This window comes from Carex rostrata, chromosome 9 (genome assembly GCF_964058835.1).
Source record: "Carex rostrata chromosome 9, lpCarRost1.2, whole genome shotgun sequence".
Classification (NCBI taxonomy): Eukaryota; Viridiplantae; Streptophyta; class Magnoliopsida; order Poales; family Cyperaceae; genus Carex; species Carex rostrata.
The window spans coordinates 8,996,158-9,063,751 of NC_135926.1; the positions used below are offsets into that span (position 1 = coordinate 8,996,158).

Consider the following 67,594-nt stretch of genomic DNA (forward strand, 5'->3'; position numbering starts at 1 on the left):
AAACTAAATTTTTGAGGCACTGAATGACGTTTTTTTTTGAAATTCTGATGCGTCAGATGCGACGATGCATGGGGTTTTCCGGAGCAAAATCGGATCCATCTCATCCCCCCTTTCTGAAAAGTGGTCATACGCGTAAATCCGACTTTCCTAGCTAAAGTTTTTTTTAAAGCTGAACTTTGGAAATTCATAACTAACTGTAGAAAAATCCAAATAAATTGAAATTTGTGTCAATTATGTGTATTTTTTAATGCTCTACATGCTGGTGTAATCACTTTTACATTTTGGTCCCTGTATCAGTCCAGACCTCTGCTGGTAAATTAGTCCAGACTGGCCAGTCTGGACTGATACAGGGACCAAAATGCAAAAGTGATTTGAGTAGCACATGTGACAGTTTGAAATATCTAATAGGATCCTGGCCAGTCTGGACTGATACAGGGACCAAAATGCAAAAGTGATTTGAGTAGCACATGTGACAGTCTGAAATGTCTAATAGGATCCTGGCCAGTGTGGAATTCAGATCCTAGATACATGAGGTTCAATTATAAAATCTGAACCATTTTTTTAACTTGGCACGCATCTTGAAACAGACTCTTATATTTTCTTAAGACATTGAATTTATTTCGGCTGAGAATTAATCTGGACCGTCTATATAAATTGCACCTCAGGTCCCATAAGATATGGATTCTTTGAGGGTGGTGTTCCGGTTTGCTCTTTTATTTTTTTTAGTGGTGATTTGACGAAAGTAAAACAATGATTTGACAAAAGGTAAAACAATGCATGCGAGTTGCAGATTTGATTCCCATGTGCGTATCCTGTATAAATTGTAGTGAAGAGTTACGACATCACTTCATAAATATATCAAATGTCTTATTTTTGGCGTACACTCTAAACAAGAAAACTTTTTCTTCACAAATTTATTTAAATCAAAATATTAATATCTCTAAAAAAAAATAGAGGACTGGCCCGCCTCTGCATGGGGCGGTCTGGTAGGTTTATTAGGCCGCCCGTGGGCCTGACGGTTGGGGTAGTTTTGAAAAAAAAAATATATGGTAGGGACATTTTTTAAATTTTCTTTTTTTTGGGTATTAATAAAAATGGCCGAAGACATTTGAACTATCATATTAAATAAAATATACTTAAATTAATTAGACCATGTTTTGGTACCAACTGTAGTCGTAAAAGTTGTAATTTTATATCGACCATTATAGATTAAAATTTTATGTGTTGGTCATTGACGTGATATTAATTTATGTGATAAATAGGAACGAAAACTGATGACAGAATTACAGATAGTCATAGCGCGAATTCATATTCATATTTCACACTATTCATAAAAAAATTAACAAAAGATGAGAAGAGTTCAAATGGCTTCATTTTTTTGTCTCCACGATGCCTCCATTTTTAAAAGCATTAATAAATCAAAATTTAAAACCGTTAGATGTGATCTATGTTATTTTCTCTACGTACTTATACAAAAAAAATATCACATTTCAATTTTGTTTTTATGTGAATCAATTATTTGAAAAATTAACATATAGAAATTATCGATATTAGCACAAGATATTTAAAATTGAAATAGAACAAGATGTCTGAAATTGAAATTATTAATTTTGTTTTTATGTGAATCAATCATTTTATCGTTACATTATAATCACGTAGCTTATAATTTATATAGCACAAGATGTCTAAAATTGAAATACGTATCTCCTCAGATACCATACTTTACAGTTAGGAAAAAAAATGGTATGAATTTAGTCCAAGACAAGTTAAAAAGATTCCGTGTTTATTATAGATATAGAAAATACGTTTTGAGATTTATGTCAAAGTTAAAGAAGAGCATGAATTTATTAATCTCACCAACAGGAGCGGACTCAGGATTTTTGTCGAGGGGGCAAAAAAATATAGAATCGAATTTAAATAACTAATCAGTTTAAATCCGTTGACTAATTAGGTACTCAATAAAAAACAATGCTTTAATTTATACTTTCAAATACTCTGACTTGTAATTTCTGATTTTCTAACCAATAATTATAATTACCAATCATAATTCAAAAAAAAATATTTTAATTTTAACTCTAAATTTAACCCAAATTACAAATAAAACATTCAAAGAGCGACAAAAAAAATTTCAGAGGCGAAAGACAAAGTTGATCGGAACGCATGAGTCGCCCCTACCTACCATACAAATTCAGATCCCCTAAAGTAACCTAATTTTTTAATTTTGATCAGGACCATTCAATCTGCTCTAACATAAATATTAAAGGGCTCAGTGCATTTCACCATGAGCCGGATTGGACTAAATATCTGATCGGATGGGCCAGATCAAAACTAAAAATTCGAGTTAATTTTGGGGATACGGACTCATGTGATAACTGGGGATCCGAATTCTGAAATTGAGACATGCCCATTTCTGACACGGACATGGACACGAGATGCGTCGGACACGATCAACTCAAAATACAATCAACACATTGTCGCGACTAGGATATGACTCAGGCATACCTCAGAACATCGTACTCGGAAGTCGGAACATATCAGAATTCAGGAAAAATCAAGGAGAATCGGCCACACACAAGATCAGAAAAAAACAGGAGAAAGGAATAAGCCTATCGGCCTATATATATAACCAGGTACGAAAGACATCACTGCCATCTCTCAAAAAGTTTAGTTGATATGTGAAGAATTCAGACCGTCCAAATTATCATCGTACGAATTTAAAGCCGTCCCATAAATTTCAAATAGGTCTGGATTGAATAAAATGACCCGGTTTCTATAAATACAAATTTTGAGTTATCTCATAAGATACCCACTGAGTTGAGATGTTTATTTTTATTTGTTGAACAAAATAATGTCTTCTGTCTACGGGCCATCCATTATTATCTATACAGAAATTTGAATAATGGGTGTTGTATAGTGTCGCGTCAACAAGGCAATTGCTTCGCATGCCCATCAATCCATGGAATTCAAAAGATAACTAATTATACACTTTAAAACAAAGTCTGTCTAGTTTAATGACAACTTTTGAAAGATTTTCATTTCATCCTGGGCACGCGAAAAAGGAATTCATATCACCCGGGACAGATATCAGTGTATTGAAAAGGTGGCTAAACCACTTCTATGACATGTCGAGGTAACTGAAATTTTTGAACAGTTCTAAACTCAAAATTTTGATTACCTCAGAGGATGTGGACCCGCGGAAAATATCAATTTCACCAATATGAAATTCACGAGAATACTGTTTGGTTAACTGGAAGAGTTATTTGACATTGACAGTATGAAGTTCATGTTAAATTTTGCAATACAATTAATTTCTCTATGAAGTTCTCAAGAAACTTACGTAGCTCCTCGGCATCCACCAGTAAAGCATGTTCAATAGGATGCTTCTTGGTTCTACTTTCAATTTTCTTGAGGACACAATAATATCAAATGGCTCCAGAAAAAGGTTTTGTCATGACTGCTGAAAGGGCTTTAGTAGGAAATTTAGTAAACAAAAGGGATAACTAAATTATATCGTTGAAGCACAGTGTTAAGTACAACATTATCTGGGAACTTGTGTAAATCCTTGTTTCCCAGCTAGAAATTGGAAATACAAAACAGAGTTGCTAGCCCGAGCACACTCAGAATCCATACATCAAAATGTTCACCTAATATTGCAATGAAAACTGATTTTCAAAACAGTAGTTAAAAAACTGACTCTCCGCGACCTTGTTTACTGAGCTGAATTTTCATGTAGCAAGACATACTCGCGACTGTAAAAAGATGCATAAATAATATTTTCAGTAAAACTTAAAAATACAATTTTACAGGAAAAACAATAAAATTCACTTTCTAATTCATTAAGAGGTAAATTTGGAAGAATTTTTCTAATTAAGTTCCAGTTCGATTCACTAAACACTGAAGCAACTGGCAACGAAAGACCATTTTACCCTCTTGTTTACAGCTTTGCACATAAGAAAAATTGGACCTTTTTTTGTTTCATACCAACACAAGTTACAAGAGTATTATAGCAGATTCACGTGCTTAAAATATAACTGTGTACCTGCTATTGCCAAATCGAATAGTATCTTTCTCCATAAGTTCATAATAACGGCGTGGTTCCAGGCGATTATCCTTCATATCACAACATGAAAGTATCAGAAACTTAAACAAAGAAAAAGTGAAGATTGCTCGGCTCACTCATCCAACCATAATATAGTACAATAGACTAAAAACTAACAAGTTTGAGATTTGGCAGTATAAGTACAGGTATAAAATATACTGGTATGCACCAGATAATGAAGATGTGACTCTGAAAACTTACATTAACGAATGTCCCATTTGTACTCTCTAGATCCATCAGATAAGGCCTAAAAAATAATAACACAAAAGAACATTTCTTGTCAAATAGGACAACAAATTAAATAGTTTAGGAAGAAGTCATAGAAAACAACAACAACAATTACAATCTAAAGCAGGAAAGAAGAGGTCGTCAATACCTTACTTCGTTTACCATCATCCCATCTGGCTGTTCCTTTTCTATTAGCCTAAAAAAAAAAAATCACAAAATAGGAGTTAGGTGAGATCCACAACCAGTATGCTGCCATACAGGTATGGTTATTGACAGGTTAAAAAATGGTTTTACCTATATTGAAGAACAGCATGTTGCTTACTGCAAGAGGGATGGTCAGTTGGTATGTCAGCAACCCTTCTCTCTCTACCGAACAAGTAGCAGCTTTGTCGGTGCACATACAGTGGCTCTAATCATTTCCAAAGGGCAAAAAAAAAAAAAAGGATTTAGCAGCATTAATAGTGCACACAAAATATCATCAGTGAAGGTATTACTGAACTAACCATGCCTTGGTAAAAGGTAAAACAAGTAGAGGTATGGACATGCTATGCTAATACAACTACTAGAGTGGACCATGTATCATGCAGTTGGGTACAGCATGGATATGTCGGTATGCAAAATTTAGTGCCAAAAACAAATGAGCACATTCATTTTAAAAATTATCAATTTTGGGAGAATAAAATGTGTTCTCAGCGATTTGTCCTTCAAAAAAAAAAAAAGAAAAAAAAATTAAGAAAAGGGAGGATGATAGTCAAATGGTAAATTTACCATTGAGCACATCGCCACCCTTGAAGACGTAAAGACGCCATCTGGTATCTGGCTTACGAGCCTCTGGTGGCTCCGTAAATATTAGGGCTACCCCTGAGAAATAATGTAAAAAAAAGAATCAGTAGAAAAAGAGAGAGAGGAAAGAAAATAGAAAATTGACAACTTTTCATACACAGGTCTAATTGCTTACTGCTACTTACCATAGCAACTACCTAAAATCTGTATGAAATCTAACTGTAACATGCTTGTCATAGATACATTATAAATCTGAATAAGAATTTAGCATCACACACCTCGAACTTTATTGGTCTCTTCAGCAAGCTTTCCAGATAGCTCAAATGACGGCTTTTGCTAAGAAAGGGGGTGGGGGGAGCAAGTGAGATAATGTACTTAATACCAAGTAGCACCAGAAAATTATTGACATTAAACAGGCATGTAAAATGGCTCTTGTAAAAACTAACCTTTTCTTTGGCTTCTAGAGCCTCAGTAGCTGCATTCATTTTTACAACTGAATCAAGTTCACCAGACCTATGTCGTGCAAAAATCAATCAAAATTCCAGAAGACAAAAGATTTGATGTAAGAAATGCGCTGACAAGAAAAAAAAAAAAGCTTTCAAACAACCACGTGAAAAATTAAATTGAAAATTAGACGTCAATAAATTTGTACAAGTAAAAAATGCAAGCATTAAAATGCCTCGATACTGAGGCATACCAGGAAGTATGTGTCTTTAATAAGTCTGGCCATTGTAACAACTGAAACTCAGTGCATATCATCCAGTACTGCACTAATCTTGTATACATTTATTATACTTAAGAATTTAAGATTGACAGTTTCATCTACTAACCTAGGAAGAGAATCACCTCTTGAGTCTCTTGCCTGCACAAATTTACATTAAAATGGATGAATCAAATTCAAGACAAACTGTGGATACATGCAATATAACATAAGTCCGGTTCGGTAATAGGTGGAACATGTATCTGATATTCCATGTTTGTTAGTTTATTCCTAATGGTTTTTCTTTCACAGACAAACCCATCAAACACACAGAAAAGAAGAAAACTGGAATAAATGAATAATACCAAAGAAAATGGACCCAAGTTCAAATTCATTGCCACTGCACAGAATTTCAGACAGAAAAAATCACTATTTATGAAACCCCAGTTGAACAAAAAATCATCCAACAAAGGTAATAGTCCTGAACCTCACAGCACAGTTCGGCCCTGACCTGTTCCACACAACAACAAACTGGTACCATACCTGTCTGGTAAGGTACCAATAATCCAAGGATACAAACAGGAAGAGAGGTTGGATATCACCAAGGCACCTCATCACGTGACCCATGCTTCTCTCTCTGTCTCTCTGGTGAGCGGGACCTGTGCCTCCTTTCTGTGTCTCTGTCATGTCTCCTATCCCTCGAGTCATCTCGCCTATCATCGTCCCTCTCTCTTTCCCTCCTACTTCCTCTCTCTGGCATTTTCTCGGTTTCTCTCTCCTCCTGGGCCCTCCTCAGCCTCTTCGCGCGTGGCGACTCATCCCTCACTGCCTCTCGCTCTCTAATTTCTGGTCTTCTGTCAGAATCTCTTTCTCTATTTCTCCCCCTATCACGCTCTTCCTTGCTAGAATTTCTGGCATGATTAGTGCGTGGGGATGCAGGGTCAGGAGACCGGTATCGGCCTCTCGAACCATCTCTGGCACCATCTCTCTCCCTATGTCGACCTCGGTCCGAAGTCCCGGTACGGTCCTTTTCTATGGCTCGCTCAGTTTCTCTTCCTGACCTCTCTCTTCTGTGGAAAGAATGGCGATCTCTCTCAGGGGAAATTGATCGAACAGGTGAGGAGCGGCTGTGACGCTCTCTTCTCGCTACAGCTGAAGCCATGTCAAAAGGCCCGCTTAGTTCAGGGTTCGGCTTCAATGGAGATGGAGATGGAGATGGAAATGGAAATAGGAAGATTTTCCGCTTCGGTAAAGATAGAATAAACCCAGCTAGGGCGAAGCGAATTCAGATCCAACGCCGGTACCCGAGTACCCGACCGTGTAGAATGAGATTTGAGTCCTCTGTTTTACTCTGACACGAATCTCAAAGCGAACTCCAATTTAGATATAGGTTTCCAAGTGATTTTGGTGATTATTTTTAAGAAGCCGATAACAGTACCGCACTAGAGTATCTCTATTGTATCCGCACTATAATTATCATAATTATTTAGAAGGACTGCATGAATTCTAGCTCATAACTTTTTTTTTTTTCTAAAATATTAATACATATGTAATGAAATATTTATACATATGAGGTGAATAATTTTTACGTAAATAATTTTTACGTAAATAATTTTCTCAACTAAATCTCTCAAATGTACCTGCACCATAAATATCTGTGGGGACCACTCAAACTACATGAGGGTCATACACGTTTTTAGATGTAGATTTTTTTTTTCTCAGTTCAATCCCTTTCATATTTCTGACAATTTGTGAGAAGAATTACAAATCTAAAATCACAAATATTTTCTACGCAATTTTCTCTTTCAAATGAGATTCATAATGATGTACATTCAGACTTATCACCACACAAGTATTTATAGATGGGGGATTGAAAATTAAGGATATCAAAACACCAAAATGACCCAAGATGGAAAATTATTTGTCCTAAGCAACTACATACTTTGACTTGATTAGAACGCATTTACTGCTATACGTCTCAAGTTACCATTATCAGTTATTAATATCATTTTTCTTCAACTATTTCCCTCAAGTTTTAATTGAACTTTGGTACAGAATTGAAGGTTACATGCATCAATCTTTATATTGCTACAATTTCATTATCTAATTGAACGCTTCTATATGTCCCTTGCCAATTCCAATACATTCACCAAATCCTTAAACCCAAACAGACCCTGAATTTCACCAAATCCTCAATTTATAGCACTCCAATCAACTCCAGACAATACATAATAGTAACCAAAGAAATAAATGTTAGAAAGGCAGAGAGAAAAAAAAGCTCGGACCTGATTGAGCATCCCAAGGAGGGAAGGAGTGGTGCGGTGGACGATGGTACGATGGCAGCGGCGGAGGCGCATCGCTTCCAGCGTTCGGCCACCATGTGCGCCTCTATTCTAAACCCATGTGAGTAAACCCTAAACCATATTTGAATATTTTGAATAGTTGCTTCAAATTGAATTTCTGATTTTAGAGACAAAAAAGCTACATCGTGCGCGCCTCTTATATAATTGTTTATTATTTGAATAAAACAGTATTGAAAATTTTGATTCTCTAATCCCAAACAAACAGTGATAATAGAAGAGTTAATAAAATTGTTCATTATCCCAGGTGCACAAGGCACACAGTTGCAAAGGGTTTTGGAAATGCTAATAGGACAATCCACTGTAGTTTGAATATAAAGCTTTATTAAAGAAAAAATGGTTACTTGTAGCTTGAAGAATTTAAAGGATGTTCTCTGATACCAAAATCACCTAGTTCTATTTAATTATTTTACTTATTTGCCAATTTTCAGAATCTGAAAAATAGACATCATTATTTATTGGCACATGTACCATGGAGCCAGATAAACAACCACTACAAAACTTGCAAGTCGATCAACCGATGGTCTCTTCTCAAGGTTAGTACCAATTGATATATAATTAAGTTGTGACCTATCTTTTTTTAGAGGTGTTGCTTAGATTTAATTATTATAGCACTAATAATGTTCTTCTTGCTAGGAACTCTGTCAAACAATATTGAAGATGTTACTTCTGATGATAATCAATTGCCAAATTCTTTGATACCTACAATTGGAATGAAATTTGCATCAGTAGAAGAGGCATACCATTTTTATAATGCGTACGCTTTACAAGTCAGATTTAGTGTGCGAAAAAATCTTAATAGAAAAAACAAGTCAAATGTTGTTACTATGAAATGCTTTACTTGTAATAGAGAAGGCAAACCAAAAGAAAGATCACCAACCAAAGCTCCACCAAAATTTAAACGGCCAGAGATAAGAATTGGATGCAACGCACACATGAAAATCAATATTTGCAGTAAGGGAGCTTACAATGTAACTTCTTTTGATTTGGACCACAATCATACCACCTCAACCCCAACCAAAGCGAAAATGTTGAAGTCCCATAGAAGCATAAGCAAGGCACAAAAGGCATTGGGATATTTGGCTGATGCTGCTGGTATTAAACCAAAAGAAACATACGATCTTTTGGCCAAACAAGCTGGAGGTCGACATAATCTTACTTTCATTCCAGACGACTACAGAAACTACTTGAGAACAATAAGGGAGCGTGATATCACCTTAGGAGATGCTGGGGCACTATTGCAATATCTTCAAGACCGTCAAAAAGGAGATCCATCTTTTTATTATGCGATTCAACTTGTTAGTGATGATCAGATTACTAACATCTTTTGGGCTGATGGAAGATCATTGTTGGACTACGGATATTTTGGGGACGTCGTTTGTTTTGATAGTACTTACAAAACAAATGAATATGCAGACCTTTTGCTATTTTTGTAGGTGTTAACCACCACAAACAAACTGTCATATTTGGTGCCGCTTTGCTCTATGACGAGTCTGCTCCTTCATTTGAGTGGCTGTTTTGTGCTCTTTTGAAAATGACAAGTGGAAAAGCTCCTAAGGTGATGTTATAAATTTCTTATAATTTTAGTTATGTTTATGTAATAAATTTATATAGTATTTTTAGCTAATTAGTTTGGCAAAATCATTTTAGGTAATTTTGACTGATCAAGACTTTGCTATGAGTAAAGCAATAAAGAATGTTTCTACCTGACACTACTCATCGTTTGTGTGTTTGACACATGTACCAAAATGCTGCTAAGCACTTGAGTAACGTATTCGGCGGCTCTAAATCTTTCAAGCCTGATTTCAGCCATTGTGTGTATGATTGTGAAGATGAGGCAGACTTCTGCGTGCATGGGAAGAGATGCTCATAAAGTATGATTTGTCCACTAACAAATGGTTGGCTGATATATTCAAAATTCGAGAAAAGTGGGCACTTGTGTATGGTCGGCAAGTCTTTTGTGCTGATATGATGTCAACTTAAAGAAGTGAGAGCATAAATAGTGTTATTAAGAGATATTTGGATCCCAGACAAAGACTGCTGGACTTCTTTAATCATTGGGAGAGACTTTTAGAAACTCGTCGCCACACGGAGTTAGTGGCAGATTCTAGAGCAAGCCAAGGCAACCCTAAAGTTCTATTTTCAGAAATGCTCAAACAAGCTTCAGTTATTTACACTCCAACTGTCTACAAAATGTTTGAAGATGAATATGGTCGCTTTCTTGATTGCTCGATAAAAGACAATGGCCAAAAATAGCAAAAGGTATGCATATTCATTTGTTTTGTAAGTACTATCAAAACAAACGACGTCCCCAAAATATCCGTAGTCCAACAATGATCTTCCATCAGCCCAAAAGATGTTAGTAATCTGATCATCACTATCAAGTTGAATCGCATAATAAAAAGATGGATCTCCTTTTTGACGGTCTTGAAGATATTGCAATAGTGCCCCAGCATCTCCTAAGGTGATATCACGCTCCCTTATTGTTCTCAAGTAGTTTCTGTAGTCGTCTGGAATGAAAGTAAGATTATGTCGACCTCCAGCTTGTTTGGCCAAAAGATCGTATGTTTCTTTTGGTTTAATACCAGCAGCATCAGCCAAATATCCCAATGCCTTTTGTGCCTTGCTTATGCTTCTATGGGACTTCAACATTTTCGCTTTGGTTGGGGTTGAGGTGGTATGATTGTGGTCCAAATCAAAAGAAGTTACATTGTAAGCTCCCTTACTGCAAATATTGATTTTCATGTGTGCGTTGCATCCAATTCTTATCTCTGGCCGTTTAAATTTTGGTGGAGCTTTGGTTGGTGATCTTTCTTTTGGTTTGCCTTCTCTATTACAAGTAAAGCATTTCATAGTAACAACATTTGACTTGTTTTTTCTATTAAGATTTTTTCGCACACTAAATCTGACTTGTAAAGCGTACGCATTATAAAAATGGTATGCCTCTTCTACTGATGCAAATTTCATTCCAATTGTAGGTATCAAAGAATTTGGCAATTGATTATCATCAGAAGTAACATCTTCAATATTGTTTGACAGAGTTCCTAGCAAGAAGAACATTATTAGTGCTATAATAATTAAATCTAAGCAACACCTCTAAAAAAAGATAGGTCACAACTTAATTATATATCAATTGGTACTAACCTTGAGAAGAGACCATCGGTTGATCGACTTGCAAGTTTTGTAGTGGTTGTTTATCTGGCTCCATGGTACATGTGCCAATAAATAATGATGTCTATTTTTCAGATTCTGAAAATTGGCAAATAAGTAAAATAATTAAATAGAACTAGGTGATTTTGGTATCAGAGAACATCCTTTAAATTCTTCAAGCTACAAGTAACCATTTTTTCTTTAATAAAGCTTTATATTCAAACTACAGTGGATTGTCCTATTAGCATTTCCAAAACCCTTTGCAACTGTGTGCCTTGTGCACCTGGGATAATGAACAATTTTATTAACTCTTCTATTATCACTGTTTGTTTGGGATTAGAGAATCAAAATTTTCAATACTGTTTTATTCAAATAATAAACAAGTATATAAGAGGCGCGCACGATGTAGCTTTTTTGTCTCTAAAATTAGAAATTCAATTTGAAGCAACTATTCAAAATATTCAAATATGGTTTAGGGTTTACTCACATGGGTTTCGAACAGAGGCGCACATGGTGGAGCCACGATCGTGGAGAAGCTTGACGCACACGGAGGCTCCAGTCAGTCAGAGGCGCTCGAGAAGGGCGACAGATATCAATCTTCTTTGATTCTGGAGCGGGCCAGGAGAAAAGAAAAAACGGAGGAGACGAAGAGGTGACGAAGAGTCGAAGAGACTGGAGAAAATAGAAAACGGGTTTAAAAGCGGGTGTGAGATTCGGATCCACTAATCAAGCGAAATAGGTTGAAATTTAATCGAACGGCAGCGCAGGGCATCGAACTCAATTTGAGTCCGATGGACATCGGACCCAAGCTGCTCCCCAGGATTCCTAGCGATGGAGGTATTCTTAAGAAAAAAAAAGAATATATCGAGAGTATTTATGTAAATTTGAAATGTTGCTCTTGTCAAATTCCATCTTAGGGTCAGAATTAAAATCACAAGCGATAATTAAGAAGTCCTTGTATAGACGATATAATGAGAAATTTTTTGTCATAAATAGAAGGATCTTGATAACAATCTTCGCACCTTTAATCCCGCAAAAAACTCCGCAGAAACTTCCAAAATAATCATTGGGGACCTCTCAATTATTAATAACGGCTAGTGTTTAACTTGAAGCATTAAAATATTTATGTTAAATTTATAAGTATTAATCCCTATGCAATGATCTCTATTTATGAAATAATAAATTAATTCATCAATTATCCCAGCACAAAATTTCTTTTTTTTGTATTGTCCTCCGCACAACTGGAGATCATTAAATAAACAATCCTCTCACCTAATAATAAATACTTGTCAATTATCCCCGCACAAAATTTTTTTTTGTATCGCCCCCACACAACTGTGGACTATTAAATAAACAATCTCCTCACTCAATAATAGATACTTCTAAAAAATAATGATAAATACTTTATGTTATATGAATAAATAGTTATCAGAAATAATTACAATTTTCAGTAAAACATAGAGGTGTAAACGGATATGGATAAATACTTTATCATCCCCACTCTGTATTCGCTCCGTATTTGAATTAAACGGTTACGGATAACTGCGGATACGAATACGGATAGTTTTTACATAACCGTGCCTGTAACGAAGCTATTTTTTCCATTCTAACACGAAGTTCGTATTGGAAATAATACCTGAGTCCTAGGAAGCGTATCCTCTGCAGAGTCGTAAGCTGCAAAGCTTTTTAATCTGGTCCGTTTGTTTTTGATCGGACATACTAGATCAAATTTTGTCCGAATTAAAAAATTCTCAAAATTTAAATTAAAAACTACAGAGATCTAATCTGATCCATCCGATCAAAAATAAACGGACCAAATTAAAAGCTCTGCAGTTTACGACTCCGCAGAGGATACGCTTCCTGAGTCTTGAGGCCGAAATTTTTAAATATACCATAGTTTCAAAAAAAATAAACCAAACAACCACAACTTCTGAAAATTTCCATTTTTGACATGGCCGCATCCCGTAGGTGCGACCACCTCTTTTTGGGCCGCATCTAGGGATGCGGCCACCCCCTTTTTTTTTTCCCGTTCAAATTGAACTGCACGAAGAAGAGAAAAAAGCAAAAAAAAAAAAAAAAAAAAAAAAAAGGTGGCCGCATTCCCTAGATGCGGCCCACAGAAAAGTGGCCGCATTTTGGGAATGCGGCCATGTCAAAATTCGAAATTTTGAGAGAAAGTGGTGGTTTGATTTTTTTTTTTTTTTGTATAATGGTATATTTAAAAATTTCGGGTCTTGAGGGGAAGGAAGGATTGATTCGTAATGTCCGTCGTAACACTTGAGAGGTATACATCGCATGAAAACAGATTATCAAGTAGAGAAGGGGGGGAAATAAAATTTTGAAAAAAGGACATTTTATTTGCCTTATTTGCTTTCTAATCTTCGCCTCCAAGTTATCCCTTCTTCACTAAGAAACTAGGGTTTCTGCCTTTCTGGGAGCGGCAATAGCGATAAGAGGGTTGAGAAGAAGAGACGACGTGGGGAAAAGACCGAATGTTAGGGTTTCTGACAAGACATGAGTAGAAAGCGGGAATGTGAGAAAATGGATCCCAAATTGAAGGATAGAGAAGAAGGTTCGTTCCGGGAGAGGGATAGAAAGGTGTTCAAGAAAAAGGAAGCTATAATCGCTGATAAACGGCGAGAGAGGGACGAACAGAACCGTGATTCGAGCGAGGAGCAATCGGTGTCTGGAAAGAGAAAGAGAAAACATGTCAAGAAGGAAGATTTCGTGCAGTTTGAAGGCGATGGTGACCTGTTCTCATCGGTATGAAGATTTTCATTATTTTTCCATCGTTTCTTGGTTTTAAGATGTAAAATTGTCGTCTTCCTTGATGTATTATAGGGTTTTACTGCTGTATTGACATGGCGAAAAAAATAAATTAATTTTAAGATTCTTCTTTTTGTATTTGTTTATTTTCTTTTTAGGACAAGGAGAAAGACGAAGTCCTGAGTGTCAGAAAGTGGAGCGCAAGAAAACCACAAAATCAGGTCTCAGACCTACAAGGGTCTTCCAGTGAAGCAGTGACGAATGGAAATTCTGGGGTAATTTAAACTAACAGTAAAATTTTTAGTCCTTTGAATTATTAGCAATTGTAGTATTCCTTGAACAAGTCTTGAAATTCAGCAATTGTTAATTATGCTTTCTTGATTAAATATTTAATATCCCTTTTTTTACTTAGAAGATTCATAAATCTGGAATGAGGGCTGCAAAAGCAAAAAGAAAGAACTCAAATGAAAACATGGATGCCACCAGTCTGGTAATTAATTGCTTGTACTTTCAAGATTATAATTTCTCTAGTCAGTTCATGCGCCTGTCTCCAGGGTTTTTCATTTATCTCTGTTTTTTTAATCTGTAGAAAAAGAAAAAGACTCCATTGAAAGGAGATGATGCGCTTATGTGTCACCAGTGTCAAAGGAATGATAAGGGCAGGGTTGTCTGGTGCAAGTTGTGTAAGAAGAAGCGATTCTGTATTCCATGCATAGAAAGATGGTTGGTTCTTACAGTCCTGTTTTATCTTAATTCTCTTTCTTTCCCATAGAGATAAAGCTTACAATGGGGTTACCAATTCAAATGAGCCATCACAACATAACTAAGTCTTTGTTACAGCAGTACCAAGTTAGACCCTAAATGTGCTGTGATACACCACTGGTCCTCAATTTAACCCAAATCAACCATAAGTTACTTTCTGTGCATTCAGACACCTTTACAAGGCTAGGTAAAAAATGGAAGGCTAAAACCCGTCCAAAAGAATAAGGCAATAAAAGTCACTGTAAACAAGGTGGAGGGAGAAAATAACAAAACCACTGCACTTGTGCACTGTGCAATACACTTATGTTTTTTATCTTTCTTTTTTTTTACACCTTTTCTTTTTGAGATAGGTATCCTACTATTCCAGAGGAGGAATTTGCTGCTAAGTGCCCGTTCTGTCGCCACAATTGCAATTGCAAGTCTTGTTTGCGCATGAAAGGCCTTCCTGAGGTTTATTTTTGTTAAATTATAATTTTAAACTCTTTATGTTTGAAGCTGTTATTAACATGCCTTTGCTCAACTTAATACAATTTAGCTTCTATTTTTTTTTTTTTCAAATTACATCCAACATTTCATGACATCTGCAGATGAAACCAAACATTTCATGACATCTGCAGATGACATCTTATGTTTGACATTTTTTCTGACAATTTTAATTTATAATTGCTTCAGATTATTGCGGTGAAAATTATTACCTGTTGAAATTTTTGATATACTTGTTTCTTACTAGAAGATATTTTTTCCTAAATTCAAACTTGGAGGATCTAAATATCTGGCTTTTGGTTGGAACTTGTTTTGGCATTCAGATGAAATAACAGGCCAATTTTGTCATTTTTATTGAGTTCATTTTTTAAGGTCACTTTTTTTTTTTGCAATTATGGCAAATGCCCTTTTTATTGTTCCAAATACTCGTTGGTGTTTTTTAAAGTACCTTTCATCTAGTTGCTACTCAGATCCTTTTCTTTTCTTTTGTTTTTGAAATGTAGCCACAAAGAAAAGAGATTTCAGAATCAGACCAGTACAGATACTATTGCTACATATTACACCTTTTACTGCCTTGGCTCAAGGAGTTCCAGGGAGAACAACAGGCAGAAAAAGAAATAGAAGCGAAAATACAAGGTTATTATAGAAAATCTTTGTTTATGTGTTGCTTATAATAATCTGAACTCCTTTTCTCTCTTCATTATATATCTAAAATGTTTGATTTGTAGGTATGCCTGTGAGTGAGCTTGAAATTCAGGTGGCTGCTTACTGGAAGGATGAACGCGTGTATTGGTATTGACAAATTTCCTTTCCTTTCTTTTGTGTACTTGTAAAAGTCCCTTCTTTGTCTCTACGGTCTTGGGGACAATAATGATAGAAAAGAACTTTTAGAAATGAGGTAGTTAGAATAATTGATTCTAACTCACTTACACTCAGTTTGGTTCACAAGAGGTGAAAGAAGAGCAGGAGGGGAGGTAAAGGAACAAAGAGGAAGGTTACTATATTTTCCAATCTATTGTTTGGTTCATCTTGTTTACCTCCGTTATACCAATTCAGCAATTAACAAAATAAAAACTTTACGTGGTTAAAGGAGGTTAAAAGAGTAACATCCATTAACTATCAGGGGTGGAACTAGAAAATCTTAATTGGGGGGGGGGGGGGCTGAAATTTAAAATTCACAATGCGGTAGGTGAGATTTGATCTCAAGTCCTCACACTCACAAAGTAGAGCTCTAATCACTGGAGTAACAAGTAAACATTTGATATTTTATGAGGGGGCTGGATTATATAAAAAGTTTTTAAAAAATAAAATAAAATAAAATTTTAATGTACATAATTAAAATTTTAAAATCATAGGGGTGGCTAAGCACCCCTTGGCTAACCTTTAAATCCGTCCGTGTTAACCTTATGCTCCTATTAAACATCCAACCAAACAAGAATTGGTCATGAGATTTTCTTTCCCTCCCTCTACTCTCCATCCAAACAAGGTGTTAGTCACAAGAAATTGCCTTTTTGTAGATTAGGATCCTTAATAAAATCCATTGAATCATCCTCCCTCCAATCGATCCTTGAATTTAATTGTTCTTCTCCCTGCATTTGTGGCATTCATTTAGGCCACCACAGCTCATCTCCGCCACCGCTTCACATTTCTGTAGCTGTCAAAGGCGCCAACACCTCAATTCTGCAATTCTGCTGCCATCAAGCACTTCCATGCTGTCACCTCCATCCATAACTTCACTTCCGTATTCACAAGAAACTGCCGCCACGTTGATTATATGCCTTAGTACAATCCATTCAGTCCTTCCTCCCAATCTGTCCTTGCATTCAAATCATTCTACCTCCAAAACTATCCTTGCGTAGTCTTGTTCTTCTTGTCAAGATATGAATTAGGATTTGTGCTATCGTTGGGATTCTGATATGCATCTTAGTTTGGAATGTCTCTCTCATGAATATCTTTTTCTAGGTAGCACATCTCTACTTTCTCTCTGGCACATCTATTTGGTATTATTATCAAAAGTCTGTATTTGGTATACAAAGAATATAGAAATTTTATTATAGTAGTAGATATTTTTCTATAAGAATATGATGTAATTCACATATAAACACTTAGGGTATTGTCTTTGGGTGATAGAAAAACTTTTGATAATAATAATTATTTTTCAGTTTCAATTCTATCTATATCTTGTCATAAATCTTGCCATGGTATCAGAGTTATGACTCAATAATCTTAGTTGTCTTGTTGTGGTGTCCTGTTTTGTAAGTCCCCAACTGTTGCGATACCGCTGATTTACTTTGGATTGGTTGCTGTAATTGTGTTGCTTCTCTTGTGTTGCTAGTGCGGGGAAAAAGGGGGGGGCGTCAATCATGACAAAGAAGAAGAAAAAGAAGAGAACAAATTTATTTGATGTCATAATTTCTGTTCAGTTCTTAAAATCTGATATGTTATAGCTTTTTCGGACTAGTGATTAATAAACAACTCCAGTTGATGCGCTTAGTATTTTTGCCTGGTGAGTTGTGTAATGACTCGAGCTGTGAGATTTTCCTAAGTTTCTCTAGGGGCCACAACAAGGTCATTTGATCTTTAGATTTTTGTTATTTGATAATTCAAGTGAGTTCGAAAGGGGAGGTAGCACTGTTGGCTAGGAAAAAAATCCTAGAACTGTTGGTTACCCAAAGGTCGGGAGTTTGATTTCCTCTCACGACTTCGCAGCCTCTGCAAAGGTAGATAAATCGAGTGATTTCGTAAATCAGAATCTTTGAGTTAAATAAAGATGTGGGGAGATATGACTCATGGATGTTCCAACATCTAATGATAATTGTCAATTCCTCTTGTTAAGCTGCTTAGTCAGTGCATACACCAAGTCGCGTGGGTTGATCCTTTTGGACCATGCCAAAACCATTTTTGGATTAAGTCTGAGTCGTGATACACTGGGTCAATTTTGATTAAAGATTATGCCTATGTGCATTTTTGCTAGGATTTGATTTTCAATTTTTATTTATGCTCCAATTTTTGATAATTTGGTGAATTGGAATTTTGGTGATTTGGTGTCTTGTTGCTTGGGTGATTTGGTGTTTCAGTTTAATATAATTGGGCATTCTTTGTGAAATGGTGTTCTGAGCAATTGTGATGGTTCTTGTGTTGTGGTGATACCAACTTTGGGGATTTGGTATTAAGGTGGACAATAAGGTAATGTTATGGTTGTGTTAGACTTTGCCTAAGTTGGATAAAGGGTTTAAGGATACAAGGTTACATGGCAAGTAATCATACACCTCGAGGATGTGAAGAGTAATTTGTCAGTCAAGTTCGACATCGACAATGACTTACATTTGAGAGCAACCATCAAGATGTTTAGTATTTTAGATAATTTACAAAAGCACTGACCACTTCTCGACATGACTTTCTAGTGAAGCATCGACAATGACTTGCATTTATGAAACGATACATCAAGAATATGATGCCGAAGCTCGATGTAGAGAAATTAGAGGTGTTTAAGAAACACATCGAGGGAGCTACTAAATTGCTTATCTCTATGCTCAACTAAATTGCTTATCTCTATGCTCAAAGTCTTGCTGATTTTTGTTGGCGAGAGCATGTAAGATGGTGTAGTGGTGTTTGCGTACTACAAGGATGGTGCCGTCAAGATCGTTGTTTTTGGAATCAGGGCGAGCTAGGGTATCAGGATTTGTGCTCAAACGAGGTTTGTGCCTGATTTATTCATAAAAAAACAGAGAAAGGTCGAAGAAGTGAGAAAAGAAGAGGAAGAAGAATAGAAGGAAGCAAAAGAAAAGAGCAGAAGAGGAAGGAGACAATACCGTGACCACAACATTACAGTCTTCAGCCGTAAAGACGTACCTTATTTATATACAACGATAGTAGATATTAGAAGAGAGATGAAGCGAAATTACAACACCCACATCCAAACTTGGAGAGTCGAGGCAAAGTGAAAGGCGGTGACTAGATCCATCAGAGAAAGCACCTGCTCGGATGAAAAATTAGCAAAACGGAGGAGCATCGAATCAGAATGAAGAGCAGATGACGAGATTCTCTAATCAGAAGCACCACTCAGACATAAAAATAAGGAGTGAGACAGAGTGGTGGAGGTGGGATGGAGATGGCGGAGGAAAACGAATTGTCTGGTCGACTCTCAAAACTGCTATTTCTTTGATCGCTAGAGGAATCGCCTAGCGATATCCCCGAGGAGGAGAGGCGATATTATCGGTGGGTATTCCTTTTTTCTTATCGGAGCTCCCCCTCTGCAATTCTGCAGTTCTCAAGCACATCATACCTCAGCTCTGCAATTCTGCTGGCGTGCGGCACCTTCATGCCTCTCTCTACCTCAATCTCTATATATTCACTGCCGTTTAGGACTTCTGTGCCTCCACTTCTGCAGCTCTTAAACATCACTTAGTCACAGGAAATTGCCACCCTGTTAATTAGAAGCCTTGTTATAATTCATTTTATTCTTCTCCCATTTATTCTTGCATTCAGTCCTACCTCCCAATTATCCTTGCATTCAGTCCTTTATGGAATTTAATTAGGCCACCTCAACCCCACCTGCACCTCCCCTTCAGCAATTTTACAGCTCTCAAGCACATTACACCTCAGCTCTGCAGCACTGCTGCTGTCAAGCACTTTCATGCCTCCGTCTCTACCTTAACAGCTTCACTGCCTCCACTTCTGCAGCATCATCAAGCCTGTGCAGCCTGCTCCATTTTCCCATTACAAAACAATCTCATGCTAAATTGAAGAGGAGGTAGCTCGAAACAGTTCCTTTGGACAGGTACTAACACTCAACTGCATATTTAAGGAGAGAGAGATAGCAAGGTAGATTGATAGATGGGATATTTAGAGAGAGAAACAGAAAGATGATGGATGATTGCGAGAGAGATCAGTTAGTTTTTAATTCTTTCAAACATCATAGAGAGTTTTTTATTCTTTCAAACGGCTGAGAGAGAGAGAGAGAGAGAGTGAAGAGTTGGTGTCTTTGATCAGTTGTTACTGAGTTGTTCCATAATAAATTGCAAGCAAAGAACGAAGGAAATACTGGATACCTATATGTTTACAAAATTCTAATGAATAACACTGTATGGGGGATTTGGGGAAAACCCCCTAAACCACACCCCAATAATCCCATAAATGCTTTTGAAATATGGACCACACAAATTGATAACTGTTTTAGTAATGTAGTATAGGTACTGACTAAAACCCAAGGATAAGCTATACATTATACAAGGTATTATCTCGTACCACTTGGGATTGTACAAAAGTGTTTCACATCTTTAACACCCCCTCTTAAAAGAAACTGAAATTGGGGAGGCTTAGTAGTACATAAAGTGAACATTAATGAAAAAGAGGTACACTTGAAAAGCTTGTGGTGTTAGTTACATCCATAGGTTTATGCCTTTCTTTTAATTAGTGCAGTCTAGGGATATCATTTGAAACTGGTTCTTTCCATTTCTTGTACAGTGATAGATGCCGGACGTCAATCATAGACTTCCACCGGAGCTGTCCCAAATGTTCATACGACCTTTGCTTGCAGTGCTGTGCTGAGCTCCGTGCTGGCTGTGTACCAGGTGGAAAGGAGGTGGAGATCCAGCATTATGAAGACCGAGGCAAAAAGTACATCTTCGGTGAAGTCTTGACTGGAAGTCAAAAACATAATAAGAGATCTTCCAGAAGTCAAGCTCCCCAAAATTTCCATTGCGAGGTTGAAAGCAACAAGGATGAGAACTGCAGCTTTAATTGGAAAGCTAATGAAAATGATAGTATCCCCTGTGCACCAGAGGAGCTTGGTGGTTGTGGCAATTCAATTCTAGAACTGAAATGCATGCATCCTGAGAAATATCTTTCAGAGCTTGAGTCCAAGGCCGACAATATTGTGCAAGAAAAAGACTTTTCACGATTTCTCTTTTCCACAGATCCATGTGCATGTTTCAGCAGCTCAGGGGCAGTACAAAGGGAAGTTCAAAATTTAAGACGGGCTGCTGACAGAGAGGGGTCAAGGGATAATTATATATACTGCCCGACTGGTACTGATGCTATGCAGGATCACGGGTTAGCCCACTTTCAGGCCCACTGGGCAAGGGGTGAACCAGTAATTGTGCGGGATGTGCTGGAGCAGACATCTGGGCTCAGCTGGGAGCCGATGGTGATGTGGCGTGCACTCAGGGAGAGAGCTAATGGCAAGGTTGACTCTGAACAGTTCTCTGTTAAAGCCATTGATTGTCTCGACTTGTGTGAGGTTAGTTTCAACTTTCAAGAGTAGATACTGTAAATCATGACTTACAATAGTGACGTGGGTCTCTTTTTACTAGTACCAATGCTATTTGTTACGGGTATTGTTTTGGTGTAAGGGAGAAATAAGTGAAAGCGTAAAAGGCACTAAGACATTAAGGTGTTGCTTTAGACTTTAGGTTTACATGTACCCTACATACTACAGTGAAAGAACGTTGTTATAGTTCAGTTCAGGTACAGATCGTATCACCTTTATTGGTTTGTTTTATATCATCTGCTGAGTTGATTACTAACAGATATGTACATTACGTGTTAGGTGGAGATAAATATCCACATGTTCTTTACTGGGTACGACAAAGGGAGATGCCACACTAACAATTGGCCTGAGATGCTGAAACTGAAGGACTGGCCACCGGCCAGCTCATTTGACCAGAGGTTGCCTCGGCACGGTTCCGAGGTTATCACTGCCTTACCTTTCCCTGAGTACACTGACCCCCGCTATGGCCCGCTGAATCTCGCTGTCAAGCTTCCGGAGGACATCATCAAGCCTGATCTGGGCCCCAAGACTTACATTGCATACGGCTTAAGAGAAGAGCTTGGCAGGGGCGATTCAGTCACCAAACTTCACTGTGATATGTCTGATGCAGTATGTCATATAACTCATGTTGTTGTTTTGGTTTTTAGTTGCTTAATTTCTTGGCTCTCTTTCACACACACAGTCATTTTCATCTCATGTACCATCAGAGCTTGGGTGATGCAGTGATGCCTGGAAAGTTCGTGTCAAATCAAACATGACATGCAGTGTTTTTTTTTATCTCTAATGTTTGTATGTTTTATTGATGGTCTAATATATTTTTTCAGATTAATATTTTGACACATACGACTGAGGTGAAGCTTTCTGAGTACCAGATGGAAAAAATAATGAAACTAAAAAAGAAACAACTAGAGCAAGACTTGGATGAGCTACAGATTCATGCACCTCCAGTTTCTAGAAATTCAGAAGCAACAGATACAAGAGAAAATAGTTGCACAACAGTCGTATCATCAGCTCAAGGTCAGGAGGAAGCAACAACCAGTAAGAGTCCTGTGGGCTCGACCAGCCAGGAAGAGATGACCAACATTTCAGACCAACAGATGGAGCCTAACCGACAAAAGCTCGATTTGGTCAGAATAAATGAAGAACTGATAGAGGCTGATAATGCACATAACGGGTCCGGCAGTTTGGCCACTTTTGGACCTGGAGAGACATCTGATGAGGGAGAAACAAAGGTTGAATATGGAGGAGCGCTTTGGGATATTTTTAGAAGGGAGGATGTGTCGAAGTTATCTGAGTTTTTGATGAAGCACTCGGGGGAGTTCAGGCACATTTTTTGCAACCCTGTCAAACAGGTAAAACTTATAATCACTGCACCAGTTGATTTATACAGGTGGTGTGTGAAATTGTCAATTTGTCATTTTTGTTTCCTTAACGTGAATGACCTCTCTATTGTGGCAATGCATGTGTATTGGTTTACTGTGACTTGTTGGTGCCAAGTACCATCAGCCCAAATCCGAAATGTTAAATTGTCAGTAATTTATCATGTTTTCTAATTTAAGAACAAAGAAGTTTTTAATTGGCAGGTTTTTCACCCAATCCATGACCAAACCTTTTATCTGACTACTGAGCACAAGAGGAAGCTGAAAGAAGAATACGGTGAGTAAATATTTAATTTTATAATCAGTCTTTAAAACCTTCTACTTTGCATCAGTCCTTCACGGCTGCTGTTTTGTACTTTTATAAGGCTGCTTATTTAAGTCTACAATCTCTCAGTTAGTCGAAGGGAAGAGGATATATGCACAAGTCAGTGTTTCAGTGAGAACTTATGTAAATGTCTTTTCTAGTTAGACATCTTATTTCTATGCCTTTTACTTCTAATTTTACAGGAATTGAGCCATGGACTTTTGAGCAAAAGCTTGGTGAGGCGGTTTTTATACCAGCGGGTTGCCCTCATCAAGTCAGGAACCTAAAGGTATGATCAATGGCGACTTTGCTGAAATTATTATCAATTTTATACTATATTTGAGCTGAAACTGACACACTACATTTGCATTAATTGAGTAGTCCTGCATAAAGGTGGCACTTGATTTCGTCTCCCCTGAAAACGTACGAGAGTGCATACGGCTGACTGAAGAATTCAGGCTGCTACCATCTGAGCACAGGGCAAAGGAAGATAAACTGGAGGTACTTTATTAAACCTTAAATGGGTGATCACACAAAACCCCTCAAGAATTATTGTTCCCCAGTAATAACTGTAGAACATAGTTTCGACTTTTCCCTTTTCACCCCCCATGGCCCCATCTATCCCACCCCGTGCCCGGATTGGTAAACTCGTTACTTTTATTAATCTGTTTACCCTTCTCCCTTGCTCCATTCTCAAATGGTCATGTATCCAAGAGGGCTTTTGGGAACAGTAGACCCAACAAATTGCTTTAATTTATCTTCATCGGAGGTGATTTTGTGATTTTATTTAACAAGGGTGGATGTTGTTTTCAGGTTAAGAAGATTGCTCTTCATTCTCTCGGACATGTGGTTGACTACTTGATGAAAAACAGAGAGCAGTAGCATTAACTAGCCAGCTGAAGTCTTCTGCTTTGATTTTGTTATGTATTATATTTTATTTTAATTATTTTCCTGCTGTGATGCATGTTTTATGTCAGTATTAAAACGAGGCCAATTTTTTTAGCAAGCATAATTAAGAAGTAAATTTGGTTAAATATATTTCTAGACCTTATCTGTGGTTGGGCTTGTTGTTTTAATATAATTAACAATCAAACAAAACACATTATGCGTCGCCACTAATAATGAGCAGTTCCTGATAAAAATGCATCAATAGATACTGTCGCACCTCAACTGTAATATGGCTTGTATACCGGTGTCTCAACTTGTCTGGTACATGGGAACTCTTATGTGCCATTTATCATGTTATTATAATACTGTTCCAATTAATCTTGATGAGAATATGAGGCTGGTATTTTCATGATATATATTGAAACATTGAATAAAAAAATAGTTAATTGGTCTAAAAAAATGTGCACATAACTTCTCGGGTGGTCTTTAAATTTGGTATGTAACACGTACATTTGTTAGGATTCAGAAAGTTGTTGTAGTATAATTTTATTTTATAAGAAAATTAAAAGTAAAAATATTTATAAAAAATGAAAAATATAAAGAATAAAGGTGCTAATTTAAAAATTGGGAAAGAAAGCTGTATGATATTGTATGGGAAAATGAAGGCCTCAACCAAAGGATTTGCTACCGTGATTTTTATTTTTACCCTTTTTTAAAAATATTTTAATAAAAATAACCAAGATCTGATCAGAATTTTAAAAATACCCAAACCGTGAAAAAAATCAACGGTTCTGATTTTTAATTCAAAACCGTAGAATAAATACACGGTTCTGATTTACATTTCAGAACTGTGGATTTATTCCACGGTTTTGAATTAAAAAATCAAAACCGTGGATTTTATTTGATGAATGGCCGAGATTTAGTCTAAACAGAGACGATTCGACTTCTAGCATTATTTATGGGTGCTTTTAGTAGTACAGATTCGTAGAAAAAGTATTTTGTTTGATTTTCTTTTCGGAAAGCTGGCTGCTATAGCATAAATAAGTACAGAAGGTAAGACAAGCCGCGGCCGTAGCATAAATACGATTATTTATTTTTTTAAATGGATTCAATTTCCTTGGATAACCTCAAAATATTTCATAATTTTCATACCTCTGTATTTCTAAGTTTCTACAATGAAACAAAATATTTGCCAAAATATTAATGTATAACAAGATGGCTTGATCTATCTATAATTCTACATACATGTATATTATTTTTCAAATTACAAATGAGTTTGCTAACCGAAAAAGACTATTATATTAATATAAAAAAAAATGCCAGGGGCCTATGTAGATACTAAAATATGCTCATTGATTTATGGTAGATTTCATTTTCTATACAAAGGATGACATTAATTGAACATTCGAAACATCAATAATTTCTTACCAATCCAAATGAAATAATAGTTGAACTAATAGTTGTGTAAATACTACCATAGAGCGATAAACTACACTAAACAAAAACTATAAAACTAAACTCAAACATAATAAAACATAACATAAATAAACTGAACTAAAACTATAAGAAAGAGGGGGGGTGGGGTGGTGTGGGGCTTCACCGAGAGAGAGGGGGATAGAGAGGGGGGGGGTGGGGTGGGGTTTCACGGAGACAAGAGAGAAGAGACAGAAGAGAGGAAGAGAGACAGATTTTGTTCCGCCAAAAAAAAAAAGAAGGCAGAACCGTGGATTTTTTCCACGATCCTGAAATTTTATTCAAAACCGTGGAATAAATACACGGTTCTGAATTTTAATTCAAAACCGTGGAATAAATCCGCGGTTCTGATTTGTAAATTAGAACCGTGTATTTATTCTACGGTTTTGAATAAAAAATCATAACCGTGGATTTTTTTCACGGTTTGGGTATTTTTAAAATTTTGATCAGATCTTGGTTATTTTTATTAAAATATTTTTAAAAAAGGGTAAAAATAAAAATGTCGGGATTTGCTATGACATTCTCCCCCTTTATCTTAGTTGTGATAAGTTTAATGAGAGATGTGGATAGCTGAGCTGGTAATTTGGGGATTTCTTTTCTCAGAGAAGAAAATTTACCTTCAGTTTAATAAAAGGCTTCATTGGAAGAAAGAAAAAAAGTATATTTATTCAATTGTCATACAAATTAAGGAACGCCTTTATTTGACATGAAAAAGCATATTTGTTAATTTAATTTTTAAAATAAAGTTAAATAAATAAAAGTGATAGAAACAAAGATGTTAAGTTTTGAATTGGATATTGAATATCATGGTATTTTTTAAAAAAAAAAATTAATTATTTTAAAAGTTTATATAGACTATGAGTTCTGTGCTAAATGGTCTGACAGGTTGACAGCGGTCCACTCTATAACAAATTCATAATGACAGCTTCCACCGACACTAAACCCTGTCTTAATGCAGAAAAAAACAAACAAAACATTGTCGACAAGAAACTAATTTATTACGAGTAACAGAGCGGAGATCGAAATTTGTCGTTAAGAGGTTCATGCTAGCAAGCTTTTAAATTAAGGTAGAAATTATAACATAGTAAACATAATTAGTAAATAATAAAATTTATAAAATAACATATAAAAGTACAATTATATAAGATATAAATGAGATTAATTGACTCCATTCTTTTCAATTGAATCCAACCCGTCTTTGAAAACTGAACACAATTGGTAAATACTATGAAATCAATCATTATTCAAACTATAATATTTTTTTTTTCAAAAATTTATAAAATAACACATAGAGTTAAGCACAATTATCTAACTAAATCTGTCTCTGACAAAAAAAAATAGTAAAATGTACAAGGCATTACAGAAATAATCGTCATATTTCTTACCGAGACGGGTTAATTATAACTAAAAATTTAAATAACGTTTATCGTGTCATAGCAGAATGGTCGAAAAAGCGACACTATTGTCATATTGCGCTACTATAATACGCTGTAATGCCAATAGTGCCATAGCTTTTATGGTCCGAAAATACTAGCACCTCTATAGCGCGCTATTTAGAACCCCGATTATAACCATATATATATAAGCAAGAATATGCTTGTATCATAATGTACACAAACCAAAAAGTTCACTCGCTTGAACTTGTGAATCTAAAATTTCATTTTCAGCCCTTAACTTGTTATTCTTGTGACGTCAGTTAATTAAGCGAAACATTATTATGTTGATTAAATTATATCACATGAAAGATAAGATGGGGATTATATTCCAAGTTTTAACACTTTAGAACCAACATTATTCCTCCGAGTGATGTTTAAAATGAACTTAAGATTATTAAGATGGGTGACGAGCTTAACTAAATAATTTATTTAATAGGCTTTAAATGATAAATTTAAATTATTAAAATCGATTTGTCATGTTTACAAGTAATATTTATTAATATTTAATATTATTTAGTGTAAAATGAATGCTTAATTGTTTGACTTTATACTAAATGAATTCAAAAGTTTTATAAATTTGAAATGTAAATATCGGTCTCAACCGTTTATATTCGTCGTTTGAGGTTGATTAAATAATTTTTAAAATGAACTTACTATTTTAAAAATATATGTTTTTTTGTTCTGCTTTTATGGTGCCTCTACTAGTTGATAATTATGTTGGATATGAATATGTGATGTATTTTTATATAGAACCAAACAACGTAATGGTATATGAAACGGTTTTCTTAAAAGTTGAAACAAATTTCTTCGACTTCTGCAGTTTAATTAAACAGGTAACAATTCAAACCTGCATGTTTAAAAGAAATTTACTGGTGAGGTCAGTATATAAAGCTCTGATTAAATGCAATTAATTTGAGGCTCTAAAGTCTAAAAATCAGCTCTCTTGTTGCAAAATTGATAAAACTGACAGCTACTAAAGGCTGAGAATGATGCTTGGCCTCCCTTTGGCTAAAGCTTGCCTCCATTGCAAAAGAATAAAGTTCAAATTTTTAATAGGAAACCTCCCTAAAGAAACAAACCAACTCATCATTAAAAGTTTAATTCGCCACTTTATATGTTGTCATAGAATGTGTAATTTTCATAAATACCCAGAAAAATTATATTGATTACTAGATATTTATTCAGTAAATTAGGAAGAAAAAAAATTTCAACACATAAATACTTGGAAGATTTTCTCAGTACTGGAAATAGTGCATGCTATTGAAAAGGAATTGGTGCATGCTATATATGGAAAAGTTCAACCTTTTTGTTACTGGAAAGTTATACAAGGGCATGTAAAAAAAAATGTTCTTAATAAGACAAAGAATTTGTTTTTGAAAACCCTTAAAGTGGGTTAAAAGAAATCCTGCTACTTATCTTGATTCTCAAGTTTCATTTCTATTTGCCAGCCAAAATAGTCTCTCCATTGGTAGCAAGCAAAGCACCAAGTTCCCTTAAACTCCTCGTATATATAACTTGCATGCCTCCCTTAAGTCCTACCATCTCATTCTCTTATTAAAAAAAAATATAGACAGAGAGATAAAAGGGAAACACATCTTGAGAGAGAGGTAGAGATGGCCAATATGGGTTTAAAACCAGCGGCCGGTTTTCTACTGTTTCTGAATTTCTGCATGTATGTCATCGTAGCAGCGATCGCGGGATGGGCAATCAATGTCGCAATTGATCTTGGCTTCAATATAGGTAAGCTAAAACTGGTATTTAAGTTGATAATGATATGCTGGTCTAGACTATATATATAGGTAAATATATGAATGGATGAAAACTTGTTCAATGAAGAAATTAGTTAAGAAGGAAATTATATCAATTTATAACAATTTGGTAGTTGGACAGAAAATTAATGTAAATAAAATGTTGAAAATTTAAGTCTAAATGTACGGACTGGTACGTAATATTGTAAATGGAATGTGATCTCATCATATACATTTTTTAAAACATGTATTAATTGAGGTTTTGTTTTATAACTTGTAGGCCCTAATGTAGCAGTACCGGCACAATTCTCTCCGATTTTCTTCCCAATTGGAAACGGCGCAACGGGATTCTTTGCTATCTTTGCTCTGTTAGCTGGAGTAGTTGGGGCGGCATCTGCAATTGCCGGTGCCAACCACTTTCGGTCTTGGAGCTCAGACAGCCTCCCGGCAGCTGCCTCGTCAGCTGTCACTGCATGGGGCCTTACTCTTCTTGCCCTGGGGTAATTATTATAATACTCATCAACACATTTTTTTGTTTATTATATAACCATTTGATCGGTCATGTATGAGATTATCACATCAACTTGATTTGGCTTTTTTTTTTTTTTTTGTGGTTTTAGATTGGCTTGTAAAGAGATTGTTCTTCGTGGAAGGAATGCAAAGCTGGTAATACTTTTCTTCCATCTTGTCATAATATCAGAGATATTGAAAACATGTTATTTACTGTACATATATAGCAATTATATTAATTCCTTTGCGATTCAACGAATAATTAATTTCTGTATTTCAGAGAACGATGGAATCCTTCGTCATCATTCTTTCGGTAACACAACTACTATACATCATGGTAATTCATGGGGCAGGAGGAAGTGCACGAACAAGAACAAGAGGATAAATCAAAAGAATTAATGCATTTCTGTGGATGGTTGTGAGATTGGTTTGCACATATTTATTAAATATTATTTTTTTCAAATTGTTTTATTGTATATGATGTAAATTTCAATTATGTTTTATGGTGTTGAGTGTGCTATGTATGTATGGTTTGGATTTGGTCTGTTTTAGTGTGGTTATGGCAATTCATTGGTTCGCTTTATAAAAAGTATTATATATTCTTAGCTTTGTTTTGTAATTCCTTACATCTCAAGGCATGTATATATGTTTAGAATCATCTTTATATTTACAGAACCAAACATTCCGTCAACTTGTTTTATGATCAAAAGTGGCATCAAGTGGGAATGATTATTACTGAAATTAGAAATTAGACTTTAAATCAAATTGTATTTTTTTGAGAATGGCAATGACAAGCAGACAACTTTTTGCAATGCCATCCCATCCATTTCTTTAATTTGAAAGCATTCCCCTTGTTTACTCATTGTTTAGTACCCTTCTTCAAGCACATATCCGTACAATTTCATCTATAGCAACCTAGGGATCTTTACTGCTGCTTGGTTTTATTGAATAAAAAAAAATGGTGCATTTTATGTTTTTATGGAATGCTTCATTATATATGCTGATTTCATATCCTCTGCATTAACTCAAAAAAGAATCTTTTGAGTTAATGAATATGGACTGTCCGATCCGCTTTTAGATCTGTGTGAACTAGACCCATACTATTATCAAGGATTCAAGGGACCTCTGAATTAATTATAAGTTGTGGCTAGATTGGCTCTATTTAAAATCAAACGACCGAAATGAATTAACTCAAAAATGCTCTTTTGAGTTAATGCATACGATGCGGACTCAAATATGCTGGGCTCATTTTTATTGAAACGTTTATATATTTTTAATATTTATTTTATCTGATAGTATTAGGGTGTAAACGGATACGAATAATCCACTTCGTATTTGCTTCATATTCGGAGATTATCTGAATCCGGATTAAACAGATACAAATATCTTTTGTATATGGTGAAATGATGATGGATATGGATACCGATAATTTCATGAAGGTGAATATCAGTATCCGTATCCACAATTATCAGGATCCGAAATTGCACTCAACCGGCTCCGACTTTACTGCTCTAGATAGAAGTTGTTATATAATTATCCCATAATCATTTCAGTCTTGGTTGTGGAATAAATGATAATACAATATGGTTTCCAATTTAATATTTTTTTCGCTAGTGATGGTGCTACAATAGCGATATTTTCCTTCCTTTTTACCTCAATTTCTTTACTTTTCATTCTTTTCCATTGAAGATTTTAGCCCGTGAATGTAGTATACTTTTAGTCTCTATTAAAGTGCACTTAAAGTGTATAACTCAATTATCCAACAATTATTCATTTCATATTCGTATTTGTAGATTATTCGCTCCGTATCCGTATCCGTTTAAGACAAATTTGATTTTAAATTTTAATAATCATTTACTATCCGTATCCACTCATTAAAAGACGGATACGGATATGATATTAGAATTATCCGCTCTGAATCCGCTCCGTTTACACCCCTACTGTTTAGTATATGTTTTAGTTTAAATATTTATTTTCTTTTTGGTACATGTCTTTATTCCTGGACCAATAGTATATATAAATATAAGATAATAATGCTCTGTCCGCACACGTAAGACATAGTTTACCTGATAATGTCACATGTACCGATGTACGTTCCACATCAATAACTCCGCACGTTTCATAGTACCAGTAACCCCCAAATTTTAATGCTGTCCTCTCTTAATTTCTGTGAGATCCAAATCCTGTTCAATTGGAAATTTGGAATTCAACAACCTTTCTACAAATATTTCAGCGGCCATGCTGGGTACTTTGCCAGAACTGGGTCCATCTAATTAATACTAGCACTTGGATTAATTTTGGGGAATCAAGGAGTCTAATCGCAGGTTTTTATTATCGTCACTATCACCATTAATTAATTTTGGGATTTATTAGCTTTAACAGCTCATTACTCTTAGATAACACCTCATTTGTCAATTACTCATTAATGCTACATTCATCAGGTATTGCCGTTTCTTAGACGATTATATGTTTTCTATCTGTGTTTCTAAAACTAAAACGAGTCCCTATATGAACCACGCTATATGATCCGACACAGCTTGTTACAATATGAGATGGATACAGAAAATCATACAAACTCTTCCTCTGTTTGCGCTCCGCCCCTAACCAATCGGAGAGGGGTCCCTACGGCCCTACCCAATCGGAGCGTGGCCGTAGCAAAATCGAGCGCTACTACGACTTTTAAGTTAAAACCCACGACCAGATTCCTACTTTAATTTACGCCAATAAGATCCCCTGTCCTCCGATGTCCTCGTTGGACCACTTCTGTATCAATCAAGTGGACCAGATTAGCATTACATCCACTGATTGCGGGTCCCAGAATGAAAGGCTCCTAATACTTTTAGTAGAACGGCGCTTACCAAAAATCGGTCGACCTCACGTCCGTTCACACAAATTTACCGCTTTGGTCCAAGTTTTATTTGAGCCAGTAGACCACCGGAATATTGTTTCACTGACTGTGGGCCTCATATTAAAATTTTCAGCTTATTTTTGTAAAGCTCGTCTAGTTAAATTTGATCCCCTTCCCCTTCCTAGAACGGCTTGATTTTTTTTTGTTTTATTGGGGAAAAATGAGCAATACATTGAATGAAGAGTGGAGCCCACATTATCAGATTCATGTTGGTCCCATATGTCAGTGAGATACGTTCCGGGTCCGGCCTTTCCCCTCCCTCCAATTCCGTACCAAACATGTTCTGACTCATACCAGGATTGGATTCCTTTCTTCGTTTTTTTAATTCACACACACAAGCACAAACGCTCTGACACACTCTCGAATCCCCATTTTTCAATCTATTTCTCAATTTTTTTTCCCTCCTATTTGAAACTCCATTAGAGGAGCCGAGGAGGTGAGAAGAGAGGAATAGCTCAAGCAGGTAGTCATGCCGAATCGCAAGCAAAAGCGCAAGCAAAAGGAAAAAGAGAAGAGAGAAAAAGAGAAGAGCAACAATACCACCAATTCTTCTCCTTCTTCAACATCTTCTGCATCTCACCTAACCAATTCCAACGCGACCTCTCCGTCGCCACCGAACCCATCTTCTCCCAAATTTAATGGTAACTTTACACTATTAGAACTGGCCCTTACAATCTCGCCTTTTTGATTTAATTAATGTGCGTATGACTACAAGGTGTTCGTATTTATGCCTGTCTGGGACCTCCCACGTTCCCTTGCTTTCCTTTTTCGCTGTCCCTGTTACCCAGCTTTCCTTATAAGCTTCGCTGGATTCGCCTTTTCTTTTGCTTATATATGGGTGTCATTGTGTCGAACAGGTAATGGGCGTGACGAGATTATTGCCTCTGAAGAAGAAATAGCTAAGCGGGAAACAGAAAAGGAGAAGAAAAAAATGGAAGAAGAGAAGCATGTTGAAGAGAGAGAGATAGAGCCAGTGTCGGAGCAGGTAGGCCCTGTTGTTGAGACTGAAGAGGAGGATACACAAATTACAGCAAAGTTAGGGGAGACAAGCACAGAGTCAGCTGATCTCACTTCCAAAGGCGAGAAAGAGAAAGAGGTTGAGGATGAGGATGCGGTGGGTCCTGCTGTAGAGGAAGATGAGGAGAAAGAGGCTGAGGTCAGCCAGGTGGAGATTGTGGAAGAAATCAAGGAGAGTATTGCCGGGCCAATTGAGGTGGTTAATACAGAGTTGGTGGCGCCTACTTGTCAGGGACTGGAAGCAGTTGTAGAGAGGGAGGTAGCTGAGTTAGAAACAGGAAAGGTGGTAGAGGTGACCTCTCCGGAAAATCCAGAAAAGCCTCCAGAAGAGCAAGCAGCAGAGGTAAAATCCTTGTTTTGTCTATTTAATTCAAAATTATTTATCATCCTTTTTGTTGTGGTAGTTTTAGGTTTCTAATTGAGTTGACGGTGTTGAAGCCCCATATTCCTTTTTCATATGAGATGTGTTACATGTGTAACAGAAATTGTGACTGGTTTTATACCACAAACAATACCAGTCATATAGGATGGTATCGTGTACCAGCCAGGGCCATGTTATTTATCTATGAAGAGAAATATGCTCATCTTATTATATGCTTTCGCTTATCTTCATGTGTGTTACCCAATGGAGGTGGTCCCATGCTTCAAATGGGTATAATGTTGTTTATAGATTGTCTTAGGTGGGTAGTAGTCCCAATCGTGATTTTGGTGCAATAGTCTTGGTTCCATTGAACAATTAAATTAAACAGTTTTGCTTGCACAAACAGATTAGTTTATGCTGGCATGAGGCCATAACTGATATGGCAAATAGTTGTGCAACACGAGGATTAGGAGATCATTCCATAGCAGAACTTGTAGATTCGTATTTGGTGTTTCTAATTGATAAAGTTTTTATCATATACAGGCTCATGCGACAAGGCGTGATTTGCCAGTTACTGCAGCAAAACGTGCAACTTGGTGGGATTGTTGCGGGCTTCGTGATGTATTTTCTGGTTCAAGCCGGTGAAGTCGGGTAAGACAAAATTTAATTGCAGTCATTTTCCCCCCTCAAACTATATTTTGTAGTGTAATTGAAATAGCACTACAATTCCATATATCTGCATCTGCTCACAAATCAAACATCCATAATTTCCGACCAATATGGATTTGAACCCATGTCCACATGAATTTTGGAACGTGGGACCTGACTATTAAATAAAATATGTTTGGTATTGATGAAATATTGGGCCTTTCTTTCTATAAGACCAAGGTAAGTTTTTGTGTTAGATGTCAATTTTGTTGATGTGGCTACTGTCTCTACTCTTTTTTTTTTTTTTTGATGGATCTTTTAAGTGCACACTGCTGTTTGTTTATCACGGCTACATATCTGTCATGTACCAATTTTTTTTTTTAAATTTGGGTTTATGTTGGGACTATTCTAGCATTTAATCTTCATCTATCATTTTTTTGTGGATTTAGGTTGTTTAACAGTATTGAAAACCATACCTTTTATTTGAAAATATGAGCTTTTATTCTCCCCTGACCTGTACATATCATGCAGAAAGTACTGATCGTAGCTGAATTACTGGGACTGGGTACTTATAACCAAATTCTTAACAAAAATGAAACTTGAATTTGAATTTTATTCCATAATCAGGATATTTACAAAGGATCTTCAAAGATTCCTTTACAAGTGACTATGAGAATTGAAACTTTTCTTAAATAAGAAGTGATATACTTTTTTGCTAATATTATTTTTAGAAACTTTGAATGGTTTCATAAAGCTGAAAGTAAAATTAAGAGAAATTTTGAAATATCATCAAAAAGTTCTTATCATAAGCAATGTAATTCTTAAGTTTGGCTTTGCTTACAATCAGAATTTTATGATTATGGTGTTAGTTTGTGCAAGCTTTTATATGAACTTAATATTTTTTTAGGATGGTTTAGATTAACACAAAATTTATTTTGACGAAATTGGTGGTGGCAATTGGACTGCATGGGGAGGGTTGAGGTTAGGCTGGGTTGTTCAGGTTCAGGTCAGTTCAGGTTTGGGTCTTTTTGGTAACTTGTGTTGTTCAGATTGTTTGAGGTTTGGGGTAAATCTGGGTTTGGTTTGTCTTGGTTATCAGTTTGTTCCTGGCTGCAGGCCTCTTTGGTCTTGATCATTTGGTTTTCAAGTCAAGCAGGTTCCAGACAGTTATTTTGGTTGGTCTTGTTACCCTGGTTAATTTCATATTTGCAGGAGCGGTTAACTTCTTTTTTTCTTTGCTCTCGCTCCATTCTGCAAATTGGTTTTGACTTTTGAGTGGGCAGAAGTGTCATGTCATACCGGTCAGTTTTGGGTACATGTACAGGGCAGCTTTGGTATGGATCAGTTAGGTGTGGTTGCTCTTTAGGTTGGGTCGGGTTTAGTGTTGTTGACTAATCCAAAAAATCAGATCAGGTTAAGTTTTAGGTTTGGGCAGGTCGGCCTGGCCTTTCAGGTCGTGTCAGATTTTACAACCTCTAGGAATCTATAAAAAAGATAGTGTGTTTATTTAGAGGATGTTACAGCATGAGGGCTTGAACTTTGCGGCAATGCCTCTTATGCCATTTACCACTGAAGAAGTGGATTATCTGGGTGTAGTGGGGAAGGAGATGAATGGAAATGAGAATGGATGCGATGAACTGGAGGGGAGGAAGTATGTGTTTGTGGGGAGGTGTAAAGAGGAAGGGAAGAGAGATGATTGGATGCCATTAAGAGTGGCTAGTGCTCTATAAACCTGGCTCTGATACCATGATAGAATTCATAGAGAGAGAGATTGCAAATGATTTGTATTCCATTCACTTTGATTACAGAGAGCTACTGTGTTTATATAGACACACAGTTTCGTATGGTTAACAACAAACCATATCAGTCAACAGAAAACAGAAATAACAGAAATGTAACTAACTCTTTTAACAGCATATTACATAACCTTTTTAACATCTAACAACCACCCTCTGAAATAAACATACACCAAAATGTAAAAGAAGCAATGGGGCCCTCTGCAGAAAGAGGTGGGCTTGGTGAGACAGGGGCGGACCCAACATGTGGGGGGGGGGCTCCTGGATTTTGAGTTTTAGTGGTGATCTATCGGTACTGATCGACTTTGCCCCCCTGGAATTTTTTTTGCCCCCCTTTGGATGTTTGATTTGTAATTCGGGTTAAATTTAGTGTTAAAATCAAAATAAATTTCTTGAATTATGATGTGTAATTAGAATTATAAGTTAAAGTATCAGAAATTACAAGTCAGAACATTGGAAAATACAAGTCAAAGCACTGTTTTTTTTTATCGAGTACCCAATTAGTTAATGGGTTTAAATCCGATTTGATATTTTTTTGCCTCCCTGACGAAAATCCTGGATCCACCCTTGCTTGGTGAAATAGTTAAATCTTTCTGAAAGCTTGTGTAAAAGAGATTTAAGAGTTTTTAATCAAAGGTCTTGGTTCTTGGTACAAGTGGTGATGGTCACCAGTTTATGCTCCGCTCTCATAAAACTGTAAAAAGTTTCTGAATTATTAGAATTTCACAAGTGAATAGGAAATTGAAATCATAGCTGTATGGAGAAGTTCAGAAGTGAATAGGAAATTTGCAAAGAAGGCTTCTGTTTTCCAGTTTATTTATGAAATATACAACAGTAACAACAACTTGTACTGATTGGCATTATATGATGCCTGTTGTTAATATTTCTGATTGACTTCACTTGTCAGATTGATGTGTAGTTCTCTTCTAAAATTGTAAAATCTTAATTTTCTTTTTTAGAACTGTAAGCTGTTAGTTAACCGTAGGGATTTTATTTTGTTGCAGAAATTCAACATATTTCAAGGTCGCATTTGAATGCTTGGAGCACAGTGGAATTTGAGAGATTTTGAAGAATAATATCAATCTGAATGTAGATGGTATTCTGTGTTTGTCAAGTACCAGTTTTTGGAATGCCGTTCTGCAACTTTGCTTTTAGCCTTATTTTCTTTGGTCTATTTTTTATTTTATTTTGGATGCTAAAATATAATATGGTTTCTGTTTGTTTGATATTAGTCTATTAAATGTTGTTAGCTAGTGTTATATTGGAGTCTGTTTTTGTTCTCTTGTGAATTGTTTGCAACTATAAGAAATGCATTTTCCTTGTCTGTAATTATTCAACTTCTGTTAATAGCATTGTGGTATCTGATGAAGTTTTTTTTTTTTTTTTTAATCGGTGGACAGATTTTGAGAAGTATAGAAATCATGTTGTGGCGATAACTGCTAGGAAGATGTCAAATAATTCACTCTCAGTATCTTTCTTTTTATTTCTAAAGAAACTATGTTCAGTGAGTATGATCTCTCTATGAGTAGAACTAGGGTGCTCTTAAGCTCACCAAAACTTTGGTGAGCTTAACTCTAAAACTCATCAAATCGATTTCAAACGACGAATCCGAATCGTTGAAACCCGCTACCTTACGTGTGATGCATCTACATGTGAAATTTTTAAACATTCGAATTAATTTAGTATAAAGTCAAGCGGTCAAAATTAGAAGGTTAATAAATTAATTTTAGTGCATTCATTTTTTGAACTTTTTTGACCGTTTGACTTTATACTAAATTAATTCGAATGTTTAAAAATTTCACATGTAGATGCATCACACGTAAGGTAGGTGAGTTTCAACGGTTCGGATTCGTCATTTGAAATCAATTTGATGAGTTTTAGAGTTAAGCTCACCAAAACTTTGATAAACTTAAGAGCACCTAGTTCTACTCTCTATATATCATGGATTTGTCCGACTTGTGGAGTTAGAGAGGCTGGTAATGTAGCGTGCATCATTCTAGTTTAGTTCTTCTCTTTAGATGTTTTGTAACTTCCGTTTTTTATTCTGTCCATCAAAGCTGCCTTTTAAAAATTCTACAGCAATTCTACTTGGTACCCAAGTGATGTAAACCCAAATCAGAAAGTGACTTCCAAATCAGAATATATAATGTAAACCCAGATAATCAATGATTTCAATAAAAATGAACAACTATTCTACTTGGTACCTTAAACTCATTTTTTTCCTCCATCACTACACGGACCTTACAAACCTTAACAATGAACTAGGCAAATATTGCACTTGTAGACAACAACTTGGTATTATAATTTATAAATTTATCGAATATCATGGCAATTTGCTTTGCACACTTCGGAGTACTTGACTTTACAGCACCAGTTTATCTTTTTCTAAGTAATATTTCATTAAACGCTAGCTCCATTTTGTTAAAAGAACAACTAACCTTTTTCCTAAGAGGAACCTTTATTTCCATCCTATACAGCTTCACAAACCAACAAACAATAATTCTAATCCACACAAGGAATTTCTTTTATATTCACAATTTCGTTAATACGACTCCAATTTGCACACTTCTAATTGCCTCTCTCTCCATGGATTGAATGAGAAGCTCAGAATAGTTGTTGAATAAAGCATCAATAATCTCTCCTCCAAAGTGGTGGCTGAGCATTGATTCTTGTATGGCCCTAATGGCCATTGACAGAACTCTTCCATCTTTCCTTGCATCTCCACTTGCATTCAAGTTGGTTTCAAATATGTCTATTTTTTCGAGTGCAAATGACCCTTCTTTGCGTACCTCCTCTTCGATTTCTATGATATTTGGAGCATAAAAAGGCACATTATAAGAGTCCAGCTTCTCTTGGTGTATCATCTCCTGCATTTTATTTATAGTCATTATGTCGTTAGCATTCTACAATTTTAGACATCCTTTTACAAATTAGAATGTTTAGAACAATCCTTTTGCATATGTTTATACTTACATGTGAGACCAGTAAATCGAAAGATTGTGCCAGGAGTTCCCAGAGTAGAGATGTGCTTGGATCTGAGTGGTCTGTAGTTCTTCTACCAAGCATGGCCAGAACCATTTTCCCACCGCACGCTATTTCCATTGATCTTGCCTTGAGGAATTTGCTAAAATCTCCCTGGAATTGTTTGTAATACGCTTTAGCTACTTCAGGAGGGCTAGTGTGAGAAATGTACATTTTCCCTTTGTTTATTGGCTTGCCGGTTTCATTGAAGAGTCCTGTAGGTACCTACAAAATTTTGATAACACTGTCAGTCTCCTTTCTGCTGAAACTTGCATGGAATATTTGAAAGTTAATTGTGAGAAATGCATCTTCTACAATGTTAGTAACTATGTTACTAATCACTATTATTGTCAACTTGTGTGTTATAAAATTAATAAAAAGTAATAGTAGTTTTCTTCAGATACTTTAAAAAAAGATATAATAATGGATGAAATGCTTATCATAAGAATAATAAATCATAATTAATGATTTAAGGATGTTGATGTTAATACCAAATAAAGTAAAACAATAGATTAATAATAAACTTTGTACCTTAGAGAGCCAATGCAGACTTGAGCAAGAGCAAATGAAATGGACACTTCTACTAGGAAAAAGCCTCCCATAAAATGAACCAGGAACACCAGCAACAAAAACTGACGGATGGCCCCACTCGTCGGTGCCAGCATAATCCTTCAGGCTTTCAACAAATTGAGGTACATTCACAAATACTGTATTGAAATCATTTGTTGGCAAATCATTGAGCATCACGGAGAAGTCTGGTGCTGGAATGAAAAATTTATGACAATACCCTCCAATTTTCTTTATTATTTCTCCAGCTACTGTTACTGTGTTGGGGCCACTTGAGCAGCCAAGGTCAGCTAATGTAAATTGCTCAGGTCTCTGTGAGATGTACACATCTACTGCCGAGTTTATTATTATATTCTTTAATGTCTCGATGCTGTTTCTCTGTTCAGAAGAAAAAAAAAATTAGAAGAATGCACAATGTACCATGAGTCCTATTTCTTTCTAAATTCAAATAGAGAGAAAGACAATGACGGAGGTGTTCGAAAATTTAATAAATTTATAAGATTATATTAAATTTTGTTTGTTTTAAGGTTTCACTATTACTATTATTTTAATAGTAATAATATTGACTGCATAGTAAAATTGCATTATATAAGCATTAAAAGGCTGGCGACCTTTAAACCTTTTTCAATTATATTAAAATGCTGTTAAGTATGATAATATAATTCAGGTGCATTTATACAAATTAAGAAGTTTTAACTTTATTTAATTTTGATGGGTTGCTCTTAAATATTCCAAATCACTGTTTAAATTTTTTCATCTCTTATTTACTTTAATTACTTGATACTTGTAGGATTATTTTTTCTAACAGAATGGAGGGTAGTTCTGGCATAATTTTTTTTTTTTTTTTTTTTTGAGATTAAGATTGAGAAAAGCAGAGATAGTGAGCCAACATTATAATGTTTAGCTGCACATACAAAATATTTTCATGTTCTACAGATACCAAAGGAAATTGTTCTTGTTTTATCAAAATTACCTGAAGAGAGGAGTTTTGAGCATAACTAGTATCTCCAAGGCCTTCTTTCATATGTAAAATGGTCTCCACCTGCATTGGCCTTAGATGCTTGGTACGGCTAGGAAGTAATGAGGATGCCATTTTCTAGTCACTTCTATTCAAGTTTATTTATCTGGGAAAAAAATAATCTGGCATTAGTTAAATTAAGCTAATTAGAGAAAACAGTTTGCAGTAGTATGAAAAGGTATTCTGAGCCTTTCAAGGAAATTGAGGTTCTAACTGGTACCAATCAAGCTTCTGAGATGAACTCAAACAAGAGGTATGTTCATTTAGTGAAATTGTAAATGAAGAAGGAAAGAAAAAGAATTATAAGTTATGACCATTTGTGAATATCATCAGTTTCTTTGTATTGAAATAGTTCTTGGTGAAAATAAGACGTGATATAATAGAGCGAGATATTCATTGTTTGAAAGCAAAGAAACATGGAGAAAACAAAATAAAGATAATTATGCACATACCTCTAAATGATGAATTCTTCTTGGTCGAGAATCCAATCCGTCAATCCAATCAAATACGAACTGAGATACTATAAGAACCTATAGTTCACTGAACAGAGATGGTTGTTATTGCTCTTTACCTTTTGTTTTCTTTGAATTGGATGCTTCCGTGGGGAATGACACTACTATGAATATGGGTTCAAGTATTTATAGTAGGCAACCGAAATGGTACCTCATCATTATTATTTCTTTTGCACAACAAAGAGAATGGTATGTTTGATATAAAAAATACAGAGGGGATGTTATTGCTCTTTGGTGCTCATTTTACTTTTCCACCACTGTCCACTAGACACACTTTCTTCTTCTCTCTCTTTGGTAGGAATTATCAATTGATATTATAATAACAGTGCACATTAATGCTCAAATCCATTTAACATATATATATGGGAGTTGTATCATTTTTCTCATTTATTGTTGCCATTAATGTCATATGTATTTCTTCTGTTATAAGCTTACTGCAAAATGCTAATCATGGTCATGTACAAAATGGTACACTATTCATATGATTTTGCAGTAAGCTTATATTTCTTCTGTTATAAGCTTAAAATTTCTTTTAAGAAAACATAACTATTCATATGATTTTTAGAGGTATAATATGATAGCAAAAGAAGATGCATCAAAAAAAACCTTGGTATCAGTTTAGTGAAATCATTTGTGGTTAAAATAATTATGTATTTCTTCAGTTATAAGCTTAAAATTTTCCTTTAAAAAAATATAACTATTCATATGATTTTGAGAGGTATAATATGATAGCAAAAGAAGATGCATAAAAAAAACTTGGTATCAGTTTAGTGAAATCATTTGTGGTTAAAATAATTATCTACTCATTGATACCTATTCACAAAACATACAACAAATCTTATAATTTTACTTATACTGGATATATGGATAGTTTTAGCGCGCATCCATTTAATATTTTAAAAAATATATTTTCAAACTAAAATATATTATTGTAGATGTATTTTATATTATTTAAATGAGGAGGGTTCAAATGCCTCCATTTTTTGTGCCTCCATCATGCCTCCATTTTTAAAAACTTTAATAACTCAAAATTTAAATCTTAAAATTCAAAATAAAACCGTTGGATATGAACTATATCATTTTATCTATGCACATGTAAAAAATTATGACATTTCAACTTTGTTTTGATTGTCATCTTGAGCTTGTAAAAATGTATACAAATATGGATAATTTCTAGACGTTGATTTTTCAACTTATTAATTCATATAAAAGAAAAATCAAAATGTGATAATTTTTTATGGGCACATAGAGAAAATAACATAGATTACATCTAACGGTTTTATTTTGACGTTTAAGTTTTAAACTTTGAGTTATTTAAGTTTTTAAAAATGAAGGCATGAAGGAGGCACAAAAAATGGAGGCATTTGAACCCTCCTCTATTTAAATATGTTATTTTTCAAATTCAGACTAATTTAAAAATCGTTTAACCTTCTGCCAAGCAATTAAAAATTTTGACGCTCGAGTTTCAATGGTTTTTTTATGGGTTATCAAGAAAAATTGACACAAGCACTAGCTAATTATTAAAAAAATCAACTCTATAATTTTAATTTTTTAGTTTGAACAATAACAGTACTTATTGAGATATCAAATAAATGTACCACAAAAGTTTGAAGTATACTAGGATTATTAAAATAAAAGTAAAGCTTGGTTATAAGCTGACAATCTTGAGCTTAAGCAAACTATTAAACATACTTCATAAGACAAAATCAAATTGGTGACCTCAATATACATCAAAAGGATACATTTAATTTTAAATATGTAATCTTGTAGGCTTGTTTTTGTATATACATTCATTTTTCCCAATATCGTGATCTATAGAAGACGATTCTTGAAAATTATAAATTTATAAATTTAAAATTTAAACGCTTTATTCGATATCAAGTTCAAGGATTCGAATCGATCTGTCGCTTTGAAGTTTACAAACAACTGACCAAAATTTTATAAGCTCACTTTAGCTTTATTCTTAGCATATATATGTCACCTTCAAAATCGTAAGCATAAACTTTGTTGTTGCAAGAAAAAATATAAAATCTATAAGCGGCTCAAAGCATCAAATTAAAGTAAATATTCAATCTATACTACGCGACTCTTAATACAAACAAGTTGTTAACAAATTGGCTTAGTTTTGCTCGTAATTGGTTTTATTTAAATCAAACCCGACATGACTATGAGTCCGTATCCCCCAGGTACCTGAGGAGCAATTAATAAAAATGGACGGCCCAAATTAATTTCATCCAGGCTAAACTCAATCCGGTAGCTATTGAGGCTATATGGGGTCTGCTTTAAGATTCGTGCCAAGTGAAATGAATGGTCCAGATTCACCACTTGCACCTCAAGTACCTAGGGTGATGCGGATCCAGCATAGTTTCAGAGGGGGTTCAACTACTCCTCTCTGAATTTTAAAGTTTTATACAAATTTATAAGTTCGGTTCGACTTTGCTCCCTTTTGGACTTTTAATTTGTAATTAATGTTAAATTTAAGATTAAAATTATGATAAATTTCTTGAATTCTAATTGGTAATTAGGATTAGAAATCAGAGTATTGAAAATTAGAAGTCAAAGCATTGAAAATTAGAAATTAGAATATTGTTTCTTATCTAATATCCAATTAGCTAATGAATTTGAACTTGATTAACTATTCAAATCTGATTCGTTATTTTCTTATCCTTCCCTGACAAAAATTTTAAATATGTCCCTGGCCCTGGCCCCTAGTTTTCTCTTATGAGATTTTTTATTTTTAGAAATTATTATTAAAAATATAGAAATATAGATAGACTATCATAAAATTTTGATCTACTACAAGAATCAGGGCCAATGATCCAGATATAAAGTTGAATCGGGATCAATAGCTTAGATTAAAAAAAAATTCATTTTTTTCCACCGCAACATACCAAGCAACAATATGATGAAAATATTAGCCACAAAAATTTTGATATGAAAAATTGTTTGAATCCAGTCCAAACTTTATACCCGGATCACTGATTCCGGTCCTTCTAGTACATCAAATTTTCAAAGTACTCTATTTGTTTTCTTATATTATTTAATATTAATTTCTAAAAATAAAAAAATTATGTTTCTCTTCGGCCCACAAATTGGTATAATAAGTTGGTCTTTGAAAATTTCTACCTGCCGGCTGGCGGCTGAGGACAAGAAGAAAAGTAAATAAACAAAATCAAGTATCAATAGCACTGAGCTCAAGGCTCAAGTCCAATCAGTGATGCCACTTTAATCAGGAAAAGTGTATTTCCCCCCCTGAGAATTAGCTTCCGCCTTTGATTTGTTCCCCTTTTTTTTTTTTTCTCTCTCTTAACTAAGCAATCAATATGCTTATTTGGTTGATTTTGATAGATGGTCATGGACCACTCCAAATGGTTGACCAAAATGATACGTTTCTGCACCGCTCAATTGCCGAAATTTTATTAATACCGTTTAAAATAAAAAGAGAAAAGCTAACGTCCCCGGGCTACAATTTCCCGAAAATTTCCGCCTTCTCTTTTTAGCTTAGTTCCGATGCACTTTTAACTACCATAATTTCAAGTACAATATGTATGTTCACAGGATAATATGTGTATGTTTACAAGATAATATGTGTATGTTCACAGGATACTATGTGTATGTTCACAGAAGGTGGTCCCCAACAGCTGTCACGCGTTTTCAACAGCTTTCACGCGTTTTCATTTGGGACCACGCGATTTCATCTGCAGAACATCAATTGAACTTGTTTATATGATTATTTTCATAGTATTACATGATCTAATAAACATGTTTATAGGATTAGTGTAAAAAGTCCGGGGATTTTCGGGGGACTGAGGGCCGGAAACTGTTAGTTACTTCCAAATAAAAAATCAAAACACTGCTGAAATTGGAGAGTTCGAAAAATACCAGGGCCTCCAATTCAATCTGCAATCTCATTTTTAGAGGAACGCAGATTGAATTAGAGTCCCCAAAAATTGAAATATCAGTATATTGCAGTGTATATTTTGAATTTTTGGGGCCTCTAATTAAATCTGCGCCCCCCTAAGAATAGAGTTACAGATTAAATTGAAGGCCCTAATATTTTTTAAATTCTCCATAATTTATGGGTTTTCTTTAACCGTGTTATTAATAAAAATTTCGGGTTGGATTGCTTGTAGGTAAATACTGGCTTGATATACACAATTGTTGTAACTTTTTCCCAATAAATAAACAAATAATTAAGTGTAAAATTGATTTAAAAAAAATAAAAATTCAACGAATGCTGGATGTATAACCATCGAAAATACCGATTTTTTTTTCAAACCATCTTTAAAAAAAAAAAAAAAAACCAAACAACCATTATTTTGGAATGAATTTCAGAATTATCAGGTTCGCAGCTATTAAGGTTGATTCAAATGAGATTGATTCACAATTTTTTCGATGTTAATGCTTATGATCCCACAATTTTTTTCCCCGTTCAATTGAGATTGATTCAAATGAGTGAAAGTTTGAATCGTTAGGTGGATCCCACAACCATTTTGATGGAATCAAGGTTTAAAAAAAATGTTAATGGAAGTTGTTGGTTGTGCAGCTAATAGATGCGAATTTGGTAATTTTGGATTTCTTTTCTAATAATGGTTGTTTATTTTATTTTTTTAAAGATGATAAGAAAAAAAAAATTGGTCGAAAATATCAATAGTTTGGATTTATATATGAGGAGGGATCTACTTACAACATTTGTAAGTTATAATATTTTATAAGAATTCGGTTTTACGATTTTAAAAGTCCAAACATCCGATTTAAACCGTTCAACATAATATCTATATTAAAATATGTTTGGAGATAAAATTTTATATTTTTTATATTTTTTTTACTATTTATTAAGTATTTTACAAAGCTGCTGTCTTTAGACAATTCTCGACCACTAAAAAACAACAGTTTTGTAAAATACTTAATAAATAGTAAAAACTAAAAACATTCTAAAAAATATAAAATTTCATCTCCAAGTATATTTTAATATTATCATGTTAAACGACTTGAATTGACTATTTGGGCTTCAAATATCACAAAACTGAATTATTGTAATATTTTGTAACTTAAAAATATTGTAAGTGTCCCTCCTCTTTGTATATATCTGTTAGTTAGTTAAACCATTGTAATAGGTGCAATGACCGAAGGATTGCAGAGGATACATGGATCTATGATTTAACTTGTTAATGTTGGTGGAAATTCAAGCATTGCAATTAAGCATGTTGGTACGGTGCAATTATACCTTTGAGCAAGTGCTTTTGCACGTATAAAGAACACCGTTCATTTTGCACTTTTAGTTGGCTACTTGTCTTTGACAAATGCAAAAGAGAAATGTTGTCTTTGACCTAGCATTTCCTTGGATTTTGGTTCGTTCGTATCTAGGGTGGCAACGAGCAGTCTCGTCACGAGCTGAGTTTTTGAATTCGTCACGAGTTGACTCGTTCGAGTTATGAGCGAACTGACTTTAGAGATTCAAATTGAAATTTTAACTTGAAATCAGATTGAGCTAGCTCACGAGCTTGAACTTGTCACGAACTGACTCGTCCAGATTATACTATTTTTTCAAAGATATTTAAAATATATAAGGTTTGTAAATTATAGCCGTGCAACCAACAATCTGGTTGCACAACCATATTGACTCAAAAGTTGATCAATAGTTGGTCCTGCAGTCCGCGCAACCAAAGATCTATTTGTTGCGCAGATATAATCTACGAACCTCGTAATTTTGAAATTGCTCTAAAAAGTGGGGTTTGAATTTATCTTTTTGCAAAAAAAAAAAAAACAGAGAGAGAGAGAGTTCGACGTGTTATGGATCTCAGAGAATTAGAAAACACATTGAGCTACAGAATTTGGTCTCACGGAATCCGAAAATGATGCTTTGCCAAGTTGCTTACCTAAATCAGAATTAAAATAAGTTCTGGATGCCGGAGAATATTCCAGGAATTAAAATAACCAGACAGATAACGTTTGTCATTTTATTCTCTTCCTGGGATACGATCTTTATCTAATCAAGATTAGGGCTGCCAACGAATCGAATCGAATCGAATCGAACTTAATTTAGTTTGAGTTTAAGTTTGAACTAATTTTGAACCGAACTAGTTTAAAATTGAAGTACAATTTCAAATTGAAAAATAAGGGTTCGAGTTTGATTCAGTGCGATTCGAACCGAACTGGTTTGAAATTGAAGCAGAGTTTTGAACCGAGTCAGACTCAGTTTGAGTTCAATTCAAACCAATTTCGAACCAGACTGGGTTTGATTCGTTTTAGAACTGAACTAGCTTGATTTGTTTCAATCCGATTTTCTTTTTAATCGAACTCAATCGAATCACGAGCTACGAGCTTTTTGTGCAGGCCTAAGCAAGATAAATAATTCGATAGTACAAATTATATATATTATGTAACTTTACTATAGTGTTATAATTATGTAAGTAATTGACATAATGAATTGTTGGTCTAATTTTACCAGGCTTCTAAATAGCTAGCTATAGCGGCGCTATAGCTACGCTATAGCTTCTCCGAACCATGAACGCTAAGCTATGAGATAAAATTGCGCTAACTCAGCTACGACCGCTATAGCTATAATAGCTGACCGCTATTACCGCTATATGAGACCCGCTATAGCTACCGCTATGCTACATGGTTTTTTTTTGCAATTTATATGAACTTTTGTACTTCTATTCTTATTTCTAATGCTACATGGTCTTCTGCGATAAGTATACTAAACCAAACTATATGCTTCTATTTTTATTTGTGATTTATTCTATCATTCTATATCGAGAAATATTCAAATACTAATTCTTCATTTTGATTACTCTTTTTACAGTATTCATTTGTAAAATTATTATCGTTCGTTTCAATTGAAAGCTGATTTTGATTATTATTATAATTATAAAATGTTTAAATATGTATATTGACTTCATTTACCTTATAAAATGAATTGCTCTTTGTCTATTATAATATGTAATACCATGAAGTATAAACTATTAAATAATGTTACTTTTTAAAAAAAAATTCCTTCTTATTTGCGTAATTGATAAAAAGTATAGACTTAGATTAGTTGTCATTTAGTTGTTACATCCATTCTCTAATATTGATTATGTTGATAATTAGTAGAAATATAGAATATAAAGTTTGAAAATGGAAAATCGCTATGTGTGATAGCTTCCGCTATAGCTACGCTATTCGCAATAGCTTTTTTTTTTGTCTCCCTGCTATGCCGCTATAATCGCTATTTAGAACCTTGAATTTTACCATATTCGTCAGGAGAATGTTAAAAAAAGAGAGGAAAACAGAGCGAAGTAAAATCCAATAATTAATTCTTGTTTGATTGGATATATTTAATAAAAGCTCATATATATTGTTCTTTAAATTAAATTTAAAGTATAATGAAAGAAAACCTCCAATATGTTTTTTGAAAACTTTGACAGAAGCTGCAAAGCTATGAGAGGAAATTGTACTCTCGATTTTTAGGTAACTAATAGTTTTAGAACTTTTTTCTAGTCAACTGTGCTACTTCTTCTTTCACTATAGTAATTGTAATGATGCACGTTTCAAATTTCGATGCATAAATACAATAGCGGTGCCATACATCGAACAATGAGGATCAAATACATATGTAAATTGAGGAGGGATCCGATTACACCATTTTTTGGTGACACCGGATTACACCCTATGTTTACAAACTCCAAACAGTCGATCCAAACCGTTCAACTTGTTGGATATGTTAAAATATGCTTGCAGATCAAATTTTACATTTTTTTGAATTTTTTTACTATTTATTAAGATGGGTACAAAAATTCAACGGTCTGAATATAGTGATTTTGTTAAATACTTAATAAATAGTAAAAAAAATTCCAAAAAATATAAAATTTAATCTGCAAACATATTTTAACATATCCAACAAGTTAAACGGTTTGGATTGACTATTTGGACTTTGTAAACTTTGAAAATGGAGAGTGTAATTCAGTGTCACCAAAAAAGGGTTTTATCGGATCCCTCATGTAAATTAATCATATTTTTTTTTTTCTACATAGAATAGAGATTAATTTTACATTATTATAATATTTTACTCTAATATAAAAAATCATACATAAATAAAAAAAATTAAAGAAAAAATTGGAGTCAATTAACCTCAATTACTTTTACTTAAATCTTCCTCTGCATAAATACATACAAGTTTGGACTCAGACAGAAATTTAGAATGAAGTATAATTTACAATTATTTTAAATTGCAAGCATAGTTTTAAAAAAAATTTCAAACAAATATATAGAGTAATAATAAGTCTATTTTGGCATTTTTTGAATCAGGAACGAATGAAATAATACAATGAGGAACTACTGATCTTTGCTAAGGTTTCTCATAATTGTCTCAAGCCTCTCTCTCAAAAGCAGTTCTCAAGTTTTTTGAAATGAAGAGGTAGGCAACCTTCCACTAAGAAATAAAATTTTAAAAGTTCAAACTCTTTTTTTCTGTACCAAAACTAGTACCTACGGATTAAATATGGCAAAAAAAAATTGACTTAATAGATATTTCTTCAGGGCGTAGCTAGAAATTAGTTTAGGGGCACAGATTAATTACTGAACTGCGCAAAAAAAAAAAAAAAAAAAAGACTCGGATGTAGAAAATTGAATTTTGTAGTAGGCAAAATTAAATTCTAGGATATAGAAAAGATGGATTTAAAATTAAATTCTAGGATTGGCAAAATTAAATTGAATTTTGTTCAGTTCGGTTAAAACTGAAATAAAATAGACAGATCAAAATTTTATTCAATTTTCAAAAATACATCCGACCCGATCAAAATAAACTTATCAACTAAATTAAAACCTAACCCAACAAACTAAACTAAATTTCAATATGTTCGGTTGAACCAAAATAAAAAAGATTCATCATAAAAATAATGTTTGTTGTTAATTTTTTGGGTTTTTTTAAGATGGATTTAACCGGTTAAACAGGACGGATGAACATTCCTAAACGATTATTTTTTATAAATAGAATCAAATTTAAATATTTTAACAAAACAAGTATACTGAATTTAGTTTTTATGAAAAACAGCTCCACCTATATAGATTGGTGGAGGCAATTGACTATCCTAAGTATGATGGAGCAAAAAAAGTTCAGTCTCTACCGATCTTGTGGATCAGTAGAGCTGTTTTTCATAACAATCAAATCCGACATATTTGTTTTGTTAAAATAGATAAACTTGATGCTATTTTTAAAAAAAAAAAATCCTAAAAATAACCTTTCACAAAACTAGAAAAAGATGACGATTTCATGGCCACAGCATCAATTTGAGATGTTGCCTGTTCATCACCAATCATGGTGTTGGAATTTCTTTTTAATAAAGGGGTGAAATCCCGACAACGACAATCATTCCTTACAATTAGAATAACCAATCGAATATCATTTGTCAATTGCTATTTTGTCCTTTTTGGGATCGGATCTCTCCTGTCTTCTCCGCGCGTGGACTCCAAACTTCTCCTTTTCCTTTTCTTTATCTTTATTTTATTTGATCTTCCTTGCGCATTATTATGCACAATACTTAAAATAATGCGCACTAGTATATATTATGTATTTGTCAATTTATAATTCGGACTCTATATTTTCAGATTTATGCTACCAAAAAATACTAATTGATTTAAACACACCCAAAATTAATCTTTTCTTTATCAATTCATCATAGTTCTTTGAAAATAATATAAAAGTTTGTAACTTTGAGTCACTTATTCTCACTAATATTGTCAGAGACAGATTTAGAATTTATGCTAGAGTTGGATAGAAATCGGATTCAAATATATGAATCAGGTACTAAATAAAAAAAACTAATATCGTACATAGTAAAAATAAAAATAATAATAAGGACAAATTTATCAAGATATATTAAATCAAAATTATTTTTCAAAATTCTAAGAGGACAATTGTCCCCCCCCTTCTCCTGGTATACACCGGATTCGCTCTTGAATATTGTTATGTAGAGCTGTATTTCAAATAAATAAATAAAATACAAGGTGTTGTTTGCAAAATGAAATTAATGAAAGTTCCTTTGGATATGTGGAGGTAGGGGTTTGGGATGTGCACGGTTGAGATTTGTACTAATTAGAGGTTGAATAATACCCTTAACGGGTATACCCGCCCGTACCCGCCCGTACCCGCCAGCTAGGGTACCCGTGCCCGAGCCCGGGTATGGGTCGGGTACTCGGGTACGCGGGTACGGGCAAAAACCGGACCGGACCCGTTATTTTAGACCAATACCCGAGTTTACCCTACCCGAGTTAACCCGTACCCGACTAAACCCGTACCGAACTACCCGAGTACCCATACCCGTATACCCGAGTACTGTTCATCACAGTTCAAAATTCAAAAAATTTGATTTTTCCCCCCAAAAAAATCAGAAAAAAACCAGAAAAAATCAGGAAAAACCAGAAAAAACCAGAAAAAACCAGAAAAAACCAGAAAAAACCAGAAAAAACCAGAAAAAACCAGAAAAAACCAGAAAAAACCAGAAAAAATCAGAAAAAACCAGAAAAAAACCAGAAAAAAACAGCAAAAAAAATAAATAAAAAAAAATACCCGTACCCGCCCTACCCGTACCCGTACCCGCCTTACCCGTCAAGGGTACACGGGTAAGGGTATAGGACGGGTAGGGTATGGGTTTTGAAAATTATACCCGCCATACCCGTACCCGAATACCCTTGTACCCGAGTATACCCGTACCCGAGACGTACCCGTACCCGAGACGGGTATACCCGGGGTACCCGTACCCGCCCGAGTTGCAAACCACTAGTACTAATACCAGTACCGTGTAGGTCACCATCATTGACCTCTTTGGGCAAATCTAATACCAATCTCCAGCCACTGAATACAATAATTCAGAACTTAAAATACTACATATAATATATTTTCCAGTTCTTACTTAGTTCTTCCCAGTGTTGTAAAAAATATATGATTAATCAGCCGATTAGTCGTTGATGGTGATCAAATCGTCACAGATTTTTCCAATTAATCGGTCAATTATTTTCGATTAATCGCTTAACAGTACTATGTCCGTCCGACAACCGTATACCGTTATTTACAACACTGGTTTTTACCAACTTCTATGGCATGTCCAATTGAAAATGTCATAAACACTTATGAACCATTTTAGAGCGAGTTGGTGAGCATTTCTTTAAATTGCAACTGAAACATATAAGAAAACTTTCATTGCATATACAAGCATCAAAACAATAAAGCTAAACCGAAATTTTTATTAATATCCAAAAATAATATTAAATTACACAATCTATCCACCACTTTTTCATAGAATTTCGAAAAGTGCCCCTTCCGGTGACTAAATAACCAAACAAAGGCTATTTTTCCGATTGTTTAATCACCGGATTCAAAAAATTAGTCCGGTGACTAAATAACCGGAAAGATGGAATTGATCCGGTTATTTACTCACCGGAATTTGAAAGATACAAATACAACTGGATTGAGACCATTACTTTGACCATACATGCATATAATTTATTTAATATATATTTATTTGTTAGTTGCAATCCCCATATCTGACATACAAGACCATAACACTAACAAAATACAATTGTAATTTAGTATGTTAAAAATTAGAGTAGAGTTCAGCTTTCATGTCTCAATCATACCTCACATTCTTATTTCTATTTTTAAAGTTCAAAAAAGCAATCCAAATGCTCAGTATGATTTCCATATAAAAATGTGTTTGGAGACCAAATTTTATATTTTCAAAAACTTTGTATTAATATTTTTTAGATAGGTACAAAATCATTATTTGTGAATGGTCTACATCTTATGAAAATCAATGATATTGTATTCATTTAATAAAATAACAAAAATTTCTAAAATAATATATAAAATTTGACCTCCAAGCACATTTTAACATGAAGATCATATTGAACGGTTCAAACTAACTTTTTGGATTTTGAAAACGAAGATAAGAATACGAGACACGATTGAAATATAAAAAATAAGTACGATTGAGATATGAAAGACACGAGGCTTTTGAACCATGCTCTACAAAATAATGCTTTATGTCAAACTGCCAAACAAATTATTAAAGAAGACACCTTAAGCCCAATATAGAAGAACACGAGCTGGAAATTAATAGAAATTTTGGTGATGATTAGTCAATTGAAAATTTGAAATGGGAGATCAAAATCATTCCAATTCGTTAGTGTGCACTGTGCAATGTACCACTTGTGCAACACTAGTAGTGTTCCCCACTTATTTATTTATTTTTCCTTCTGCGCTATTTGACCCACATGGCCACATATAGGCTGTAGCGGCGCTTCGGAATTTTTTATCAGTAGAAATTATTAAAATCAGATTTATTTTCATAAAAAGAGTGTTTCGTTTTTAGTAAATATAGAAATATTCTGTTTATTGAGTCAGATTCAAATATTATATAGAAATATCCGGATCGTCCGATTAGAGAAGAATCAAGCTCTGGTCCACAAATGATCTAAAAAAAACATAATATTTGAATTTGGATCATTGAGTCAGATCCATATATTTTAGATCAGACTCAATAAATTAGATCTTTTTATATTTGCTGAAAATGAAACACTCTTTATATTTCCGTACGCCTAGATTTAATAATTTATATAGATACAAAATTTCCCGGCGCTTCAGGTGTTATTCAGGTTTCAAAGGATCGGACACCATTGCATGCACCAATTATTTCGTTTGGTGGAGAATTCCTCTGCCAAGCAACTGGGGGTTCCCTTTCTTTCTTTTCTTGTTGTGCGCTGTGGAATAAAAGAGAAAATTCCATGATGGTTCCATGAAGTAGGTAGATGAGAAACAATTATGATGTCTAGTTTAGTGAATTTATGATGGAAAATAACCAAACAAGGTTTGCAGCTAACGAGACAATCAGACAACTCAAATGATTGATTAATAGATAGTTTAGATACAAGTGTTTAAGTCTGCTATTTTGCATTCTATCAAAAACTAAGGCCTTTTCCTGCTGCTTCCTAATTATGGAAAAGCCTATTATTAGGCTCAGATGCTAAAATGCTTTTTGTTGGTAAATTGAACATTGACTAAATATACAAACTAATGGTCTGGGACAAAGAGACATAACTTTATCATTAGAGGTGACAAAAAATGTATTGATACAAATAATTGTTTTAATCAAGACAAATGGTGAAAAACATATAAGTTTCTTGATAATTTTAATCAAAATAAAAGGTGTTTTGATTAAAGACATGCCGTAGTTAAAAGTACAATTTTAATAAATGCATGATGTTATGCAAATATAATTTAATATAAAATAGTCCAAAATCAAATAGATATTTACCCAAAATAATATTTTTAAAGTTGTATTAATTGAAGAGTATTTTTCATCTGAAAATAATAATTTATTACATCATTCCGCTTGATCTTTTCCGCAATTTCTTTCTTAATATCAGCGGTCAGATAATTATACGAAGTCATACTTTGATCTGCTATATATATTAATCTTGACAATCTTCATCACTAAACAAGCATGCTATGTAATTAATGATGAAAGTTAAAACAAGACGGATCAATCTATGAACTAATAATCTTGAAATATATATATAAAGATAGGAGTAATGAAAATCTGATTTTTTATATTAGAAAACATGATATTCCTTAATTAAAAAATGTCAAATAATCGTTAATTTTATTTTAGTTTCCAATTTACAATATTTATTATTTTAATATAACCATAGTTTAATTTCTTACATCTTGAATTTAATAAACAAATACATAATTACTATAATTAGAAAATTATTTGTATACCTTTAAAAGATCGGAATACTGTAATGTTAATGCTTGCATCTGTCCTTTGGACACTCTGGTTAGAAAGAAATAGAGTTTATTTCAACAACTCTGCACCCTTGAATATTAGATCACTTGGCATCAAAATTATTTCTTTAGCTCATTTATGGTGTACCTCTATACCTAAGAACTCTTTACTTAAATTAAGTCTAATGATGCCGTATGATGTTAAGGACCTCTCAGATCCAGTTCAGGAGGAGGACACAGGCAACCTGGACACTGCTTCATCAGTGGAACTATTGCTGTCCCTAGCAAGAGAGACCCCCACCAATTCACATCTGGATGGTGGCAATGGCAACCACCAAAGTCCAATGTATGGCGACGCAACGAATGACGATGGTGAAGTGAATTGGGCAGCTTTAGAATAGTTCTGTTGGGTTTAGTTGTTTCAGTTTAACTAGTTTCCTGTTTTGTTATGTTCTTTTTTTTTTTTTTTTTTTGCATTAACAGTACTGGATCTGTTTGTATGACTCTTTTGCTTTTGTTTTTGGTATCCAATCTGGATACCATCATAAGAAGTATTTTGGTTTCAATATGAAATCGGTGGTACACCCACTACTTTTCAAAATATTTGCTTGACAATATGAATCACAAATTCGTATTTGCTGGACAACAAAAACGATTCTCTACTCAAGTTTCTTTGATGTCACAAAAAAATAGTGAGCCAATGAAAAACTTTTAGAATATACGAATGCCCGATAAGCTATGAGGGGGACCATAAAAAAGATGAATTTTGATCATATTCACAGCATTTTGATTTCAATCAAATGGCTGAATTTAGAAGTAAAAACAAAGATGAATTTGCAATGTATACGTAAGGAATCCAAGAAAATTTAAATATCCGGAAAAGTGACCTGACTAACATTTGATCTAAGAAAAGAAAAGAAAAGGTAAATTGACTTCAAAGAGAACATCAAATTTCTGTTTACCAATGAAAAGTAGTTGTATGATATTTTCCCTCCTTTTTGTTGGTTATTTTATCCACAGGTATGTAGAATATTATTTTACCAATATGCATGCTTGTAGAACTGTAGATGTTTTGCTACCTCGCAAAAATCAACAAATGATGCTCTATACAACCCACAGATTATATTAACTAGGCACACATCTGCTTCAAAACAGAAACATGCAATGAAAACAAAGAATTGGGGCAGAGGGGGGGTGTGAACACCAAATACATGAACTCATAATGTACACCTCACACGAAGCTTATATCACATAATACACAATGAAAATTTGCAGAGCATGTCGAAGACGCAAAAAAATCTTCTTTCAAGTGCATATCCAATCACTTGAAGCAAAGGAATCTCCTCTTCTGCCAAAAAATAACAAAATTTTGAAGTTTAGATACCTACTCAATTACCCTATTTCAAACTAGAAGGTGATGATTAGTGGCGGAACCAGGAATGATCAATAGGGGGCGCGGAGGAAGACAGTCTGTATATTTTATGGGCCTAACTAATTATTAAAGGGGGCTCTGTATATTTTCTACATCATCTCCATGGACATCCACTTCGAACACACTAAATTATTAAAGGGGGTTCTGTATATTTTCTGGGCCAAGGGGGGCCCAGGCAGGGGCTGGCCCCTGCCTTGGTTCCGCCCCCGGTGATGATTGAAATGGGCTCTCATAAACATAAAACCATACAAGGGGTTACTTTGACCAAGTGTTATCATTCGAGTGCTCAACCTGGACGACCCATGGCCAGTATGTTAAGGCACATAGTACCTCAACTCTGGCTTGGACATGTTGTGAAGAAAATAGAAAATGCAAGAGGATAACCTCTCCTGTTCTATATAGTCTAACAATCATCTCTCACTAATATGGGAAAAACAGCACTTGACCACTAACTAAAAAAAATATTGCTCGACATACCCGGAACTTAGCATCTTGTTGCCTGTCAATATATGCAAGCAACTCCTCTTGCGTCATAAGAGCATCATGGAGAGCCTATGCCAAATAAAATTTCAAAGTCAGAACTTCAAATTAGCTCCAAATGATATTCATAACAAGAAAAGGACATTATTAATGGAAGCAAAAGGCAACATTTTCACAGTTGAAAAGCTAGATTCTTTTATAAAATAATTAATTGTTTGCACTGCAGTATCGGTATGGATTGAACAAAAGCCAGTATCAATCGGTACAAATTGACCGAACATACCTTTTTAGTAGAGATGAGCTCAGCTTCCAATGCATCAACTCTGCGTACCGCTGCCTCGAGCATTTCCTGCTTATCAGTTGGCATCTGTGACTGCTTCTTTTGTAAAATATCAAGTTTCTCTTCCAATTCTCCCATCCTCCGCACTAAACTTTCAAGCAAGTCAGATTGTACGTAATTTGGTGATGGAGAGGGCGGGCGCAAATGGTATGCATTTACTTCCTTCATGCTGGAGCTGGTATCAAGCGGGAGGTGGGGATAATAGTTTTCATACTGGTACTCGTTCTTTGGCACGGTTTTGGCGAGCCTGTGTGTAACTGTACGAACAACTGAGAAGAGGCTCATGACCAAAACTGTGGCCCATGTTATGGTTTGTGATCTAATGGTCGATGGTACTCTTGTCAATGCATGTCCTATATCAGAAAAGTATATTAGGATATTGATTCAACCTTGTTTAGAGATCAGTGAAAATAAGCACCTCATTTTTTTTCTTTCTGATGATATAACAAAAGAAGGTCTCTAAGTTATCCAAATTTTTAATCTCACTAAAGATCAAATACCACTGTTCTATAGTGGTCCTTTTAAACCATCTAGCATGATGTCGGACATTCTTATTTTCTTTAATAAATTTATGTTTCTTCTTTTTCTCTCCATTTTTAAAATCTTGCCAGCGGCTGACAAGGACTTGCATTATGTTCTTCTCTCTCTCTCATGTATGAGGTGGGTAAGGGGGTGGGGGACATACTGCGTGAGTTGGTGAGTTTGGTAGAGGAGGAAGTACTATAGTATCCGGAATCCACGACTTTGTCAACAACTTGCTCTTCTATATCAGAGTGGGCAGCCCCAGAGGTATTTGTGTTTCTTGTTGACTTTGAATTTATCTGCACAAAAGGGGGGAGAAGTAAGGAGGTAATGGTATACATAAGAAATAGACAATGTAAGTATGAAATTGAAATATACAGAAGTAGATAAAAAAAAAAAAAAAAAAAATTCTGATCCTTCCAACTTAGCCAAACTAAGCACGATTAAACCTAAAATTTGCAATTAAAGCATATGAAGAGTCCACTAATGCAATTAATCCTAGTGTTATTCATATTCCTCTCCACCGAAACAAAATTTTCTACCCTCAACTGTGTGGCTGAACATACAAAAAGCCCATTAAATTGTCACAGAAAAGTATTACCTCTTCATCAACAGGATCCAGATTACGGTTAGGAAAGATAGGAAGGCTTGTTGATCGCCGAGGAGTAGTTGTTTCTTCAGCCTCTGACCCTGACTCAGCTGCAGACGTGTCACTGTTCCCTTTAGCCTGGTCAACCACAGAACTAATTTTATTTCAATTTTATTTTGCTTCACTTTTGCAAAAAGTCGGTTTAATTTTGTGATAGAACCAGAGAGTGAACTCATATAAAGGGGTTTGGTATTTAAATTTAATAACATGATGCTAAGTTATTCTAATCATACAATTTGTCAGTGGATTCTACATAATTGGCAAATATTAGGAAATATTGGTATAATAATCTGATACTGTTCTTACTCGATGACTAGGTTTAGAGTATGCTACAATCTTCCCGCCTGAAACAGTGACAATTTGACGAGCAAAATTCGCTTCACCACTGAGCACCCTCTGGCAAAAAAGAAAAGAACCCAATAAAAAAGACAAAATAAACAAAAGAAAAATTTATCAGTTAGGATATAGCACAAGCCTTGACATTCACTTCACCTTGTTTTGATTTGACTGTGTAATGGTAACTAAAGGAAAAGCTATATAAATTGAGCAACATTGACACAAACTGAGGTCAAGTCCCCATGATTTGTTATAAACTTGTTATTTCGCAGTTCGTTGACTAACCTTAAAAAAAAGTAACTACAAACAGGTAGCCCAAAACCACATTAAATGTTTTAGTGGATCACCCAACAACCTCATGTTTCATATCTACATTGAAAGAACTCTCTTTTAGGTTACTTGCAAACTTTTTAAGTGAGCAAAAAAAGTATTGATAACCATCGCTTTTATATGTCAACACAACAAGATATTGATAAATAGGAGCACACAAAATTGGAATCCAACATTGAGAGAGAGAGAGAGAGAGATACTTTCATGATTTCAGGGTCTTTCCATGGGCCTCGATCAGATCTCATGCAACCTCCGTACTCAGCACATGTACATGTGCCACCAAGAAATTGTGGCAATTCACTAAATATTCATAGTTGAAAGGAAAAAAGTAAGAGTGAATTTCAATTATAACCTTAAAATATTAACCAAAAAGTATTCTAAAATATACCTTGCATCAATTATTTCGAGCAACTTGTTTTGATATTTTGTTCCCAGAAACTGTAAATAGTAAAATTGCTTCGGATTAAGGGCAAACAACAAATAAAAAAGAATAAATAAATATAATTCTAAAGAGTTCAGACCTCTTGGCAATGTTTCAGTTTCGCAATAGTGGCAATCCCCATTAATATTATTCTCATTCAATTTTAACACTTTGGAAGTGATATATCTCATACAAAATTCATGTACTTAGAAAATGCTGAGATTTGAAGAAAATTTTATGGTTCATCAAACGACGTGAATTTTTCAGTGTTCAGTAGTTAATGGCTTTTTATAAATTATCAAATGATACTCAAACTATGTGATGCACATTAGGTTAGCTCTCTAGTGGTCCAATAACAGGTCCGTAAGTCATATTTCTAGTTTTGATAATACTTTGATTAGAATTTAAAAATATTGTCAAGATTTTCAAGTTATGAGATTGCCAAGGGATCCTATTTCAATTATAAAACCACAAAAGTTTCAATGGAATTACTTGAATCTTAGAGGCGGTTTTTGGATCAAGGAAGGACTTCACAGTGCCCCATATAATCTTGAAACCACTCCCCGCATTTATAATATACATCCTGCACAGTGTCTGTAAAAGAAATGAGGATACATAAGGACCATGGAACTGTAATCTATAAGGCAGAATGACACCCTTATCAGTTGCGTAGTAACCAGATTCTCATATTAACTGGGTTGGCAGTTTATTTTACTTTTACAATTTGTTTTTTCGGTATCAGTGTGCATGGCAAAATACTATGTCGTACAAGTACCATGGGAGAAAATACCATACCTCCGGATAGTTGTCATTGTCAATCTTCTGAAGCCGAGTAATAAGTTCCCTCGCATGCTTTGTGAAGTTTTTTAAGCCCTGATTTAAAAATAGAAAATATGACTTGCTAATTCAATGCTGTTATTAACACCGTTTCCAAATGTCCTTAAAAAATATTACGCAGTTTTCTGTATCTCTCTAATATCTAACAGAAACCATTTTGGGGCTTCATCAAATTATTAAAGAACAAAAGAGAAAGACAATACCAGACACCAGTCAGACTGGTTCTTACTTTCACATACAGTAGCAGTAGCAGTAACATCAAGTCAGAATAATATGATGGTACAAATGCAGCAGTCCCATAGTGCTAAAAACATAGCAAAATAAAAATCGGTACGTACCACTCCTTGCACATCAAGTATGGTGGTACATGATTCAATATGTCTTTTGGCAACAATAGAACAAGCAGGGAATTTCTCTTTGAAGCACCGTTCAAACTCTCTGACATGATGTTTCACATATCGGTCTATGGTTGTGACTTCTATCAGCTTGACTGGGTCTATTTTGCCAATCAGCTCAATGTACACTGGCCTGCCCTCTTTGTCGATGCCATGGTAAAATTGTGGGTAGTATTCTAATACCGTGCTTTCTTCTTCATATTTGAATTCCTAATATTATAAACAACATATATTTCAATCCAAAAATTTCAAATACCAACAACTATAACCTGTAAAAAAAAAAAAAAAAAAAAAAAAGCTAAAATAATCACAAGTACCCTCTTTCTCATTTAGACAGATGGAAATAATGAGGAAAGAGGGACAAGTTGGGCAGCTTATGAACAGGAACATGAGTTTTAGTGAATGCTACATGTCTTGCAAGGGTATAGTTTACAGTGAAATATTCCTTTTATGACGTGTCTTGATCATGCATTCCAGATGTGGACATGATATTGTTTCAGGAAAAAAAAAAAAGTTGAAGAAGAAACGGGGAGTCAATTAAACGAAAACAGCTAAAATTTAAATAGAAGAGCTATTAAGGAGGTACATCAATTGTGTCGGTACCAAATTCTTTCCTCCATTGGAGCATATCTGACCACATTTGCTTTGCCTTCTCTAAATCGAACTTCCGAGCTTTCAAAAACCTGAGATAGTAAAAAACACACAGCTTGCTTATAGCCAAGTATAATTCCCCTTGTCTTGCAACAGACGTGCTCTACTTCCAATGGCCTAGTGGCTAAAACATTGCCTATTTCCCTACAAAAAGAGGCACATGAGACTGCCAAGAGGTCATGGGTTCAAGTCCTCCTAAGCACTAAATATAAATCAGGTACTTCTGAGCCTTCTCCGCTTAATAAAAAGTGCAAAGGTTACTAAAATACACAAAGTGCATTGTTAAAGTGAAAAAAGGTTACTAAAATATATATGCAGCTCTCACGCCTATTTTTAACTTCTGATCAGGGGGCTTTTGCAAATGATGTAAACAAGGCTTTTCTACATTTTTTTTTATAAGATAATGACTGTTAGCAAAAAGTTTTGACAACTACGATGTATATTAAAAAAAATACCATTTACTAACTTTGCGTGCTTGAAAATTCTTGAAAAGCCAGGAAGGAAATGATGGCAAATATATAGATACATGTCTAGGGCTTTCAATCAATCAACAATACAAGTAAAACAAACAGAATGTACCTCAGTAGCATGTGATAACTGTCGTGCTTAGGTGGCAGCAAGTCTTCCTGTTGCAGAATTTGACGAAAGGCCTCAACAGCTTGCAACTCCTCCACACTTCTAACATCCTCGATCGATCCAGGCCAATTTTTATCCTTCTTCTTTCCTTTCCTCTTGAAAGAGTGCTTGAATTTGTTTGAAGCGCTGATGGCCTTCTTCTTGAAGGCACTCAGCTTCTTTTCTTTCCTCTCGTCATCTGTGTATGTGTTCTCTACATCTGATGTTTTTGGAGTCTTTATATCCCACTCAATAACTAGCCAGCAAAAAATAAAATGGATTCATTTTAGGGCAATTTCAGGCTTACCTTCACATCCGCCTTCTTTAAGTGTGTATATATATATATTTTTATAATAGAATCACCCCCTCCTTTCACACAGTTTGTGCTACATGAGTGAGGAAGACGGTTAATTTCCAAATATCACTTCAAGTAGATTAGGGGAGGAACCCATGAAATATTTATGATAATAAACCCCGGAATATGATATATTTGTCATTTTTCAGGCGTATGTATGATTTTTTTTCATATTTTGTAAGAGAAAGAAATAAAAAATATTCCTCCAGTTTCCCAGGAAATACAGAATTTATTTACACTTCGAAAAAGATCAGCAGAAGTTCCATTTATGAATAAATACCCAATTAACAAAAATCATGGAAAATTAAATAATTTGCCTTTTTCTGAAATCCTAGATGAAGTTAAGGACAAACCAAATGATTGATGTTACTGGGGCCCACAGCCCACTGGTATAGCTTTTGGTCTGATCGGTACCAAAAGTAGAGCCTTTGATCATTGCAGATAACTATAGGATATTAGAAAAAGGCGCGTCTAACTACTAAACCTACAAGAGCAATCAATATCACGTGCGAAAATGAAAACTAATATACTAAACTACACCAATAATTAAGTGCAATTTGAGTATAGCAACTATAAAAGTACCAAAAAAGAACCTAAATTCTTGAATGAATACAATTAACAAGTTTTTTTATAAGAAATAGAAGCCAAATTTCCAGGCTGAACGGAGAAAAACTGAAAACCAAAAAGGACGAAAAGTAATTAGAGGAACTTACGGGGCCTCGCCGTTCGATCAAGAGGGCCTGACATCCCTATCCCTTTCTCTACAGCTGATAACTGAATCAACAAATTCCACCACAGAAATTGTTGAATTCAACAAATTAATCTGATACACAAAAGAAAACAAATTACTTATCAGGAGCTAAGTTTATTTACTTTTTTTAATTTTCAAAGAAAAGGGAAGGGTTCAAAGCTCCATCAGGACCTCAATTTTGATAAGAGAATTTCAAATCAAAAGCGGACAAGGAATTGAGGGACAGATGGCACATGGTCTAATGCTTAGAATCCGACGCGCCTCCTCTCTTTAATTTAGCATTTCTGTTTCACTTTTGTGCCCCCCGCGAAGAGGTTTTTCTGGAAGGAAAGGGAGAGGAAGAAGTTCGCGGGAGGCTTTGACAAAAGAGAAGAGAAAGGAGAAAAACTAGTCCAAGGAGGTTACCTGCGCCTGGACCATTCCGCACAGTTAGCGATGCCTTGTCCCTACTCCCTTGTGGGTATCAGAGTATCGACAAACATAACAAGTTTTCCTCAAAAAAAATAAAAATATAACAAATAAAAAAATAACAAGTAGAAATATTTTGTTCAAATGCCTCTATTTTTTGTATTTTCACTGTACTTCTATTTTTTAAAACTTTAATAATTCAAAATTTAAAACTTAGAAGTTAAAATAAAACCGTTGTATATGATCTACATCATTATATCTATGCACCTGTAAAAAATTATGGCTTTTCAATTTTGTTTTGCTTGTAATCAAGAGCTTGTAAAAAATTGTACTAATGTGAATAATTTATAGATGTTAATTTTTCAACTTATTGATTCACATAAAAACAAAAGTGAAATGTGATAACTTTTTTATGAGCACATAAAGAAAATAATATAGATCAAATCTAATGGTTTTATTTTTACTTTTAAGTTATAAATTTTCAGTTATTAAAGTTTAAAAAAAAACATGATGAAGGCACAAAAAATGAAGACATTTGAACCCTCCTCATTTTCAGAATATTAATTAGTTGTATGTTCGAAATTTTCTTTGCAACTTTTCTTACATATTGTTTCAAGTCTCCTATGCACAGTTTTTATGAACATTCTTTGGTACTTTTTTTGAATTTTTATTATTATACATTTTGCTTTTACTATTTTCTCATCTTATTATGTATGACTTTTATTTGTCTATAAATTTTTTTTTTCTCTCAAATACCAATGTGACAACAGAGGTATAAAAATAATATTTGCATATTTTTATTGTTAGTTGTATATTCAAAATTTGTATTTGCAATATTTTTTATATTTTGTTATAAATAAAGTGACTAAAACAAGGTCCCAACTTCCATTAATTTTTTCTAATGTAAGAATACATCAGTATAATTAGCTATAGAGGCTAGTAACAAGCAATAGAATACATACAGATATATATATTTTTTATGCTCATTTCTAAATGTATACAGATATATATTTTTTTTTTCTCTAAATCTCTATTATTATACATTTACTTTTTACTATTTTTCACTTTTCATCTTTTACTTCTATTTTTCTGCATCTTTGCTTTTCTCTTATATTTATTCTTTTGGTTATGTTATTTTTGCATATATATAAAAAAATATATTTCTCAATTACACATTTATATTTTTTATTTCCTTTTGTTAGCTTTTAAAAAGAGAAATGTTCTAGTCCCCCAAGGCATCATACCCGAGAGCATCCCCCAATTAGTTTAACAGAAAAAGTTTTTCAATTTTGTCTAACTTCCATTTTCAGCGTCCATATTTAAGATTTTAAAGTTTTATATGTAACATTTTAAAATTGGAAGCCGATAATTAACCCCGCAATTAACCCCGCACAAAATGACAAAAAACTCCAGCTGTCATTTTTTTTCATAAGGTATTAATACTTATATACAAAAGTATTTATCTCTAAGAATGAAAGTATTTATCCCTACGCACGAAAGTATTTAGGGGACCATACATGTTTTTTTTATGAAGAGTGGGGGGAATCTCAAATCACATGGGGGACCATGCACGTCTTTAGAGGTGAGTTTTTTTTGTCTCATTTCAATCTCGTCCACATTTCTCACGATCTATGAAAAATTTTGCGAATCTAAAACCACGAACGTTTTCTACGTAATTTTCTCTTTCAAATGAGATCCACGATGACATACTTTCGAGCAAGTCGTTACAGAAGTATTTATCTCTCATCGTGCAAGTATTTATACCTATACTTGAAAGTATTTTTTTTGCATATAATACTTATAATATTTGATATTAATACTTTCATATGTCAGTATAAATACTTATAATACATGATATTAATACTTTCATATGTCAGTATAAATACTTATAATACTTGATATTAATACTTTCATATATCAGTATAAATACTTATAATAATTGATAGTAATTCTTTCATATGTTTGTATAGATATAAATACTTGCACGATGAGTGATAAATACTTCTGTAACGACTTGTCCAAAAGTATGTCATCATGGATCTCATTTGAAAGAAAAAAAATTACGTAGAAAACGTTTATGGTTTTAGATTCGCAAAATTTCTCATACATCGTGAAAAATGTAAACGAGATTGAAATAAGATAAAACTAATTTGGAGAGAGATAGAGTGGGGGGATGGTGTGGGGATGGAATGGGGGGGGGGGGGGGGGGGGTAATGTAATTGTTCTTTAAAATTATATTCACAAGCATGTAAACCTCTACATGCAAGCAATAAAATTCCAAATCTATGTAGTTTTAATTCCTAACTACTTTTGTCTTCAAGCCAAAAAAGAAAATATTTTTTTACCCACTTTTTTTAATTTGTTTTTCTTATCATTCTCGTATATTTCCCAAGAATCCGTGATTAATTTTACGAATCTAAAAATACGAGCGTTTTCTACTCGATTTTCTCTTTCAAATGAGATCCATGAAGAAATACTTTTAAGTTATTTTGAAACTGTTTTTTTAAGTAAATCCCGTGAGCACTTTAAATTTTTCAACTTTTAAACCTCAGTATACAACCATTTAAACCTCTGATGTCATCATTTAAACTACTATGTTCAATCGTTTAAACATCTGATGTTGATCATGTAGTATGACGAATTTAAACCTCTGTATACAATCATTAAAAATAGTTGTGTTAAACATTTAAATAGTGCTCATGAGCTTTACTTTACAAAAAAAAAAAGAATTGAAAAAAAAACTCAAAACTATTTCTTCATGGATCTTATTTGAAAGAGAAAATCGAGTAAAAAAATGTTTGTATTTTTAGATTCGCAAAATTCGTCACAGATTATCGAAAAAATGGACGAGAATGGTCAAAGGAAAAAAAAAACTGTGGGTGAAAATAATATTTTCTTTTTTGGCTTGAACACAAAAGTAGATAGAAGTTATAACTACACATATTTAGAATTTAGTTGTTTTTGAATAGAGGTTTAAATGCTTGTGAGTAGCATTTTAAAATGTTAAAAACAAAACTTAAAAAAATTAAATATGAATGCTGAAAATGAAAATTACGCATTAAATACTTGAAAAACGCACTTGGAGATTTTTTTTTTTTATATATAAGTATCAGGCTCCTTTAAAAAATTAATTAATTAAAATTTGAAAATTTGAAAGAGTCAGGACGCATAGGACAAAACTTCGTTGAATAATTCTACCCACGTACACCGAGTGCAGAAAATTTAACTACAGGAACTATTTTATTTTTTTTTGTGAGGAAAAAAGCCCTTGGGCGAACGGCGCGAACTACAGGAACTAGGAAGGAGGGGAAGCGTGAAGGTGTGAAACGGCAAGATCATGGGGCCCGCGAAATGTTGTCAGCTCCGCGCTCTTTCAAAGATTCTCTGTTACGAATATATAGAGATTACTATATGGTCCATGACCATGTAGTTCATCACCGCATTTCTCAAAAAAAAAGAAAAAAAAATTGAGCTTGAAGTGTTCCCACAGTCCACAAGTTCAATACGGGTCGGGTGGAGGAATTTCATACCCGTACCTGTTATGATAACGAAAAAATTCTTTATTCTTATATGTCTTTTTGAATACGGTCCATATCGGTTAAATGGATAAAAAAGTGTTATTGATATATTTTGTATTAAATAATGTTTTGTATTTTCGATAAAAATTTTCAAAGCAAGAAAATAAGAAAAATAATAATAAATACAACTAATTTGTATTTTAAAAATTTAATAAAATACAAAATTTTATTGTTTCATGTATCATCTTCATACAAATATATATCTATATATATAATTTTATTTAAAAAAATTATCTTATACGACAACAGGTAAGATAACGAAAAAATCATTATTCTTACCCGTACCCGATAAGTTAACGAAAAAAATATTACTCTTACCCGTGTTTTCGGATACGATACGGATCAAGTAAACATATAAAAGGGTCGACACTCCTAAGTGTTCCTACTATCATCATTACTTTAACTATTCATCACTTCGTTATATCACGAGAAGAAAGATAAAATTTATAATTGAGAATGAATTTAATGTAATTTTTTTTAAAGTAGTGATATATGATGATACTGTAAACACAAGTACTTTTATTATTACTATTATTAT

General features: G+C 34.3%; 8 protein-coding genes across 14 annotated transcripts; 4 read left to right on the forward strand and 4 right to left on the reverse strand.

The window, feature by feature from the left end:
- Positions 1-3,443: 3,443 nt before the first annotated feature.
- On the reverse strand, positions 3,444-7,074 carry LOC144559099 (FHA domain-containing protein DDL-like). 2 transcript variants are annotated; one of them, XM_078308043.1, is made up of 10 exons: positions 6,421-7,074; positions 5,941-5,972; positions 5,557-5,623; positions 5,389-5,446; positions 5,096-5,188; positions 4,622-4,736; positions 4,476-4,523; positions 4,301-4,346; positions 4,040-4,110; positions 3,444-3,749 (listed from the first exon to the last, which is right to left on the reverse strand). In XM_078308043.1, exons 1-10 carry the CDS (start codon positions 6,970-6,972, stop codon positions 3,710-3,712), a joined length of 1,122 nt encoding a protein of 373 aa, XP_078164169.1. In that variant the 5' UTR covers positions 6,973-7,074; the 3' UTR covers positions 3,444-3,709. The 2 variants fall into 2 exon arrangements, with proteins under 2 accessions (XP_078164169.1, XP_078164170.1); XM_078308044.1 differs by having other exon boundaries at positions 6,354-6,564.
- Positions 7,075-8,528: 1,454 nt separating this feature from the next.
- LOC144559583 (protein FAR1-RELATED SEQUENCE 5-like) lies at positions 8,529-10,420 on the forward strand. Its single transcript, XM_078308646.1, has 3 exons — positions 8,529-8,706; positions 8,807-9,728; positions 9,821-10,420. Exons 1-2 carry the CDS (start codon positions 8,643-8,645, stop codon positions 9,604-9,606), a joined length of 864 nt encoding a protein of 287 aa, XP_078164772.1. The 5' UTR covers positions 8,529-8,642; the 3' UTR covers positions 9,607-9,728; positions 9,821-10,420.
- On the reverse strand, positions 10,334-11,492 carry LOC144559941 (protein FAR1-RELATED SEQUENCE 5-like). Its single transcript, XM_078309108.1, has 2 exons — positions 11,315-11,492; positions 10,334-11,214 (listed from the first exon to the last, which is right to left on the reverse strand). Exons 1-2 carry the CDS (start codon positions 11,376-11,378, stop codon positions 10,334-10,336), a joined length of 945 nt encoding a protein of 314 aa, XP_078165234.1. The 5' UTR covers positions 11,379-11,492.
- A 2,218-nt stretch (positions 11,493-13,710) lies between these two features.
- LOC144559886 (lysine-specific demethylase JMJ29-like) lies at positions 13,711-24,334 on the forward strand. Of its 3 annotated transcripts, none has more exons than XR_013513281.1 (14): positions 13,711-14,083; positions 14,245-14,361; positions 14,499-14,576; positions 14,676-14,809; positions 15,199-15,298; positions 15,835-15,967; positions 16,060-16,123; positions 20,798-21,572; positions 21,882-22,211; positions 22,427-22,954; positions 23,172-23,258; positions 23,489-23,574; positions 23,667-23,786; positions 24,099-24,334. XR_013513281.1 is itself a non-coding variant. In XM_078309041.1 (14 exons), the coding sequence occupies exons 1-14, from the start codon at positions 13,835-13,837 to the stop codon at positions 24,165-24,167; spliced, it is 2,856 nt and encodes a 951-aa protein (XP_078165167.1). In that variant the 5' UTR covers positions 13,714-13,834; the 3' UTR covers positions 24,168-24,334. The 3 variants fall into 3 exon arrangements, 2 of the variants coding, with proteins under 2 accessions (XP_078165167.1, XP_078165168.1); XM_078309041.1 differs by having other exon boundaries at positions 13,714-14,083; positions 23,186-23,258; XM_078309042.1 differs by having other exon boundaries at positions 13,714-14,083; positions 14,502-14,576; positions 23,186-23,258.
- Positions 24,335-28,607: 4,273 nt separating this feature from the next.
- LOC144559458 (membrane protein PM19L-like) lies at positions 28,608-29,959 on the forward strand. Its single transcript, XM_078308484.1, has 4 exons — positions 28,608-28,822; positions 29,111-29,330; positions 29,451-29,496; positions 29,621-29,959. The coding sequence occupies exons 1-4, from the start codon at positions 28,696-28,698 to the stop codon at positions 29,723-29,725; spliced, it is 498 nt and encodes a 165-aa protein (XP_078164610.1). The 5' UTR covers positions 28,608-28,695; the 3' UTR covers positions 29,726-29,959.
- Positions 29,960-32,508: 2,549 nt separating this feature from the next.
- Positions 32,509-37,439, forward strand: LOC144559278 (uncharacterized). Its single transcript, XM_078308295.1, has 4 exons — positions 32,509-32,889; positions 33,106-33,608; positions 34,170-34,277; positions 37,075-37,439. The coding sequence occupies exons 1-3, from the start codon at positions 32,718-32,720 to the stop codon at positions 34,269-34,271; spliced, it is 777 nt and encodes a 258-aa protein (XP_078164421.1). The 5' UTR covers positions 32,509-32,717; the 3' UTR covers positions 34,272-34,277; positions 37,075-37,439.
- Positions 37,440-38,320: 881 nt separating this feature from the next.
- Positions 38,321-41,285, reverse strand: LOC144559767 (putative methyltransferase TCM_000336). The gene is made up of 5 exons (XM_078308885.1): positions 41,129-41,285; positions 40,632-40,782; positions 39,623-40,036; positions 39,044-39,316; positions 38,321-38,937 (listed from the first exon to the last, which is right to left on the reverse strand). Exons 2-5 carry the CDS (start codon positions 40,749-40,751, stop codon positions 38,602-38,604), a joined length of 1,143 nt encoding a protein of 380 aa, XP_078165011.1. The 5' UTR covers positions 40,752-40,782; positions 41,129-41,285; the 3' UTR covers positions 38,321-38,601.
- A 14,724-nt stretch (positions 41,286-56,009) lies between these two features.
- On the reverse strand, positions 56,010-63,497 carry LOC144558952 (phosphatidylinositol/phosphatidylcholine transfer protein SFH6-like). Of its 4 annotated transcripts, none has more exons than XM_078307828.1 (15): positions 63,280-63,497; positions 63,033-63,142; positions 61,929-62,220; positions 61,285-61,381; positions 60,642-60,908; positions 60,262-60,339; positions 59,959-60,060; positions 59,434-59,483; positions 59,246-59,345; positions 58,686-58,775; positions 58,332-58,457; positions 57,894-58,029; positions 57,152-57,561; positions 56,866-56,940; positions 56,010-56,304 (listed from the first exon to the last, which is right to left on the reverse strand). In XM_078307828.1, the coding sequence occupies exons 2-15, from the start codon at positions 63,064-63,066 to the stop codon at positions 56,278-56,280; spliced, it is 1,884 nt and encodes a 627-aa protein (XP_078163954.1). In that variant the 5' UTR covers positions 63,067-63,142; positions 63,280-63,497; the 3' UTR covers positions 56,010-56,277. The 4 variants fall into 4 exon arrangements, with proteins under 4 accessions (XP_078163954.1, XP_078163955.1, XP_078163956.1 ...); XM_078307829.1 differs by having other exon boundaries at positions 63,242-63,406; XM_078307830.1 differs by lacking the exon at positions 59,959-60,060 and having other exon boundaries at positions 63,280-63,493.
- Between the last annotated feature and the right edge of the window lie 4,097 nt (positions 63,498-67,594).

Excerpts from the sequence above, each read along its gene's own strand:
- LOC144559458 (XM_078308484.1), top strand. The coding sequence starts at position 28,696 with ATGGCCAATATGGGTTTAAAACCAGCGGCCGGTTTTCTACTGTTTCTG. Across the intron at positions 29,331-29,450 it reads CTTACTCTTCTTGCCCTGGG|ATTGGCTTGTAAAGAGATTG; the intron begins GTAATTATTATA and ends TTGTGGTTTTAG. Across the intron at positions 29,497-29,620 it reads GTGGAAGGAATGCAAAGCTG|AGAACGATGGAATCCTTCGT; the intron begins GTAATACTTTTC and ends TCTGTATTTCAG.
- LOC144559583 (XM_078308646.1), top strand. The coding sequence starts at position 8,643 with ATGGAGCCAGATAAACAACCACTACAAAACTTGCAAGTCGATCAACCG. Across the intron at positions 8,707-8,806 it reads ACCGATGGTCTCTTCTCAAG|GAACTCTGTCAAACAATATT; the intron begins GTTAGTACCAAT and ends TCTTCTTGCTAG.
- LOC144559886 (XM_078309041.1), top strand. The coding sequence starts at position 13,835 with ATGAGTAGAAAGCGGGAATGTGAGAAAATGGATCCCAAATTGAAGGAT. Across the intron at positions 21,573-21,881 it reads ATTGTCTCGACTTGTGTGAG|GTGGAGATAAATATCCACAT; the intron begins GTTAGTTTCAAC and ends ATTACGTGTTAG. Across the intron at positions 22,955-23,185 it reads TTTGCAACCCTGTCAAACAG|GTTTTTCACCCAATCCATGA; the intron begins GTAAAACTTATA and ends TTTAATTGGCAG.
- LOC144558952 (XM_078307828.1), bottom strand. The coding sequence starts at position 63,066 with ATGTCAGGCCCTCTTGATCGAACGGCGAGGCCCC. Across the intron at positions 61,382-61,928 it reads AGTTATCACATGCTACTGAG|GTTTTTGAAAGCTCGGAAGT; the intron begins GTACATTCTGTT and ends TTACTATCTCAG. Across the intron at positions 59,484-59,958 it reads AAACCGCCTCTAAGATTCAA|TTTCTGGGAACAAAATATCA; the intron begins GTAATTCCATTG and ends TACTATTTACAG.
- LOC144559767 (XM_078308885.1), bottom strand. The coding sequence starts at position 40,751 with ATGGCATCCTCATTACTTCCTAGCCGTACCAAGCATCTAAGGCCAATG. Across the intron at positions 40,037-40,631 it reads CTCAAAACTCCTCTCTTCAG|AGAAACAGCATCGAGACATT; the intron begins GTAATTTTGATA and ends TCTTCTGAACAG. Across the intron at positions 39,317-39,622 it reads GTCTGCATTGGCTCTCTAAG|GTACCTACAGGACTCTTCAA; the intron begins GTACAAAGTTTA and ends AAAATTTTGTAG.
- LOC144559941 (XM_078309108.1), bottom strand. The coding sequence starts at position 11,378 with ATGGAGCCAGATAAACAACCACTACAAAACTTGCAAGTCGATCAACCG. Across the intron at positions 11,215-11,314 it reads ACCGATGGTCTCTTCTCAAG|GAACTCTGTCAAACAATATT; the intron begins GTTAGTACCAAT and ends TCTTCTTGCTAG.
- LOC144559099 (XM_078308043.1), bottom strand. The coding sequence starts at position 6,972 with ATGGCTTCAGCTGTAGCGAGAAGAGAGCGTCACAGCCGCTCCTCACCT. Across the intron at positions 5,973-6,420 it reads AGCATGGGTCACGTGATGAG|GCAAGAGACTCAAGAGGTGA; the intron begins GTGCCTTGGTGA and ends AAATTTGTGCAG. Across the intron at positions 3,750-4,039 it reads ATTCGATTTGGCAATAGCAG|TCGCGAGTATGTCTTGCTAC; the intron begins GTACACAGTTAT and ends ATCTTTTTACAG.
- LOC144559278 (XM_078308295.1), top strand. The coding sequence starts at position 32,718 with ATGCCGAATCGCAAGCAAAAGCGCAAGCAAAAGGAAAAAGAGAAGAGA. Across the intron at positions 32,890-33,105 it reads ATCTTCTCCCAAATTTAATG|GTAATGGGCGTGACGAGATT; the intron begins GTAACTTTACAC and ends TGTGTCGAACAG. Across the intron at positions 33,609-34,169 it reads CAGAAGAGCAAGCAGCAGAG|GCTCATGCGACAAGGCGTGA; the intron begins GTAAAATCCTTG and ends TATCATATACAG.